Genomic DNA, 72,089 nt, shown 5'->3' on the forward strand with positions numbered 1-72,089 from the left:
GTAATATGGAGTGATGATACGAAGGAATAAGTTGGGGTTTAATAATTAAGAGAGAATTATAATTTATGGATAATGATGATATGGAGACGAATAGACTCGTATTATAAATAAGATTTGCTTATCCTTTAATGAATAATATGGAGGTGTGTACAATAATATGGATTGGATGTGCTTATATAAGCAAAAATAATATGAAAGTAACAATAGGAGAGTGTGTTATAAACACAATGTTATGAATAGGATATATTTAGATTAAGAGTGAGTTTAATTAAAAATGAAGGTATTACGGAATATACAGGGTGTCTCAGAAATAAGTACATTAATTTTAATCAGTTATAGAGCTCATTGAACTCAACAACTTTTTTTAGTAGAGTTTTGTCAAGAACTTTTTAATTATCAAGTTAAAAATTGTTAAAGTTATATCCCAATTAAGGTTACCCGCCCATGGATCCTCAGTCACCCATGGACACTAATAATTATTATAATTAATAATTTATGGTCAAAAACAGTTACTAGGATACGTATTTTACTAATCTTGTCAATGTGACAAACATTTAGAGAGAAATTGAAAATCCTGCTCCCTAATGGCGTACGGAATTTCATCGGACCAAATGTGAGTGTTGAACACCTTCCCTCGTGTAACCGGCCTCATCAGTTGATGGTATAAGAGATACAAAATTTGCTTGTTCGTTTATTTTTCCATTAACCCACTCACAAAAGTCTTGCCTATGTGGTAAGTCCGTTAGTTTCAATAACTGAACTTTCTGGTTCTGAAAGGGGTACATTTGTTCTCTGAGTATCCTCCAAATACTACTCTCCGATACATCACACTAGACAGTGATACGTGCTAGTGCCCGGTTGAGCTTCGACACTCTTCAAAACAGCCTCTTCAGTATTAGCAATTCTATTACTACGTAACTTACCCCGATCCTGAGGTGCAGGTTTAAAAGATCAGTACTCTCGAAAATGCTACAACGTTCTTAAAACTGCGTACATTTGGCAGACGACGATTTGGGAGGTTTTCTGAAAAAATTCGTTGGGCGCGAGTGCCGTTTCCCCGAGCTTCATCGTACGTTAAAACGATATCGGTGCATTCCAGATTTGAAAACAAAGCCATTTCAACACATTTCGTCTATAAATTAGAAATCTGTGCCAAACAAACTTTAAAGAGACAACGTTTAATAAAAACATTGACATAAAAGTGATTGTCAGTGTCAAAACGGTTGCTACGGTACCTTCTTCATTGTTGTAGTGTTGCTATTATTTAAGTTATTATTTAAGGTGAACATAGACGGCTCGTGAATATATGGGTGGGAAAATTCGAAATTCAACTTGAGTTTTCGAAAAAATGCTAGATAAAAAAGTTGTTCCGTTTCACGAGTTCTGTTACTGGTTAAAATTAATGTACTTATTTCTGAGACACCCTGTAGAATCATCAACCGTCTAGCTAGATGATGTTATAATCACTGTAGACACTTGTAAACAGTGTTGGGCAGTATCTAGATACTTGTATCTAAATAAAGTATCTAGATACATTTTTGGGTATCTAGTATCTGTATCTAGATACAATCGAATTTAAGCACGATACAAAATTAATGGCGCAGATACAGTTACATTTTTTTATTTCACTTTTTTTCAGTACTTATTAGTTGAGTTATACTAGTAGTAATTTTTGATACTTTATGTTGGTGATTTTGGTCACAGAAACAAAAATAAAGGTAAGAGGTCCACTAATAGTGTTCTGTCACGGAAATTTTCATGTTTTAAATACCATCTTTAAATATAATCCTGAGGGGTAATAAATCTAAGCCATGGTAAGATGATATTTTAAAAAACATAAACCACAATTCACTATTCACTGCGTTTTACCTTTGTCGGGACAATGCATTTATCTGTGTACCTGAGCAACCCGGGTCCCGTAGGCCCGCTGGTTATATTTGTATTATTAAATAAGAGTAATTTTAATGGTAAAAATATTTGTTTAAGGTATGTTATTATTTTTAGAAAATAATAGTTGCGTGTTACATAATAATTAATTTTTTCAATTAGCACAAATTAGTTCTGTAATCGACTAATCGAATGTTCAATATATACTCTCGCATAAATCGCATATTTGTTACTGTTTTATATCTTTATTTTTCAGACAAATGTAGCATCTTTTCCTGTTGCGACATGTGTCATTTCTTCACTTTTTCATTGTTGGACCTAACGCGAGGCGGGCTTGGCAGGTCCGTTTTGCCCTAGAATGTGCCGATTATGTTTAAGTGTAATTATCTTGGGCAATAAAATTAATATTTTTACAACCCTCGATAGAATAATTTATCGTGATATATTCTCACAAATCGTGAAACGAGATTAAAATAAAATGAGTTTCAACAAAAATCTGAAAATTTAAAGTTGCACTCTGTTGATTCCGGCTTGCCAGGCAGCCTTTGATCCTATAAGGGGTTTAAATACCTTTCTAAGAAATTGTACTTATTTTGCCTTAAATGGAACCAGCAATTCTTCCTAAAATGTATATACCTGCCGCACCGGGATAGACCATTAGCGGACACGGTCATAAAAACATCGTAAGCCGATATTGAAGAATAATAATTTATGTCAGGTTGCCGACAACAGACCTTCAGCACAGAATAATCATTTCCCGTATTTTTTTGAAATATTAATTTTAATGCTGGAGAAAATTCATAGATATACTCAAACACAATTTGGACACTGTAGTATGGGAATAAAAACAAAAAAAATATTCTTTTTAAGCGTACGTAATAATATAGCACAATTTGCGGCACATCAAAGAGCGAAGCGATGGCCTATTTGCAGGAAAAAAGAAAATATTTTTCAGTCTTGAATAACTATGCTACAGTAAAATGTTTATTTTTTAAATTTAATACCACAATCCCTTCTTCTGCACCTGTGGAACTCGTGTTTAGTAGCGGAAACCAAATTCTGACACCAAGAAGAAATAATTTAGGTGGCAATACGTTCGAAATGTTGTTAATTTTAAAAAATTCATTAAACAATACATAAAAAAATACATAAACACGTTTTCAGTTATTTTATTCGCCAAAGCTTCAAAAAGTATCTGTTTTCTTGTATCTGTATCAGTGGCGGCTCGTGACTGTCTGATGTGGTGAGGCGATGATAGAAGTTTGACAACAATAACATTAATAATAATATTAATAATCAAATTAATTAAATTAATGTGATTAATGCATATTACTTGGTCTTAGGGTCTTACTAGCTAGTAATGATAGAAGTCTTGCCCGAATATCGGTCATTTCCGGCTCAGTGGTAGGTCCTAATAATAATAATAATATTAATAATAACACCTATAACACATTTAATCAACAATGTTTTTACAAGTCAAAATTGTTTTTAAACTAACACTTTCTTGGAGGGATTCGGGAATAGTCGTTGTGTTCCTTTCTAAAGATTTTAGGCCCATGAAATTTTTAATGTGTACTTTGGAATTTTCATGTAACTTTGCACTTCGGATGAAATTAATTAAATCGTTATATCCCGGGACGTCGTACAAACATTACGGCAGAGCCATTTATATGTTCCGTACCAAGTTGATTTAAAAGACTTGGAGTACTGACGATCTGTGGCTTATCAATGGAAGTTAAATGAATTAACGGTTTTGATTGCTCGATATTTAGCAAAATTTGCCGACGTTCTAAACTCGGTTTGCTGTGAAAACGGTGTTTCAAGAAAAACATGACGATATGGTACTCGGGATTCATTTTTCACTCACCTGTACCTATGAAAGAGACAAAAACACAAAACATCAACACGTAGGCTTTTACTCACCTTCATGCTAATTACCCACGCACCCCGCAGCCCTTCCGTTCTGTAAAATAAATGGGAAAATGGTTTAACGCCGGAAATGGCCAAGAAGCACCGAAGATATCGCCTCAGTTTCGAGCGAACGCATGTATAGGAGTATAGGAGCTGAGCCATGGAAATCCGTGTTTATGATTGGGCTTCGTTGGTTCAAGTGAGCCGACATTCTGGCCGCTTCAGTTAAAGAACTAGAGGCATAAATCGTACGGTATTCAACCGAAAATGTCAGCAGAAAGCGTAAAAAATAAAAAAATCAATATATTTTTGTAACTAAAAATGCATTGAAAGCTCTTTTTTAATTACAAATTAAGTCAATCTGTTCTTAAGATATATGCTGTGAGGCGCCGCCTCACTTGCCTCATCTGACGAGCCGCCACTGATCTGTATCTAGATACATTTCGAAAAAATCGGAAACAATCTGTAACTAGATACTTTTATCTTCCATATATCTATATCTGTATCTAGATACTTTTAAAAGTATCTGTCCCCAACACTGCTTGTAGAATATTAAGTGAGAATGTTAGGTAGAATTCTAGTTTAGGAAATATATAAGTGTAATGAGGATGTAGACAAATATGGAATAGATATTAAAAGCTATGTTAAGGTAAACGTACCAGTCGCTGATACTGACCCAGTAGCTGACAGTTTTCGATGAAGTTGCTTTTTTATAAGAAATACAATAAATCGACTTTAATTTTTGCATCTAGGTAGTGTCCTCTATCAAGTGTTTGACAAATTAAACCTTTTAACATGAGTTGGTAATGTAAAGAACATTGGTTAGCAGTTGTCATAAGCGACGTGTGGTAAGTTGGCGGGAAAGTGATCGGAAGCTTATAAAATAAGGTAAGGTTAGCTGTATCAATTTTATGCTATTTTCACCGCAAATATAGTATTGAAACCATAATTATAGGTTCGATAATGCATAAATACTTTGAAAATATTATTTCTACCGTAATTCAGCTTCCTACTGGTGTTTATAATATTTATTTTTGTATGTCAGGTAATGGGACATTCTTTTTGTCGTTTGTCCAATAGCTGACACCAAGTTGTCAGGTATTGGTACATTATGACAAATTTAGTTATTTCGTTATATATTAAACATATTAAGTTTCAGTAGTCACAATTGCGCAAATAGCTTTTTTTCGTGTTGTAAAATCAATATACCAGTACCTGATGGCCTTTATTCATCTTTGAAATTACAGAAATAATTAAGTTTATGATCTGGATCAGGTACTGGTACTTACTTGTATCAGCTATGTGGACATGAGATTTTGACGGTCACAACTTTTACATTAATAGTGAATTATTATTATTATAATATCTAGTTATTATTAATCAATAATTAGATTAATTAAGACATACTTCGATTTAATCCTGATGTACAAATCAGTAGGTGACACTCAATGTTATGAATATTATTGTCGTATGCATTAACAATTTTTGGTAGTCCCGTTTTTCTTTAATCAACAGAAGAATGCCGACTTCAAAAATATTAAAATACACTGAAGAAGATATGGCCAGAGCATTACAGGCTGTAAAAACTGGCACTCCAATATCTACGGCAGCTAAAGCATACAAAGTACCTAGAACCACGTTATTATATAAACATACTGGGAAATATCCCGTGCAACGGAAGATGGGTCCCAGCACAATTTTAACGGAAGATGAAGAGCTGGGTTTAGAAAAATGGATGCTTCATTCATCACAACAAGGTTTTCCTGTCCATAAAGAAAATTTATTGGACAGTGTACAGATGCTATTAACATCTATAAAGCGCCCCAATCCCTTTACTAATAATAGACCTGGACGACATTGGCATGATGCCTTCTTAAGAAGACATCCTCAACTTTGTGAACGAGTTTCACAAAATTTAAGTGGCAGAAGAGCTTCATTAACTGAACAAAGTCTGAGAAGCTGGTATGCGGAGGTACAATCACACATGGAAAAAGAAGAGTGTATGGACGAGGTGTTTGCAGATCCACAGAGAGTTTTTAACTTGGATGAAACTGCTTTCTTTTTATGCCCAAAAGGAAGTAAAGTTATTGTAAAAAGAGGTCAAAAAATCGTCCATTCCTTTACTAACAATGATGACAAAGAATGTTTAACCGCTCTACTGGGTGGAAATGCTGCTGGAATGGAAACACCTCCTATGATTGTTTTCTCCTATGAAAGAATTCCTCCTGCTATTGTTAATCAGATGCCTTCTGGTTGGGGCATTGGAAAAACCGAAAGCGGGTGGATGACTTCTCAAACCTTTTTTGAATATGTGGCAAACATATTTTATCCGTGGTTAATAGACAATAAGATCAATTTTCCTGTGGTCTTGTTCGTTGATGGACATACTTCACACCTAACAATGGCATTAAGTCAGTTTTGCACGGAACATAAAATCATTCTGATTTCGCTCTTTCCCAATTCCACCCATCTGTGCCAGCCAATGGACGTGGCTATCTTTCATCCCTTAAAAAACGGATGGAAAAAAGGGGTGTTGAAATGGAAAATGACAAATAATGGACGCAAACTCAAACGAGAAAATTTTGGGCCTGTTTTAAATGATGTGATCAGAACCACTTGTCACAAACAAATGTTTATCAATGGTTTCCGAAAATGTGGTTTGTTTCCATTTAATGCTGACGCTCTTGATTATTCGAAGCTTATGACCGCGGAACAAACATATCATAAAGAAAGCTTGACACCAAAAGATAAAAAAACCGACCAAGAAATTTTTCAGATATTGGAAAATATTATAGATAAAGACAAGCTGCAGGCTTTCAAATCCTGTCAAGGAGAGTGGTCAGGGGAAATCAAAGATACATCGTTATTTTATCTCTGGAAAAAATTTCAGCCCTCCAATGAAGAAGAAATGGTCTTAGATAACTGCGAATGGCTGGACCAACTATTAGATGACAACAACTGTTCAATCTCCATTGATGTAGATAATTCTGAGGTCTCTAATGTCAGTTTCGATGAAAGTGCAAATATATCCCAAAATAATTCTGTGATCGTCAATAAAGAGGAACCTTCTAAAGAAGACACAGCAGATAAACTTATACCGAACAATGAAGACTCTTCGTTAAAGCAAAACCACAATGACTCAAAACCGACTAAAGAGAATATTTTGGAAGCCAGTACTAGTAAGATGAACAATCATTCTGAATACACACCGGATAAAAATCTTGAGAACAAAATTCCATTTGATGTTCCATCTCCCTTTAAAAGAGTCTTATTTTGGCCTGATAAAGTTACACCTAATAAGAAACAAGGTAGAAAAAAAGAAAAGATTCCTTCCGTAGCAACATCAAATTTGTGGAAGGAATATTATTCCAAAAAAGTGAATGAAAAATTGGAAAAGGAGAGAGCAAAAGAGGAAAGAAAAAGAAAACGAGAAGAGAATAAAAAAACAAAACAGGCGGCCACTAAACAGACTGTCAAACGCAGGAAACAGTCCCGAATACATGACAATGGTGAGGAATCAAATTCTGAATTACCGCTTCAACCTTCACCTCTTCAGTCTTTTGAAAAACAAAATCTAGAAATCAATTCTTACGTAATAGTCCTTTACGAAGAAGAATGTTATCCTGGTGTTATTGAAGCTGTAACCAAAGAAAGTGTCTACGTCAATGTTATGACAAAATCAAAATTTGGCAACTGGAGATGGCCACAAACTCCCGATAAACTGTGGTACAATAAAGAGACTGATATTATGCAAGTAATTAATCCACCCCAACGGATAAACAGTCGTGGTATTTTCAAAGTGCCTGAATTAGTTTCTTAGTTAAATATGTATTTTATTTTTTTGTTTACTTATTTTATATTTTATTAATTTTTTTTGTTTTCTCAACTTTTTTTGATAATTTATTTGACATATTTTGTTTTTGATGTTTGTGTTCTTTGTTTTCTAACAGAAATTATTTTTATTTTAATAAAGTTTTTTTTTAAAGCGTGTTGATCTCATTGTCAGCTACTGGTACTTGTCATGTCAGACGCTGGTACCCCTTTGTCAGGCATCGGTACAAAATGCAACTAATAAATAATTTATTTTTTTTATTAACAATAAACTTATTTTCCGCAATAATTTGTATCAGGATTATATAAAACATTATAGAGAATAACATGAGTTAATTAAACAATCCTTCAACAGGAAATTTAGTTTTTAAATGGTAAAATAATGCCCAACATAGCCTTAGAGCATCAGCCACTGGTACGTTTACCTTATAAGTGTTTCCTTTTTCCTAGAGAAGACGCACTCGCAAAATTTATAAAATTTTTCATATATAACCCTATCTTCCAAGAACCGGCTTATGTTATTCTTCATACTCGGATCCCAAGTACGCAAATCAGCATATAAAGGGCAATCAAAGAGAACATGTTTCCAGTCCTCTTCGGCCAGTGCACATTGACATTCTGCGTTCTCAGAAATATTTCGGTTATATAGGTATTTGTTTAGAGTTCCATGTCCCCTAATAATGAATAACTGCTCAAGCGTCGCTTGAAACCAGTGCAGATTATTAACCATGGCAGGATTATTGATAAATTCATACGTGGTACGGCCTTTATTTAATTCTCCCCATTCATGCTTCCATAACGCTAGCAACTTTCCATTAATATAACTTTTCTTTTCTCTGGGTGTCTTGTCCCTTTATTTCGTTTGTCAAGAGGGAATTCTCGTGGGATGGTAACATTTCTTTCCAGTCTGTATCTTACCCTTATGTCGAAAGCTTTATACCTCCCACGAAGTTCGCCCGTTATTACCTGCGTAGCTGGCGTCAATACTGTTCGGCAGATCGGGAGACATGCATACAATGCAATTCTTTCGCATCTACCTAGCGCATCTCGAACGGTGGACTTCCTCAATTCGCTCATCACTCTTTTGAACTGTGCTGTTAAGTTCGTTAAACCTGTTCTCAGCTTAATAAAGTGAGGTAGAAAATTTAATTAGGAAGAGACCATTGGGCCAAGGTATTTGACTTGGGTTGAATACTTGATTACCTGGTCGTTGAGTTTTATCCGTGGCGATCTTGTGGGAGGCATAATTCCTTTCAGGAGCATACATTCCGTTTTCGTCATTAACACCGTCAGCCCTGTCCTATACGCGAAGGTTCCTACAATCTGCATCATTGATGTTCCATTTTTTTCGATGCTCCTTCTGGTGTCGCCTTCGATAAAAATCAGGAAATCGTCAGCCTAGGCCACAAACTTTACTTCGGGATCCTCTAATGAGACAAATAGATCATTCATGACCAAAACCAAACACCTTACGTTTATCTTGCTATCTCGGGCCTTAACCTGGTCTAATTTACGAAATATAGATTTCCACGTAATGTTATCAAAGGCACCCACGAAATCGATAAAGATCCCTAGAATATATTTAGAGTCTGATCTTTCAACATTGTCCATCATGTCCAGTCAGGCATCTTGTGTAGATTTACCAGCGGTGAATCCATATTGCTTTGCTGATACGCGGTCGTTACTTTGGATATCCTCGGCTAGCCTCTCGACCATCAACCTTTCCAGCAGTTTCGACCATGTAGGTAGAAGACAAATCTGTCTTCTACCTACATGTTTGTAGGATCTGGGCTGTGTTTTGGGTTTGTCCGGGGATTTTAATAATATGATCGCTTTAGCTGTCTTCCACTGTTCCGGGAAGACCCCATCCAGGAAACATTTGTTTAAGATAGCGACAATAAACTCTGGAACCATACTAAAAATCTTTTTGACCATCGTCCCTGTGAGGCCATTGAACCCTGGAGCTTTTCGACCCTTCATTCTACGCAAGAAATTAACGATCTCTTCGTGGGTTACTTCGTAACTGGCTTCGTCCCCGTCTTCATTCGTACCTGTCTCTATATTATGTGGCAATACTACAACCGGGCCAAAGAATGTTTGTATCAGGGCAAATCTGTCGGACTTCTTTTACCCCTTAGGAATTTATATACGCCGCCCCATGAGTCCATCTTGTTTCTGGTCTGGGAAGACACGTAGTTTTGCCAGTGAGTTCTCTTGGCCTCTGACACTTTTCTTATATCTTTGGTTCTCTGCCTTCCATTTTTCCCTGGCCTCTGTGAGTATTCTGTTATCATCTACGCCCTCGACACTAGCGTTATGACTACGTTTTAACAGCTGGTATTCTTTACGTAGTCTGCGTACATGTCTTCTCATTAAGGTAAGCTCAAGGGTCCACCATTTTGCATTGTTCTTTACTGACGTCTGGACCCAGGTCGTTTACTGAGAGATCTCGAGCCATCCATTTAGCGTGTTAATCATGTCCCCTAACGGGAGACTTCTAAATTGTTCGGGGGAACAGGCACATTTATTGATATTGAATTGTTCCCAGTCCATAACCATCCTAAAGTTTTCAAACTTGGACTATTCAGAGGAAACCTCAAAGGAGTGTGGGATAAGGTCGATTTGTATGCGTTGTGATCGCTGATTCCCATGCCTGCACGTATTTCCTACCTGAAAGAGAAGTCACGGTCTAATCTCGACCCAGCTAGCGTCACATCAATATCACTTGAGCCCGTAGGCCCTGAAAATGTATAAAAATCGGAGGGTGAATTGATAATAAGAAAGTTATTATGTGTTATATATTCAGTCAGGGTAGCCCCTCTAAGCTCTCTATTTCGGCCTCCAGTTATATTTTTACAATGCCAAAACCTGGATGTGGCGTTGGCATCGGCTTCTAGCAAAAACGGGTAATTCTCAAAGCCTGATATTCCCCTATTTATCTTGTATATGCTCATCTCGATATCCACATCAATCTGGCAATATATACTGCTCACCCCGAAAGTGTACGATTTATAGGTTAGGATCGCAAAGACAGCATCTTCATCTTACCCTTACAACTACGTCTATATTATCATTGGGAACCGCTATAGTCCCCCTAGGGTTATCACCAACATAAAAAACTTTAACATTGCCCAATCCCGCTACCTTACCATTAACCACATGGTTCTTGGAGGATCCAGACATCATCCACCCCTTCAGACATCGTCTTAACCGTGTCACCCATCAATGCGACACTTCGTTGGCAGTTTTGTCTGCATTATTTTTAATCGAAATGTAGGTCTATTATAATAATTATTATTAGACATAGCTCTTAGTACGAATACCTGACCTTTTTTTTCGATTACCAAACGTTTTTGGTACAAGGGACACTCTTGGTCATTAGCTCCGTGTCTAACATTATCTAGGCCCAAATACCATTTGCAATTTGGGCAGCTTTTCTCTTCTGCTGTACACTCCGACAATACGTGGTCTCCCGAACACTTAGGGCATAGATTGCCATTTCTGTCCGCACAATAGTTTTGTACATGCCCAATTGTGAGCATTTATGGCACAGCAATTCGAAGATGCTCCTCCACGAAAATCGACAGCAGATCTAGGATAATTTTACCACCTAGGCACATTATGATTTTATATATCTGAGGCTTCGTCTGTATCAAGCTATTTTCTTTGTTTTTATTCCTGCAGCCTCTTTTTGTGAGTATCTTGACGCTTTCAGCCCATACGGTCTCTGACACTATTTCATGAAAGCGTTCTCATTGTATAACTCGGTCAGCAATTCCTTATCATTGTAACCTTTCTCTATTCCACTGAGTTGAAGAACTGGGTCAGAGTTCCGGATCTCCTTATATGTTATTCTCTTATCCTTGCTGAAGATATTTCTAATTTTCTTTCTCTGTTGGTCAGAGTATGATTCGATAAGGATGCCTCCTGTTTTCAAAGGTATGATTGCTTTAGTCGGTCCACCAATCTCTTTCACGCTTAGTGTTTCTTTCAAAACCTTTTTGATTGTTTTCCTAACAGGAGTAGGGCTTGTGTTCACATCAATATCTTGGTTTTCAGTTTCTTCCCTGGGCAAGGTGACTATGGAGGCGTATCGAGTTCTTCTGGGCCGGTTATCTTCTTTGTTGGCTGTGGTATTGGTTGTGCTCTTATCTGTGATATTTTGCTTAGTGGTTTGTGTCATATTTTTTGTGTTGTCCGTGTTATACCATTTGTTATTTAATGCAGACTCAAGGTATTTATTCTCGTAGAGAAGGGAGTTCTTTTCCGTCCTTAATTTCTCAATAATGTATGTTGTCTTTTTCTGTTATTCCGTTTCCGTCTCGAAGTCTTTTATTTTCGTTACGTAGGGTATTGACGGTCTTCAGCTCTATCCGGAGGGTTCTTTGTTGCTTGGAAATGAGTGTTAAGATTTCACTATGTACAACGTGGAGACCATTAGGAATTTTACTTTGTTCGGCCCTGGTGAACGTTATTCTTCCTCTACTGCCGTTAGTGTCTTTTATCGCGGATTCTCTGACGTCGTTCAGGACAGTCCGTATTTTCTCTAGGTGGTCAGAAAGGTCCAGCTCAGTTGTTATTTCCTCAAAAACGTTGTCTTCGACGTGTTCACTACTAATACTCTCTATTTCACTGTCTCTATCGACCTCACTCTCTTTAATCGTATCTCGCCTCTCACTTCTTCTAGCCTTCTGTACATTATCTATGGCCTCCTCATCCGCTTTCCTTTCTCTGTCATTCTAAAGCATATCTTCGAGTCTTAAGGTTCCACCCGGTAAGTGTTCGGGGGTGTCCGGGACAGTGAGTTCCTAGATTTATGGATTGCATCGTAATCCTCAACCCTTCCAGGATTCATCGTATTTCCCAAAATCAGTAGAGCTTACACAGAATAATGTCGGAACCAATAAATGTTGCGTCGGTACTCAGTTCGGGGTGTGTGGTGAATTTGGCAAATAAAAATCGCACACCTCGAACAGAGGTGTGCGATGACATATAGCAAGGATCAAATAAAATAGACAATAAAGATAAAATGACAATAACATACAGACAAATATCAGTAAAAATCGTGTACATATAAAACTTAACCTAACTTATTACTATGTACTTAACTAGTATCCAGGGGCGGCTCATGACTTGAAAAGTTGATGAAGCAAACACAAAACGCTCCAAAATATAAATAATGCAAGATTACTTAAATATTTTCTACTTAGTCAAATAAACAAATTTGTAAACTCATTTAACTGTCCACCAAGAACCAACGTGAAGGTGTAAGGAACTCCTGCAAGGAAAGGATGGGAATGATAGGACAAAAGGAAAGGGAAACGTGGTCAGAAAAAACTAATATAACTTCTAACAAAAAACAAAATTAAGATAAACTTTAAAGAAAACATACAATTTATCATCATACGTGAGAGTAGAAAAAACAGAACTGCCATTGTCATTTAACGTTAGTAGAGAAAAATTCCGATTTACTCGTAATCTTAAATAACACTACCGAAATCAAATTATGACAAGCACAAAGCACTAACGCGACACACGCAAACATAGGCACTTTTAAGACAAAATTCTGTTACCGAAATTTTGAATCAATTTATACACACACAGATTTGTGGCAAAACAATAAACGGCCTAATTTTGAATATTTCTGCCAATGCAGACTGCATTGTATCCGCACGTTACCAGCGCGCAAATATTGTTGTCCATCTCTTTTGCAAGCACGGAAATGAGGCTAGCCTCAATTTTGTCTTTTTTCAACTCATACCGCTTATGAGTGTATTGCAGGTTGCTTGCCTATTAACGACATCATTTCTGGATCTACTGTAGAGGCAAGCTTCGAGTCTGCCTCATTCGCGTCACAAAATACATGTTGTGTCGAGTGTTTAAGCGCGGTGTTTAATTAAGGGAGCAACGTGTACCTACCGAGATAAAAATAAGAATATAATTTTCCATATTTGTTTTTAAAATTTTAGAAAAAAGACACAAATTATTGGCTGAAATGTGTCGGTAAAAAATAATAAAAATCCTAATAAGGCGTAAAATTCATTGGTGAGGCACTGCCTCACCTGCCTCATAGGACAAGCCGCCCCTGCTAGTATCACACCTCTTGGTTACAAGGGGCTGCCGGTGCTGGATGGCCGAACAGCTGTCACTCTCTCACAGTACTATGTCTCTGTTCCCAGTACAAGGGGGTACCCAGCGGGGCCCCTCGAAGGCACTCACTGGATGTCACTTCGCAGCACTAAGACTGTTTCACAATTCTCGAAGACTAACCCCAATCAGCGAACAACTCAAACTTCTTTTCGGTACGAATGTACATTCCTAGCTTGAAGGGCTCCCAGGACATGTCACAATGCTGCCGATGAGGTTTTGAGGAAGACCAGCTGCTCCAAGTCTTCATCTCGGGCTTTTTGGATACGGCCTGAGTGTAGTTCGAGATGGCTCGTTTGACGGGGTCGCGCACTATGACGAATGAATGGATCAATTTGTGCATTTATTCCGTTTAATTTGTCCTACAATAATCATCACACTGAATAAAATAATTCAGTTTGAGTTGTTCTTTGATTTCTGAGAATAATTTCTAATTTCACTTTGACATTTGGAGTTTGCATGGTTAATCTAAAGACGCGATCGCCGAACTTCGACAGTGCGACGGAACATTTCGCGACAACTCGGATCGGGTGCGAATTTCAAAATACGATTTTTAAAACCTTTTTACAGTAAATGAGTGCGATGCAACGATTTGAAAAAAATACTGGCCGATAGCCCTCTTCGACCTCCACAAAGGCATCACTCAATAATAGCTTTAAAGTGATCTGGGGAGATATTATAAAATAAAAACCAATTTGCCATGTTAATTCCCTATGTCCAGACTTGGATGCGGCACCCTGTATATAACCTAGTGTTAGTTGAAATACTTAAGTCTAGATTTAAAACTTAAAAATTAATGTATAAATAAAGTGCGATTAAAAGATGTAGGTAATAAAAATGATTATCTTAAGATTGGGGACTAAGACTAACATAGAATAAAATAATAAAATATGATAAAATACTTAAGTCTAGTTTTAAAATAAGCAGAGGGTGTGATGTATAATTAGGCGGTGATCAATAAACACATTTTATGTTTTATCAATTTTTACTAACCTATTAAACAAATAAGATAGGCACATACTAGAGATGTAAGATAAACGGCTTCCATAACAATGGGATCTCCTGTCCCAGAGCCTCGTAGAGGTCGGCGCCAGTGATACAAGAAATATAGAGGGTAGGTATTAAAAGAGATGCAAAGTAAAGAAAATAGGTGTAATGAGATATTTAGATGTCATAATAGGTAAAACATATGCATGGGCAAATTAGGCTTGGAAGATGATACTGGTTATGTATATAAATATAGAGGAATTTGAAATAAGGATTATAATGCAGTTCAAGATGCAATAAAATGTAAGGATTATTGTAGTATGAATATGGTTATAAATATAGAGTTCTCGAATTGGGAATTAAGTTCAGAGTTATTAAATAGGAGTATGTAATAAGGATAATAATAAAATTACAAATATCGGGTTGATATATATATATATATACGTCAATAATAACTTTTGGCCTCGCGCCAGATTTAGGCAACAAGTAATGGGAGAATATGAAAACCACATCCTAGCCTCAAACCTGTCATATCAGTGTTCAAATTTGTATTTATGGTTGCATCATTTACAACAAGCGAATGCTTGACACGTTTTAAAGTAGGTAAATATTTGGAGTTATAGTTTAAACTGTTTTCGAGTAAAAGAAAGAAAAAGTGGTATGAATCAGTTTATTCAGAAATAATTTTTTGGAATTAAAACAGCCACATAGAGGCTGAAGAAATTAAGATAATCAAAGAGAAAAGAAAACAACTTAAAACTAGGAAAGCTTACTTCGTAGTAAGTGCAATTATATTCTATGAACATTTAATACTACTATAAAACACCAAAGTAGATTATTCATATTTCTTATGAAGTTAGAGATTGCAATTATTAACAAAGTTGACAACGTATGGATAAAGTTAAATATATATCTTTTAGTCAAAAGAGGTGTCTGCATAATTTGTTACAGTGTGTTTGCAGGTATATTTGTACAATGCAGCAGCTGCTGCATTCACTATCCAAATGTAATGTATAAATAATGATTTGTCTGGTGTATGGTGCAGTCTTAAAATTAGGTATTTTTACTATATTTCAATTGGATAAATATTTTTACACATATTTGTAAATTCTCGTGCTTTGCCAGTTTTAGACGTTGGAATTTTAATTAGCGTATCGTTTTTGTCTTGAATGCCGTCATTATTTTTCAATTTATCCATTCCACATGCTCCTACAACTTCTAATAAAAAATAAACCTAAAACATAATGATTTATAGACAATGTGATTGACCTTGTTTGAGATCACCTTTAACATCGGGTACATTTAATCACGGGCTTCTGTTAAAAATTTTGGTAAGTCTTCTCTTGTAAATATATTTGATTTCTTGGCAATGTAACCTATATTTTTTGCTTGAAAACTTGGTGTACTTAGATATATCTATGCTGTTTCTTATTAACAGAGTTGACTTTAACTACGACTATGCAGCCCAAAGTGTTAAAGATTTCACAGAATTTGCTTTTTCAGCGAAATACTCGTATGCAATGAGGTGTTCTCCATATATTTTGCATGGTTGTTTCTGCGCAAAAAAAAAATTCATACCGCTTTTCATAAACTGTGGCTGAGTTTTTAGGTAATAAATTTGATATATTATCTGCCAGTTTTTGCAAGTTCGGTCGAATGCATGTAAACTGCTTGTTATTATTGCTATCCATCTCTATTTTGCAATTGCTACAGATCTTTCTGCAAGCAAAAATATTAAAAGTGCCGAAAAATAAGAGGTATGCTTCATACTTTCATTTAAAATGGGCATGTAAGCTAATAATCTGTTCTGTAATAATAATAAAAGCTTATTATAGGTTATGTAGATACAAGAAAATTGTTCAAATTCTTCCATTCCGCATACTCCTACAACTTCGAATAAAAAATATACCTAAAACATTATGTTTTATAGACTATGTGATTGACCTTCTTTGAGATTACCTTTGACATTAGGTACATTAATCACGGGCCTCTGTTAAAAATTTTCGTAAGTTTTCTCTTGTAAATATATTTGATTTCTGGGAAACATAACCTATATTTTTTGCTTGAGAACTTGGTGTACTTAGATTATATCTATGCTGTTTTATATTAACAGAGTTGACTTTAACAACGACTATGTAGCCCAAAATGTTGATTTCACAGAATTTTCTTTTTCAGCGAAATACTCGTATGCAAAATGAGATATTCTCCATTTAATGTTTTCCATGGTTGTTTCTGCACCGAACAAAAACTTATTACAGGTTATGTGGATACACATTGTTCGCTGCCATAGAATGTCGCTGCACTTCAAGAAATCCACTGTTGCCATGCAAGGTTGCGACGTTGCGAGATTACGCGCAAATTTAGTTAATAAATTATATTTATAAAATTAATAAACCGGATGTGTTTCTAATAACTAATAAAAAGGGTTAACAAAGAGTATAGAATTACTGCTAAACCGAAAAACAATTTATAACCTTGTAAAATGTAATTGTGGAGGTAGATAATACTAATATGACAACACCGCATTTAATTTCTGTGCCGATTTTTGAACATAGAAAAAGCACATTACTGCGCGATTTCGAAAAAAGAAACATTACTATTTTTTAGCAGCTTTTAACCTCTCTTTTTATATTTCTCCAAGAAAGGCGTACATGTCAATTTTAAAATACCAGTTTAAGTTGGAGTAAGAAATTTACTTTTATGGTTGTGTGTACAGGCACTTCTACAATTAGCAGTACAAGTTTTTGTTAATCTCTTAAATTATTTTTCTACTTATGGAGCCAATCTGGATATTTGCTTAAGGGTGTGCTTTAAATTTTAGGAATTAATATCTTGGAACGTCATGCATCGTTTCCATACATTTTTGAGCTTCTGTTTTATTTTCTAATCACTTGGAATTTCATTTCCAAAAACAAAAATTGTACTTGAAATGATAGATATGAAGCTCATTATTCCGAAACATGTAATTATAAGATCAAATGTTACTATGCATGAAATGTATTATTTGATATAAAGTAACTTTTGATATCGCATTCTTTAGATTTTTTTCATGGGTACTTTACAGTTAATAGTATCACCATGAAATTGTCTCTTAGATTTGTTTTTCTTTCTTCCGGTATTTGAATCACAATTTGATAATCTTAAAACAACGACAATTAATTTAACTTTAGCTTGAGTTGTGAACCTGAAAGTTGTTTTGTATGAATTTGTGTGACAAAAGTGTACTAAAGATGAAAATAATTACTTATACTCTTTTATAATCATTAATTACATTTGTAGCAATTTTTGGCCTCTCGTATTTTATATTATTTTATCCAAGAAACAAGCGAAATTTGAAAAACCAGTTTAATATTTTAATGGAGCAGTAATTATGAACCCAAATGTTGCTATGGATAAAAACTATTATTTGACTTAAATTAACTTTTGGAATCACAGTCTTTGGATTTTTTTCGTAGATACTCCACAGTAAACAACATAATTATAAATCTGTCCCTTTGATTTATTAATTTCTCAATCCGCCGATATTTGAAAGACGATTTGGTATTCTTAAAACAAGGGTTACTAATTTAATGTTTCCTTGGACTGTGAGCCTGAAAGTTGTTTTGTATGAATCCATATGGGGTCAAAGTGTACTAAAGATGAAAAGAATGACTTCGTTTATAGCAACTTTTGGCCTCTCGTGTTTAATATTTCTCCAAGAACGTTTTTAATTTTGTAAGATATTGGGCCAATAAAACATACACCGACAACATTATTTGCAATTCTTTCAACCACCTATGAATTCATAAAATATCAACTTTTGCATCTTTAATTGAAATATTGTTCAATTCTAATCTAAACCATGAAAACTATAATAAAGAACTTCAGTCCATAAAACAAATTGCAATAAATAATGACTTTAAAGTAAAATTAATCCACAATCTAATTGACAAAATAAGATACAAAATTGAAAAAAAAAACAATGTTGCTCGTTCTTCAAAACGGACCATGATACTAAGGAAGACATAGGTAGATATTATTTTCTGGATTTTATTGAAACATTATCTTACAAAATTAAAAACATACTAAATAGAGTGAATAAAAATGTTAATATTTCATTTAGAAAAATTAATTCAACCAGAAATCAGTTACTCAACAACAAAGATAAAATTACTTAACTAGATAAAGCCGGAGTCTATCAATTACAATTTGAATGTTGAGATTGTGCCTTAAATTTTACGAATCCATATCGTGAAATAATACACCTCATGAATTTCACTGGCTTGTGTTGAAATTTCGGGTTTCCAATTTTAAATTTATTAATCTAGTACTTCGTTCCAAAAACAAAATTGTGCCCGGAATGATGGGTTAATTACCTGTTTTCACATATACGAAGCGCACGAGTCCGAAAGTTACCTAACATGCAATTATGAGGCTAAATGTTGCTATGGATGAAAACAATTATTTTAATTAAAGTAACTTTTGGCATCACAGTCTTTAGATCTTTTTTCATAGGTATTTTACACTTAACAACATCATTATGAATTTATTTCTTAGATTTATTTCTCAATCCACCAATATTTGTCTTAACCTCATAGAAAATGTTTCGTCTTATGGACAAAATCTGAATCTTTACACTTGGGGGTGTGCCGGAATATATAGCACCGAATATTGCCTCACATGAATTTTACTGCCTCGATTTGACCAAATTTTGGGTTTCCGATTTTAGATTTAATCATGTACCTAGTACTTTAAGATATGTTAGCACATGAGTCCGAAATTATGAGGCCAAAAGTTTCTATGGATGAAAGCCATTATTTGATTTAAAGTAACTTTTGGCATCACATTCTTTAGATTTTTTTAATAGTTACTTCACAATTAATAACATAATTATGACTTTTTCTTTTAGGTTTATTTCTCTTATCTGTTATTAAAATAACTGCTATTAAGTTAATTTTAGCCTGGGTTGTAAGTTTGAAAGTTGTTTTCTACGATTCTGTGAGGCCAAAGTCTACAAAAGATGAAAATAATTTTAGGTTAGATAGTTCAACATTCAGCCAATTATTTATTTTTATTTATACTATTTTCGTGTGGTATAGCAAGAATAATGGTCAAAAATCAAGTATTTTAGGATCAAAAAACGGCACTTCATTTTCCAGATAATATTAACAATAATAAGTCTAAAAATCTAACCAAATATTGACTTTTTTAAAGTGTCATAGGTTTACTGACGAGGTGGCTGAGGAAGGGGATGAACCCTGAAACTGGTAGCACCAAAATAGTATAAATAAAAATAAATAATTGGTTGATTGCAGAACTACCTAACCCAAATTTATACCCACGCTAATATGGAAACAAACATATCAAAATAATTAGCTCATTTATAGCAACTTTGGACCTGCCGTCTTTTATATTTAGCTAAGTAGCAAGTATTTAAAAAATTTTAATTATCACTTTAACTTTGAATAAAAAATATTTTGATGAATGCGTCTACAGATACTTCTACCATTCATAGTCGTAATTTTGTCTTAACCTTATAGAAAATGTTTCGTTTTATGGAAAAAATCTGGATCTTTACACTTGGGGGGTGTGCCTGAATATATAGCACCGAATATTGATTCCCATGAATTTTACTGCCTCGATTTGACCAAATTTTGGGTTTCCGATTTTAGATTTATTCATGTACCTTGTACTTTAATGTATGTTAGCACATGAGTCCGAAAGTTATTCGTCATGTAATTATGAGGCCAAAAGTTTCTATGGATGAAAGCCATTATTTGATTTAAAGTAACTTTTGGCATCACAATCTTTAGATTTTTTTAATAGTTACTTCATAATTAATAACACAATTATGACTTTTTCTTGTAGGTTTATTTCTCTTATTTGTTATTAAAATAACTGCTGTTAAGTTAATTTTAGCTTGGGTTGTAAATTTGAAAGTTGTTTTCTACGATTCTGTGAGGCCAAAGTCTACAAAAGATGAAAATAATTTTAGGTTAGATAGTTCACCACTCTGCCAATTATTTATTTTTATTTATACTATTTTCGTGTGGTATAGCAAGAATGATGGTCAACAATCAAGTATTTTAGGCTCAAAAAACGGCAGATCAATTTCCAGATAATTTTAACACTAATAAGTCTAAAAATCTAACCAAATATTGACTTTTTAAAGTGTTATAGGTTTACTGACGAGGTGGCTGAGGAAGGGGATGAACCCTGAAACTGGTATCACCAAAATAGTATAAATAAAAATAAATAATTGGTTGATTGCAGAACTACATAACCCAACTTTATACCCACGCTAATATGGAAACACAAATATCAAAATAATTAGCTCATTTATAGCAACTTTCGAACTCTCGTATTTTATATTTGTCTAAGTAGCAAGTACTTAAAAAATGTAAATTATCACTTTAACTTTGAATAAAAAATATTTTTATGAATGCGTCTACAGATACTTCTACCATTCACAGTCTAATTTTGTTTTAACTTCATACAAAATGTTTCGTATTATGGAAAAAATCTGAATCTTTACACTTGGGGGTGTGCCTGAATATATAGCACCGAATATTGATTCACATGAATTTTACTGCCTCGATTTGACCAAATTTTGGGTTTCCGATTTTAGATTTATTCATGTACCTTGTACTTTAATGTATGTTAGCACATGAGTCCGAAAGTTATTCGTCATGTAATTATGAGGCCAAAAGTTTCTATGGATGAAAGCCATTATTTGATTTAAAGTAACTTTTGGCATCACAATCTTTAGATTTTTTTAATAGTTACTTCATAATTAATAACACAATTATGACTTTTTCTTGTAGGTTTATTTCTCTTATTTGTTATTAAAATAACTGCTATTAAGTTAATTTTAGCTTGGGTTGTATGTTTGAAAGTTGTTCTCTACGATTCTGTGAGGCCAAAGTCTACAAAAGATGAAAATAATTTTAGGTTAGATAGTTCAACATTCAGCCAATTATTTATTTTTATTTATAATATTTTCGTGTGGTATAGCAAGAATAATGGTCAAAAATCAAGTATTTTAGGATCAAAAAACGGCACATCAATTTCCAGATAATTTTAACACTAATAAGTCTAAAAATCTAACCAAATATTGACTTTTTAAAGTGTTATAGGTTTACTGACGAGGTGGCTGAGGAAGGGGATGAACCCTGAAACTGGTATCACCAAAAGTAGTATAAATAAAAATAAATAATTGGTTGATTGCAGAACTACCTAACCCAACTTTATACCCGCGCTAATATGGAAACACACATATCAAAATAATTAGCTCATTTATAGCAACTTTCGAACTCTCGTATTTTATATTTGTCTAAGTAGGAAGTACTTAAAAAATTTAAATTATCACTTTAACTTTGAATAAAAAAATATTTATGAATGCGTCTACAGATTCTTCTACCATTCACAGTCTAATTTTGTACTAACTTCATACAAAATGTTTCGTATTATGGAAAAAATCTGAATATTTACACTTGGGGGTGTGCCTGAATATATAACACCGAATATTGATTCACATGAATTTTACTGCCTCGATTTGACCAAATTTTGGGTTTCCGATTTTAGATTTATTCATGTACCTTGTACTTTAATGTATGTTAGCACATGAGTCCGAAAGTTATTCGTCATGTAATTATGAGGCCAAAAGTTTCTATGGATGAAAGCCATTATTTGATTTAAAGTAACTTTTGGCATCACAATCTTTAGATTTTTTTAATAGTTACTTCATAATTAAAAACACAATTATGACTTTTTCTTGTAGGTTTATTTCTCTTATTTGTTATTAAAATAACTGCTATTAAGTTAATTTTAGCATGGGTTGTAAGTTTGAAAGTTGTTCTCTACGATTCTGTGAGGCCAAAGTCTACAAAAGATGAAAATAATTTTAGGTTAGATAGTTCAACATTCAGCCAATGATTTATTTTTATTTATACTATTTTCGTGTGGTATAGCAAGAATAATGGTCAAAAATCAAGTATTTTAGGATCAAAAAACGGCAGATCAAATTCCTGATAATATTAACACTAATAAGTCTAAAAATTTAACCAAATATTGACTTTTTTAAAGTGTCATAGGTTTACTGACGAGGTGGCTGAGGAAGGGGATGAACCCTGAAACTGGTATCACCAAAATAGTATAAATAAAAATAAATAATTGGTTGATTGCAGAACTACCTAACCCAACTTTATACCCACGCTAATATGGAAACAAACATATCAAAATAATTGGCTCATTAATAGCAACTTTGGACCTGTCGTCCTTTATATTTGGCTAAGTAGCAAGTATTTAAAAAATGTAAATTATCACTTTAACTTTGAATAAAAAATATTTTTATGAATGCGTCTACAGATACTTCTACCATCCACAGTCTAATTTTGTTTTAACTCCATACAAAATGTTTCGTATTATGGAAAAAATCTGAATATTTACACTTGGGGGTGTGCCTGAATATATAACACCGAATATTGATTCACATGAATTTTACTGCCTCGATTTGACCAAATTTTGGGTTTCCGATTTTAGATTTATTCATGTACCTGGTACTTTAATGTATGTTAGCACATGAGTCCGAAAGTTATTCGTCATGTAATTATGAGGCCAAAAGTTTCTATGGATGAAAGCCATTATTTGATTTAAAGTAACTTTTGGCATCACAATCTTTAGATTTTTTTAATAGTTACTTCATAATTAATAACACAATTATGACTTTTTCTTGTAGGTTTATTTCTCTTATTTGTTATTAAAATAACTGCTATTAAGTTAATTTTAGCTTGGGTTGTATGTTTGAAAGTTGTTCTCTACGATTCTGTGAGGCCAAAGTCTACAAAAGATGAAAATAATTTTAGGTTAGATAGTTCAACATTCAGCCAATTATTTATTTTTATTTATACTATTTTCGTGTGGTATAGCAAGAATAATGGTCAAAAATCAAGTATTTTAGGATCAAAAAACGGCACATCAATTTCCAGATAATATTAACACTAATAAGTCTAAAAATCTAACCAAATATTGACTTTTTTAAAGTGTCATAGGTTTACTGACGAGGTGGCTGAGAAAGGGGATGAACCCTGAAACTGGTATCACCAAAATAGTATAAATAAAAATAAATAATTAGTTGATTGCAGAACTACCTAACCCAAATTTATACCCACGCTAATATGGAAACAAACATATCAAAATAATTAGCTCATTTATAGCAACTTTGGACCTATCTTCCTTTATATTTGGCTAAGTAGCAAGTATTAAAAAATTTAAATTATCACTTTAACTTTGAATAAAAAATATTTTTATGAATGCGTCTACAGATACTTCTACCATCCACAGGCTAATTTTGTTTTAACTTCATACAAAATGTTTCGTATTATGGAAATAATCTGAATCTTTACACTTGGGGGTGTGCCTGAATATATAGCACCGAATATTGATTCACATGAATTTTTCTGCCTCGATTTGACCAAATTTTGGGTTTCCGATTTTAGATTTATTCATGTACCTTATACTTTAATGTATGTTAGCACATGAGTCCGAAAGTCATTCGTCATGTAATTATGAGGCCAAAAGTTTCTATGGATGAAAGCCATTATTTGATTTAAAGTAACTTTTGGCATCACAATCTTTAGATTTTTTTAATAGTTACTTCATAATTAATAACACAATTATGACTTTTTCTTGTAGGTTTATTTCTCTTATTTGTTATTAAAATAACTGCTATTAAGTTAATTTTAGCTTGGGTTGTAAGTTTGAAAGTTGTTTTCTACGATTCTGTGAGGCCGAATTGTACAAAAGATGAAAATAATTTTAGGCTAGATAGTTCACCACTCTGCCAATTATTTATTTTTATTTATACTATTTTGTTGTGGTATAGCAATAATAATGGTCAACAATCAAGGATTTTACAATTTACTTCCTTTATCGCATCCCCTTTGCTCCAGCCTTACTCCGCTCTTTTCCACTCCTTTCATCCACCCAGCTTCTCTTCCATCTTCATTCAATATTTCTGTTATACTTTCCTTTTTTCTTTAATTTCGCCCTAGTCTTGTAGCATGTATTCTAAAGTCTCTTGGACTTCTCCACACATCCTATATATTCTTCTGCTTTCGCTTAAGCAAAAGTTATTGTTTCTTTCTTCATGTCCACCCCTCTGTCTAGCAATTACTTTTTCTCCTTCGTTCTTTCTCTCTCTAGGTACCTTGGCGTTGTTTCTGATATTATCTTTAGACGAGTATAACCCCCATTGTACCTAGGTTCCTTTATACTCGCCATTGGACGTATTTGTCCTTGTCGCCACTTTCGAGGAGACCTTTACTTTTCCACATCTCATTCATTATTTCACACAGTCTTTCAATCAAATCATCCGTTCTAAACGTCCATACATCATTTACCAATCCATTCCTCCCTGGTCTTTTCCCTCTTTTCGACCCTCCAACTTGTTTCCATATTTTTTCCACTGTAATGTTCGGCCATTCTTTCTCTCTCAGCATTCTCGGTTTAACTCTTTTGCGCTACAATACTCTCATTTCCACTCATTAGTTTCATGAAATGGTACTTCCATTGTATTATTAGCATTTCTTCACTGATCATGTTTTTGTTTTTCCTTATTTTGGTTCTTGCTCTGATTTTATGCCTTTTATTTTATTTCTTCTTTCGGAATCTCTTCTTTTTTTTCTTCACACCGACCTGTTATTATTTCTTGCTGGACAGTACTCTTCTTTTTTATGTTTCCCTTTTTACACCTTCGTAAACATTTTCTTTCTTATGTTTTTAAATCTCTGCATCTATTAACCCGCCATTTGTTTCTCTTTTCTGATTTCTTCGTTATAAATCCTTTTCTTATTGCTGCTTTTTCAGTTGTTGTTTTTAATTCTTCTATTTTATTTTAGCTTACTTCTTTTGAATTCAATTTCCAACATCTTTTATAATGCTCAGTTCCCTTCTCCTTTTTATCTACTTCCTTACTTCTATCCCTCAATTTTACTTCTTATAGCATGTGGTCGGAATCAATTCTTTCTCCTAATTTAAATGTTTCGGCTTCTTCATCAGCTACTGGGTTACATATACAGGTAAATTCTTTATCTTCATCCCCCTCCTTCACCCCATTCAAGACTACCAAACTCTTTCTTCAATTAATTTCCATAGAAATTTTCTGTCTTTATTTAAAATTTTATCTTTAGATTTTTCTGTGCGTTCTCCGCTATATTCCCTGCTTTTGTTGCCTATTTTGGCGTTAAAACCATCTCCTATCAGAAGAAATTCTTCGTTAGACTCTTCAATTTTTTCTTAAATTTTTTTCTTCAAATTTTTTTTAATTGCAATGCAATACAATATGCAAATTCTATTTTTCTTTTATCTTTCTTTCCACTATGCGTTCCACTTCTATTACCCGCTCTTCGATTTGTTTTATATCTTTTGTCACCCCTGTTATGGATCCCCCACTTGCTTCACCCTCAACTTTTCCTTTTTCCTTGTTCAATTTATTCCCCTTACTCTTTAGTATCCATGTTTCTGTTAATCACACAAAATCAAAATTTTATGTACTCATTAAATAAATTCTGTTTATTTTTCTTAATAATGCAATATTTCAAACAAGCAATTTTAAACCCCATTTGTCCTCCCCGCTTTTCTTTTCCATTCCCTCTCTATTTTTTTTTATAATTATTACCCCTTCTCTTTATGCTTCCTTGCTCAGTTAATTCCAACTCTCTTTGTAAAATTTTTCATCCAAATTTCCCTGTCTTCATTCCATGTCCTCAACTTTCCGTTTCTTACATTCTATAGCTGTTGTGTATCTTTTTTTTTCTTTCTTACTCTCTAACTTCTTTCTGAATTTTTGGCTCTTCTACTGTCCAATTGTTTTCAGTTGCTTTATATTTTCTTTAATTTTAGATAAATTTCCAACATTCTTCTGGAAATTACTACCTTCAAACAACTTCCCGTATTTATATAAAACCTAGTCATAATATTAGCTTTGTTAAGTAAATCATCTATGCAACCAACTTTTATACTTAACAATCTTTTCTCAAACCAAAATTGTTAAAATTACTGTTAAAAGATGTCACTGGATGTGCGTGAGTCCAAATGTTACGTTGAATGTGTGAGTCACTTCGGCCTCAAAAGCTACGGCGAGGCCGAAACTTCCAATTTGAGCCCAAAAGTATATATACGTGAGAGAATTTGAGGTCGAAAGTTATCATTAACATATATATATATATATATATATGATTATAATTAAGATTGAATATGGACATATTATAGAGTTTAAATAATATGATGATGATTATAATATGATTAGAAGTTAATACTATGGGTTATTAAGATATGATTATATTAGGGAGTTTTTACATATTGTGATATTGAGAGATAATATGGATATGAATATGTTATAAGTTAATATGAGATTTATAACCAAATACAGTTAAATAAGGAGTAAATTAGGATGTAAATATGGATATGTAGGATTATATTATTGAAATAAGATATTTTGTATAAAAAAGGATATTTAGGTCAAGCATTATTGATTCCCCTCATCTTCCTCATTTCAAAGACGTTAGCGTTAACTTCAAGTAGAGAGTGCTGTCATTTAAGAAGTTCATCAGTGGTTCCGTTGGATCCCATATTCTAAGTTCTCCATACAGAGGGCAATCATTTAATATATGCTCGTTCGGGGCACCACAATCACACTCTGGGGTATCGCTCAGGTTCCTTTCGTACAAATATGCGTTCATAGATCCATGACCAGTAAGAATCAAAAGCTCTTCCAGTGTCGGCGCATAATGTGTCATGATTTTAATCTTCCTAGGGTCCGGAGCAAATAGGTATGTCACCCTGCCATTCATAGCATCTTGCCAATGATCAGTCCAAACGTGGTGGAGTTTTTTCTAAAATCTTGGACTGCTTTTGTTTAATAGTCAACCCCTCCAGTTCATTTGCACCTATGTACCCGTGGTTCGGTAGGTCCCTATTGTTCTTGACTGCATAGAAAATGCCTCTTCCTATAGCTTGCAGGTGCCATGGGAGCTCCCCCAGAAGCACCTGCATTGCCTCAGTAGAAACAGTTCGGCAAAAAGGAAGAATAGCATAAGTGACTATCCTTTGACATCGTTCTACCGCCCTCCGAATATACCCCTTCTCGAGCTCTCTGAACCAGACCTCAGCACCGTAAAATGCAATTGCCGAGAATAAACTGCTCCACCACCTCCTAGTGTTTAGTAGGGAGGGTCCCCATCTTTTCCGGAGCACTCTCTTAAACTGCCCAGTTAGCTTTACCAACCGCAACCTAACGTCCTGAAAATGAGGTAAAAAGTCGAGCCGCTCTGCCACAGTGATTCCCAAACATTTTGTCTGTTTCTGGTAAGATAGATTTCTAGGGCCATGGCCGTGTGTTTGATAATATGCCCTTCAGCAGCATACACACACTCTTGGCATCCGAAACTGGCAGATTTACACCACCGGCCCAGTCACGCACAACATTCATCCATCGAGTACCCTTACGCTCTAACCAAACTCTGCTGTCCGCTTCCACTAAGATCAACAAGTCGTCAGCATAAGCAACACAAAAAGCTCTCTGATTTTCCAGTTCTCGTATCAAGGGGTCCATCATCAAATTCCAAATAAACGGGCCACATATGTCCCTCAATCGTAACTTTTCGACCCCTGAAGTAGGACTTCCACAACTCCAAGTCCCTGGCACTGATTTCAACCAACCTCCGAAGGATGGCATCCCAGGAGATGTTGTTGAAGGCACCCGTAAAATCGATAAATAGTTCTAGTACATATTTTGAACTTCTCCGTCTAACATAATCAACAACCGTTAGCCATGCATCCACAGTGGACTTACCTGCAGTGAAACCAAATTGCGTAGGGGATGTTAAAGAGTTATCGTCGGTACAGTCTTCCCTAAGGCGTTTGACCATGATTTTTTCCAAAATCTTGCCCCACGCAGGAAGAAGACATATGGGTCCATATGATTTGGCGAGTTCCTTAGGTTTGTCAGAGGATTTTAGGAGGGTTATTACTTTTACCGCTTTCCAATTGTCAGGAAACACACCTTCATGTAAACAACGACACATCAAGGCCAGCAAGAAATCCGGAGCAACTTTGAAAAATTCCTTTACCACGGAACCCGTTACGCCATCAAGACCCGACTTCTTATTTCGTTCACCATGTTACCCAGTAGTTCAAGCGGTAGTTTAACCGTTGCCAAAGGCACGTTCTCTACGATAGGGTAATCTACATCATCTGGACGGTACTGACCGCAAAAGATTCGAGCAATGCTTCAGCCAACTCAATCCACGTTACGCATATTCTGCCCCCAGAATTGATGGCCGCAATATCAGTGGCAGCTCTCCGTCCTCTACACGTCTTGTAAACTCCCCCCCATGGATCTTTTCCTACTTGAGTTGTCTGATGTACAAACTCCTTCCAATTCTCGAGTGTAGCCTTTCTGAGACTCTCTTTATACCATCTGCTAACGTACCTCCACCTTCTCTTGACTTCCGCAACTTCGTCACCATCTATTATGCTTGTATTCCCATCCCTTCCGCTTCTCCTCAACATAGTTTGGTAAAGGCGTCTGAGGTGCCTTACTTGCCTCCGTTGTACGGACAGGTCGGGGGTCCATCATCGCACAAGGTCTTTGCGATTCTGCTTCGTTTGAGAGGATCTACACGCCGTTTCCACCGATCCTTCAATATGTCAACACATCTCCTCCAAGGACAGCCGCTGGAAATTCTCAAGTCCAAGATCCTCAGCATTGCCCAGAATAGTCGCCCGGAACACTATTTTGGCATCTTCGTTACGAAGATAATATGTAGTTACTCTATCGTCCTCCTGCACTCAGTCATCGAAGTTTCTTGCCTTCAGGTTGATTACCATCGGGTTGTGGTCGCTGACCCCAAAATCCGAACGCACATTCCAGTCCCAAGTAAAGATCTGCTCGAGAGATGCGTTCGCAAGCGTGACGTCTATATCGCTAGAACCAACTGGCCCGGCAAAAGTAAAGAACTCGCTGTCCTCATTCAGCACCACCAGCCCACTCTCGACGATGTACTCTGCCAGAATATCTCCCCTGATGTCTCTATCTCTTGCTGCTTCAGAGTTTTTGCTGTGCCACACCAACAAGGTAGCACTTGCATCCAGACCTACTAAAAGAGGAACGGAAGAAGATCCTTGTACCACCCCGCGAAGGAGCTCTATATCTTGGGCGATGTCCCCTCAGTGCTGACAATATAAACTGACAACAAGAAGTTGCTGGCTTCCTATGGTAATATGTACAACGGAGATACATTCATTCGACCATTCGTCAACACGACATCACACACACCCTTGCGCACCGCAACAGCTGCTTTAGGCATATCACCGGACCAATAAAGGTTCAGCCCATTACCCAGGCCACAAACCTTACCGTATGCAAGAGGTAAATATCTACTTCGTCATCATTAACCCTACGCTCTATATCCGCCACCACACTCTGCGATCTTTGGCAATTCTGTTGCATCACCCTAACAGAGAGATTAGTGTGGTGACCATGTTTTACACTACACACCGTCAGAATACGTAATCTTGCGACGCTCGATTTCGAGTCGCCTTCTTGAAAGAGGACATTCGGAGACATTCGCGGCATGCCGTTCATTCCGTAGATTACTATAGCGAGCGCAGTTCGGGCAGCACTTTAATGTCGATTCACACTCACTGAGGGGATGATTACCTGAGCATCTGGGGCCCTTAATCTCACTCTGTGCGGCGCAGTACTTTTGAACGTGCCCAAATTGGGAACATCGATGGCAGACAGCAACTCGAAGTCTTTCCTCAACGAATATAGCCAAGAGATCTAATACTACTTTACCCCCATTGTTCTCGATCGCTTTCAAAATTAATGCTCTAACTTGCATAAGGTAAATGTGTTTATTTTTGTTTCGGCAATCTCGACGCGAAAGTATTTTGACGTCCATTCTCCATCCATCAGCATCAACCGTGTTTTTTAAAAAGGGATTTTGGCAGTAGATTTCATCTATTAGTTCAACATCAGTGTATCCTTTTTCGGTACCACTGACTTGAACGATGCGCTCTGTATTTTTATCTCCCTGTACTCCACTCGTTTATCTTTTTGTAAAAGCTCTCCGATCCTCTACCGCTGATTACTAGGGTCCCTGTTAAAAATGCCCAATCAAATCCAATATAACCCAATCTAAGTTAGATTGGACCAGATTGTGTTTGATTGGGTTAATTGGGATTCAATTTGAACTTATATTGGATTTGATTGGGCAAACACAATTAAAGGCTTTGATTGGATTTGATTGTGAAAATTGGAAATAATTGTGTATTACCAATAAAAACATCTAAAAAGCAAAATGTGATGTAATAAATACAATTTAGGTTTGGAGTGTCCTAGAACGTGCAAATGGAACATTTTATTTTATTTTATCACTAACATTGATGTCCCTAATATAAATAATTTTGTTGCTTTCTTTTAGATTCCCAAAATGGCTTTGAGTTATCATTTACAATAAAATGCCGTAAAAGATAATTAATTATTATGGAAATAAAACGCTTATTTAAACGATTATAACCAAAAATAAAATTATTTGCAAAAAGCACCCCCTTCACGAATTGTACAAGTTGTTAACATTTTATTACCTAAGAACAAGGCTCGAAAGAATTCTGAATCGATCACAAGAATATACATCTATATGCATACTCAAAAAAATTACATAAATATGTTCTGCGTATTAGCAACCCCCATAAGGGGGTCGACGGAGAACGTAACCACGCACTTCGATGAGAAGTCGTAAAGAAACACATTACGCAACCATTTTGCTTCCTACGGGAACGATACGGACCGTTCGTGCCTCAATATTACGTTTAAACGACATTCACAGTGTCGCCCAATCTGGCCCAATCAAATACAATCCCAAATTGGGGGCGCCCAATCAAATCCAATCTGCGAATAATTCGCACGCCAATCGCACAAAGAAGGTAAAAAATGACCACCACAATGGTCACGTGGTCCGCGAGCAAACATATTATCACTATTATAGCGAAAAATAAAACTTTTTTAAAAAACAACCCTTTTACGCGGGTTTAAGTGTTATTACTCTCCGACCGGAGTATATTTTTGGGAAAAAATTCTGTGTTCGACACGATAACGTTTACAGCGATAGGCATACCAAAAAAAAATTGCATAAATATTGTCTGCGCATTAGCAACCCCCATAAGGGGGTCGACGGAGAACGTAACCACCCACTTCGATGAGAAGTCGTAAAGAAACACATTACGCAACCATTTTGCATCCTACGGCAACGATACGGACCGTAGGTGCCTCAATATTACGTTTAAACGACGGTCACAATGTCGCCCAATCTGGCCCAATCAAATACAATCCCAAATTGGGGGCGCCTAATCAAATCCAATCTGCGAATAATTGGCACGCCAATCGCACAAAGAAAGTAAAAAAAGGCCACCACAATGGTCACGTGGTACGCAAGCAAACATATTATCACTATTATAACGAACAATAAAACGTTTTTAAAAAACAACCCTGTTACGCGGGCTTAAGTGTTAATACTCTCCGACCGGAGTATATTTTTGGGAAAAAATTCTGTGTTCGACACGATAGGATTTATGACGATAAGTATACTCAAAAAAAATGCATAAATATTTTCTAACCCCCATAAGGGGGTCGACGGAGAACGTAACCACCCACTTCGATGAGAAGTCGTAAAGAAACACATTACGCAACCATTTTGCATCCTACGGCAACGATACGGACCGTAGGTGCCTCAATATTACGTTTAAACGACGTTCACAGTGTCGCCCAATTTCGCCCAATCTGCGAATAATTCGCACGCCAATCGCACAAAGAAGGTAAAAAGTGACCACCACAATAGTCACGTGGTACGCAAGTAAACATATTATCACTCTTATAACGAACAATAAAATGGTTTTAAGTGTTAATATTATATGACCGGAGTATATTTTTGCGAAAAATTCTGTGTTCGACACGATAAGATTTATGACGATAAGCACACTCAAAAAAATTGCATAAATATTGTCTGCGCATTAGCAACCCCCATAAGGGGGTCGACGGAGAACGTAACCAGCCACTTCAATGGGAACTCGTGAAGAAACACATAACGTAACCATTTTGCCTCCTACGGCAATGCCTCTGACATAATGTGCGAACGACGCTTTTCAATAAATGTGTGGGCCGATGTCGCTTGGATGAAACATGTATTTTATGAAAATCAACCGTGTTCAGAAACTATCAAAGAGCTTCCACGACGAGTGGAAGTGGCAGCCGCCAAAGTTGATGGAACTCCCGGTGTTTTTTTTTAGGTCGTTTATGTTGCGACGTTCTGAAGCGTTTATTACTAGTTACGGGTAACATTTTCGACATGTATTGTAAAGAGGTAGTAGCATTGTAAGTTGCTCTTATTTGTATTCTAATAAACAAAGTGGAATCGTTGTGACAAGGACCAAACATCCGTCAGAATAAAAGTCGATCACGATGAAGCATTATCAAAAATCGGTCCTTTTCAGGTCAACCATTTATTTCTATAACAAATAACCTTTCGCATTGACCTCTAACGTTGAATGAATGAATGATAACCAGCAAAAAGTCGGTTTTACTTTTAATTGAAACTGAAAGTGTTTACATCGTTTTTATTGGAACGTTTTTCCACCTACTCTTTAAAAGGTGGATCAATGGCATCGCATCGAGGGTGGTTCATGGCGGTTTTGCCCATTCGATTTTTAATTTGTGTTTTAGTTCCCGAGCGTAAGCTAAGGAAGTGTAGTAATCGAGTCCATCAGACGATGGCCCACTTTTATGTTTTTTCGTATTTCCAACAAGGGTTGTATGTATGTACGTCGTCTAAGTGCAGTGGGTGGGTATCAGAGAGAACGGCGACCTGCGGGACTGTGATTGTGGGTTCGTTGCCGAACTTGGCCGCTTACTTTTTATTTACTTTCATTGGTATAACCAGAGTATAACGCTGTGACTACTTCTCTTTTGTGCTGCGATTAGAATTATGCATGTTGATGACGTCATCACAAATTTTGTAATTGAAAACATCATGAACGAGTTACCTCATTTTCTCGAAAATGTAAAGACTACGCACATCTTTTTATAATAATACCTAATAAAATAAGCATTATAATATTCAGAACAATTGTGTTCGCTTGTGGTTTCATTCATCACCAGTAGCGGCTCGTGGTCTTTTCGTTAGGTGAGGCAACAATTTCGTTTCAAAATCAGCAGGTATTAATTAACATGTTGGCAATTACTTTTGTTAAAAGACAGATTGTTTATTCGTTTTTATGAAAATAATACAAATAGCTTTGAGTCAGTAACATGTCTCTATTCTATATGGGTACACTTCTCGAATAAAAAACATTTAATTGCTTCACACAAACCAACGAGAAGGTTTAAAGACTACAGAATTTGCTTTCTTAGCATTAAATATTAATTCATATGATCTAGGGCTAATTTAAATATATTAATCAATTAATTAATAAAGTTCTCCTCAAATCTGGATGAGAGGTTCTAAATCTTTGACATACAATTGTTCGTCGTAAGAAAACCGTGCTTAAATATTTAAACTTTATAAGAAATTCTGGAGATTATAGATTCTTATGTTGCTATCAGCATTGCAAAACTGACATTTTCATTGTCCTACTCTGTTCAAGTTAACTTAAAAGTTTTAATACATAACCTTGGCAATGCACATGCAGTGAACACCTTTCCTCGCGTCTAATTAATGCACAACTAAATGCACACTAAATGCATTCAGCATCCCTGTTCAGCATTGTGCAGTTTCACCGTGAGATTAAAGAATCCGATCTGATTGGCTTAAGGACGGTAGGCGTTGGTGCCTCCGCTGGCGCTTTGATAAAGCACTGATGACTATTGTCTTACTCAAAAACATATTAGCACCACTGACTAATCATACTGAAGATATCCGTCCATCTGAGGCATGCCTCTGTCTGAAGCTGGCCTACACGGCGGTGATCAGCACTTATTCCTGTCGAAAGCGCGTACTTCAAAATATGTTACCAAGACGCGTTTTAATAAATCACAGTGTTCCATAAAAGTTATTTGCTATATCTTTAAAATATATTTGAAGTTAACAGATATTAAAACAAAAACTAATAGTCAATTTTTCCAGGGGAGGCACTGCCTCTCCTGCCTCCCCTGACGAGCCGCCACTGTTCATCACTTTAGTCCTCTGTTAGTTATAGAAGACAAACTCATTCAAATCAAACTAATTTCTACATGACATACTGTTTATATATAAATATAAATAAACAGTTGACCTTCACTGGCATTACGTACTGCTGAAGGACATTGTATCTCGTTTGTTACGTGCTTTTAATATATTATAGATTGTCCGTACGACCCACCGGCTGCGGGGGTGTTTTTTATACCTCTGGTTTTTACTTTACAGCGGTTATCACAAAACGAAAATCGTAAAATCAAATTTTATAATGTTCTAAAACGCTGTATTTGTCGGATTATACGTATAGCTTTCGACCAATTGTTTTGATCAAATTAAGAGCCTCATTTGCGAGAAAATGTGAAAATATTCATGCTGTATTGAATCTTATCATCAAATAAGTATAATAATAATCATATACAAAACGTTGTGTTCCATTGTGGCTTAATAATATAATAATAATTTTAGTCTTTTGTTTTGAGGAGACAACTTATTCAATTAAATTAAACAAATTTCTACGTAACATTTGTTTGATGTATAAACAGAAAAATGATTTTAATGTTATATAAAAATATACTCCTATACTTGTAGTGTACGAATTCGCTGTCAGTTTTTCCCTAAACGTTCACATTTTCGCAAAAAACATTACCCAACGCAATACGGTTATATTACCAACACCGGACAGGAGTCGCGGTGGCGCTGCGGCAAAGGCGGAACACCGAGACGTTCAACGCAGCCGTGCGACAGGCGGTAAGTGGTTCGATGCTGAATGTGGCCTTTTTTTTTGTCTTATATTGGTAATACGCTGTGACTATTTGTCTTTCGTGCTGTGACTAGTATTATCTACTAGTACAGGGTCATTATAAAATATTGTAGTCAACTCACCTATGAAAAACAAATGAAATTTTTCTCGTGCCGCTAATCACCAAAATGATTTGAACTGTTTTGAAATGTCACGAACGTCCAAACAAATCTGTCAGATGTGTCAAAAATTGAAATGCCCGGTTCGCGGTTTAATTTCATTTTAAATAGACACGAAAAGACGCCAGGCCAGAGCATTAAGGGTTGCAGTGTTATCGAGCATTTGTGAACGCCACTGCAATACATTTCAGTTTGAAAAATTGTAAATTGTCAGAAAAACGTTCAAGGGCTTTGTCATGAATTACACCTTGGAAAGTCGATTGGAGTTGAACAGAATAAATCATCTGGTCTGTTTTGCAAAGAAGCAATAATTTTTCAAATAATGAAATCCAAAAAGTGAGGTTAAGTTTGTCGAAACCAATGAACACGGTAATTATTTAAAAAATTACATTTTTATAGGTACCCTGAAGGTAAAAATTGTGAAAAATCACGTAATGGACAATGGCAGAGCAAGTCTTATCACAGTTAACGAACACTATGAGTACCTAATGAGTTTTTGCAGTAAATAATTTTGCCAAAGTTGTGATCCCGCGAAAGTTCTGTTTGTAAATTGTAAGGAATCGTCAAAATATTGGTGCAGACATGGTTTGTGACTGGTGCTTTTCTCTTGAAAAAACACAACTGAAATCCTTGATCTTCATCCCTACAATAGGTGAAAATTGCTATGTCCAAACATTACCTTCAGCTTTGCAGTTTCTAGATATCTGAAACATGCCAGATCTGCATAACAGGAATGTCAAAGAGGTTCTACCCAAAACACGCCCACATGGCCATCCTAATATCAAGATTTTTCAAAATTTCTATAACAAAAAAGATGAAAAAACCAATAAAATTTCAGGAGCATAGTGTTAAGAGTTCTGTAGCTGATTATGAGATCTCTTGAAACAACAGAATGTTTAATAAAGATTTTTAACTTTCCTAATAGTAAAATTACAATTATTACTAAACAGTAAGTTGAAGTAAGTTTTAAATTAAGAGAATGCAACTAACACCGAAAGAAAAATGAAAGTTACTGAAAATAAAAAACTTTATTGCAGTACCTACATACACTTTCTACATCTAATTTTGTTTATTGATCACATTCATTTACTTGAAAAAGTATCAGGCCTATGAATCGTCGTCTGGAAACAGCTAACCACACACCAACCTTCATTGCGTGTGATGGTGTTTCTTCAAAAGCGTGAGTATTTTCTATACACCAAATTCTGAAGTTCTGTCAGTTGACATAATAGCCTAACAGATGAAACCAGGCTTCATCAGAAAAGAACGACAAATCGAGAATCCCGTTATCGTCCATATCAGCTTGAAACCAACTACACTACCCAACGCGGCAAGGAAAATCAGCTGGTTGCAGCTCCTGAACCAACAAAATCTTGTATGGATGCATATGTAACTTCTCTTTTACGATTTTCTGACATGGGCTGTATGGTACTCCGGACAGTAAAGATTTTTGACAAAGCTTTATTCGGACTTTGTTCCATTCTCATCCTTAAATCTTCAACAACGTCTTCACTAACTTGAGGTCTCCCCGTCGGTTTTCACTTAGAAATGCTACCAGTGTCGTTAAATCTGGCCATAATTCGCCATATAGCGTCTTCAAAGATTCTTCATCAATGACAACAGAACATTTCACTAGATACTCGTTTTTAGACGCCTCCACAGAGTACACTCCATCCCCATCCTCATTTAACACCCCATTACGGTAATAGGCATGATGATTGCGCCAAAGGACTAAAAAAATCATTTGTAACACTGACCATAGTTATTCCTCTCTGTTCATTACCTGAGATTATTCCACAATGATCTGTAGTTTTGATAAAAACTGTTTTTTGAGACACTTATTAAAGTTCTAACAAAGGGGAAGACAGCAAAAATGAAAACAAGACAAGTCAATTAACGCACAAAGTGAGGGAAAACGTACCAGTACAAACGAAAAAATTATTGACATCTGACAGAATTTGATGAAGCGTTGAAACAGTGCAGCCGCTAATGTCAACTAATGTGGCGCTAAAAATAAAAATTCCAATATTAGTGTAATCCTTTCCACAAAACTGAAAAAGGCGGCACAAAATGTCACCAAAATCATGGCCTTCTTCGACTACAATATTTTATAATGACCCTGTATATTGATGACGTCATTACAGATTTTGTATTGGTCAAATGAAGAACGAGTCACCCCATTTCCTCGAAAATGTGAAAAACACGTCTTTATAATAACAATGATAAAATAAGACTTATAATTTTCAGAGAATTTTGTTCAATTGTGGTTTAATTCAAATCAAACTAATTTCTACGTGACATTCGCCCGATGTTTAAACATAAATAAACACGCGAGAATCCCGGATATGTTTCATTGTTACTTCAGGAGCGAGGCAATTTCTGTCGACACAACGTTCGACCAATTTTTATTAAGGTGCTGAACCGATAAATCGACTTCAGATATAGTGTCAAATCTTTTGAAAAAGAGACAAAAGGAGCATTTCAAAGTTTGGGAGATTTGTCGCCAAACGTGACAGATTCATATCACATTCACACAAGGTGTGGCATTGTGGGGCTCTTTGTATAAGTCACCGTAAACATACACAAGTATTTCCAACTTAAGAAAATGTACGACACTAAAAAATGTTTTATTCAATGTAAGGTACAAGTAATAACTACAATATAATTAATGTGTGAAAAAGTACTTACCTTGAAGGGTATTGAGGTACAATTTCAATAATATATATATGTTTAATACAAACCTGGAGACACGCTGTTAAAATAACGTGATATAACTTTTAAAATTATCTAGATGCAGATTTTCAGGTTTTTCGAAATGTATCTCGATAATAGATACAAACAACGGATACTCTTTTAAACTTTGGTCAATACAACATCTGATAACAAGTTTTTACTTATTTTTTAATGAAGCTTTTAAAATTAATAATATTTCAAATGTGGCATCGCCTAAAAAAATTTTTCTCGGTGTAAGAAGTTGTCTTCCATAACACCCGCTCTGACAAACTGGATAAGTCTTTCACTTAAGTGTTTCGTCAATACGTCAATACGTTTTTATAAAAAACACTCAGATTAATCTGCATTATATCGCATTGAATGAACTGCTACCGTGAACTTGACCTTTGTTTTTATATGTATTTCGGTTTTTGTATTAAAGTGTACGTAAATATGCGTGCTGTCAGCTTCCACATATAAATTAAGTTGTAGTACTTCAAGAGACAGAATATCTGCATCGTATTTCCACCAGCAGCTCTTTACGTATATGGTTCACAATACATAAATAATTCCAAATGTCATCGTCTATCTATTTGACATAGACCCAGTGGCGGCTCGTGGTGATTTCTGATGGGTGGCCAAAGCATTATAGGTAGATTATAACATGTAAGAAAAAAAAATATATATATATACTAATGTATATAATCATCTTTGTGAGAAAGTGTTTTTATTTTGGTGTTGCATGTCAGTCAATATAACATAACAAATATGTTATGTATACTACATATATATTATTTCATAAATATTACTTACAATGTCGTTGCAAGAACCAACGAGAACGTCGAAGATTCTTGGCAGATGAGGAAAGGGGTGTAAAAAAAAGTTCAGCACATAAAGATGTTGAAATAACAACGAGAAAACGTTAAATTTTAAATCTTTGAGATAATCTACACTTAGAAAAAGTAACAATTTCAAAAAAAACAACAAAAACTTTAAAATTTATCATCGAATTTTGTTAACAAATGTGTTAATTCTTTGAAATTACTTTCATTAATAGAAAGTTGCGATTAATCTGTTCCCTGAAATATTTATTTGTGCGTAGCTAAGAAAATTAGTATATTGAATAAAAGTTTAATATTGAATCTATTTTTTTTTTAACTGTTTCATTATGTTGTATATGTTTTCACAACAAATTCGGCTGTTAAGAGAATTTTCTATAGTTTCACTTCATTTTCCAAGTAATTTTCATTTTTTCAGATTGATCATGTTCGTAATTTTTCGTTAAATAACAGACAATTCCAACAGTATAGTTTGTTGTTTCACTACCGATCAGCCAATAATATTTATTGTTCTAATTTTGATAAAAGCCTTTATTACTGCCAAGAGAGTTTGTGATGCCTGATTGTTTCATTTCAGGACATGGTCTTAATGTATAAACAAATAGTTCATAAACATCAAGTTCCATGCTACTGAATTTATTTAGAAAAACAAAAAAACTCGATGTCTTTACATGCTTTACCACCTCTCTAGTATTATTTGCACAGCTTACAGTCGAATTTGCCATTAAAAAAAATATCTAAAAATTACCTACTTTGGTACCCGCCTAACCGTTTGGTAATTTGAATAAGCTGCATTTTATAATTAAATGCACAAGGCAGTCTCTGATCGGACTGAATTCAGTTGAGTCGTGTCTACGACGAACCATGCCGAGTACGTCCGATTCTCAGGGTGGGTTTGCCCATCTTAGAGCGAAGTGCGTAACAAAACTGTGTGGATTGTCTGAATTAAATAATAAATTAATAAGAGTATATATATATATATTTAACTTTTGTTGACACTGCTACATTTAACGGAGCATTCACTTTATGAAACAAATATGTAATAAATAATAGAAAAATACACATATCTCACATACGTACTTTAATAATAAATGCATTACTTATTTTCAGCATTCGTTATTCGGATTTTTAAATTTATAATTCATTACAAAGTTAACACTGTGTCATAATACAAGAATATGGTTACTACGAGTTTTCATTTGGTATGAAAAACTATTTATTAATTATTATGGTGTCGCTATTTTCTACAACAATAGCATTCAAGAATTTTCGCATAATCATTATTTTCCTTACCAGCTTACCCATATTTCAATAGAGTAATAAAAATAACTACCTCTATACGTTTACAATACAAAAGGACCAGAAAAATTGAAATTCATTTATTTAATCTTTGAATCGAATATCAGAAATCCGATTCTGCAGCGTTTGAGATATACATTGACGGCAGGGCGTCCGTGCCCCACCTAAAGCAAGAAAACGCGGATATGTAGCAACGTGCGTTTCGAATTCTTTACTCTCAATCACGTACACAGAAAACCGAACGTATGTCGTTGCTTACAATCAAGAGGGTGAACCAGGGTGGGCTAGCCCATCCTCATATGAACCGTATAGCGCCGAGATCTGCCGCACTTTTTTTCAACTGCAATTGCTCAGTTGCGGAAACTGCGGGATGTAATGAAGAAAATCGGTTGGCTTAAGTGATGTTTATAACGATAATTGTTTGTGTAGCACATATAAAAAAATTAAAAAAAGAAAAAAAACAATATTTTACTTTGCATCGTAAACAATAAAACAGGGTGTGCATTGTCCACCCTGCCCACCCCGAGGAGCTGCCACTGCATAGACCGTTGAAATAAAAAGCATAGGTTAGCAGCAGTAGGTCAGAGTAGTGTAGGGCACGTTTCAAGTGATGCGCGGATACATGATCGGTAGTGACGCTAGGTTCTTGGGGATGGGGTGAAATTAGAGAGTAATAGCTGAAGAATGTGTATGGTGTAATTCTGGGATCTACAAATTGTTTCATTATGCTAATCAATGCATAACACTACTTGATTTTAGTACCCCTAATGATAGAAGTGTTGCCTGAATGCCGGTCATTGCCGGGTCAGTTTGGGTCCTACCATAATATAAATGAGATGTATTGTCAAATAGAAAATATATGTCCAAATGCGTCAATATCTAAATGATTGAGCTTATGTAAGCATGCAAAGAATGTCGTTACAATTGCAATAGAGATGAATGAAAAAGATCAAGATTGGGTGATATAACATTATAGTATATTAAAGAACGAGTTTCATAAGGCAAATATTGAGGCACGAATCCAAGTTTATAGATCGAGCGGCGAAGCCGCGAGTTATATAAAGGATGAGTGCCTCAATGGCCTTATGAACGAGTTATTTATACTATTTTTTCTATCGCACACGTTTTTTCCTAAAATTTAATTAAAATTTGCATTTTTTTTAATCTGGGGACTTTTGTCGTGGTTGGTGATGGGTTGGTCTGACACTAACCACGAAATATCTGAGGTTCGAATTTTCACAACAACAACTGTAATTCGAATCAATTCGAGTTTTTGTAATTTAAAATTCGTTAAAATGTCTTGTGAAGAAGTTACGCGTCCGGAAATATGGAAAATTTTAAGTTTACATTTACCACTGACATTCACCTGACATTTCTCGTCATGGCTACCAATCTTACCGATCTAAATTACACCAGATCTATTAAAGAACGCCTTTCGGCTATTAACGAACTGCTGTGACGTTATTTGCGTGCGTTAATAGCTCTATTAGAAAACCAAAAAACGTGGGCGGTAGAAAAAAATAATTAACTACAGTATCAATAACTGAACATTGAATATCGTAATTCGTTTTATGTAAATCTGGGAAAAAACTTAATTACAACGAGCATTAAAAATATAAATTCTAAAATAAAACTTAGTTAATAATTCAGAAACGTCAGTATTACTATTATGGAGTAATTAAAATCAAAACTATTTCACATTTAAGCTGTCTTACCAAAAACATGCAAAACGTCATAATAAGTAACCGTTCCCTGTATAATAAGTATATCCTTGTTGAGACCAGTTTAAAAATCAAATAATTGACAAGTCTGTTCTGAATATTTACGACTCTTGACATATGTGAATTTCGAAAACGGATACCAAAGTACAATGGGATACTCTACAATAGCTCTTACCAAAGGTGTATATGTTACAGTGAAAGCTGGAAATCAGGGATTGTTAGCATTTAAGCTTCATTCACAATGTCCAAATTATAATTCGCAATTAACATGGCAATTACACCCAAAAGATTTTGGAAAACGAACATTCACAAAGCTTAAAATTAACGTCGCAATTAGTTGTAAATCCAACGCGCCCTCTATACGACAACAACATAAACAGTTACAGGACGGTTACAGTTCTCGTTTCAGCCTTGAAGATTGGAGTTCGCGCCTACAGTTTGCACCGCGGCATAACCTTACTTTCAATCGCTTTTTACAAGTGTGTTGATACGTTTGTTGTGCAGGTTTGTGAATAGTTGTGTGTGCGTTTTTAGACAGAATTTCTTTTCAATTGATTATGGCTGGAACTTCCCCAGATGAAAAATTTATTAATTTATTAATGGAACGGCCGTATTTATATGATAAAGCGGATGCCGATTTTAAATTAAATACTAAAAAAGCACAGGGCTGGGAAGAAATTGGCTCTGCCTTTAAAATTTCTGGTAAGCTATAATGTACATTATGTATCGCTAGTAATTAATAAACATTTCTCAACAGGAGAGGGGGCCGAAAAGTATTTCAAGTCCTTACGTGAAAAATACGTCAGAATAAAAAAGGACCAAGAGAAATATGAAAGAAGTGGAGCTGGTGCCCACTTTCAAAGCAAGTGGCACCTGTTCGACATGCTCAAATTTTTGGATGAGGTTATAAAACCGAGAAAGTTGTTTTGATGTGCGCATTGAATGCAGTTTTCTAATGCAGCATTTTTTAGGACGATGAGCAATTTGTCCATTGGTTCACAAAATTCTGAATTGGAGCAGTGCAGCCCGCTAATAGTATTAACAGAAACAAGTGCACCAAGCACGTCGTTCTTGTCTCCAGCATCAACCTACAGTGCTGAGAGTTTTGAAGAAGTGCTCATGCTGGATGTTGAAGAACAAAGATTTTTACAGAAAAGTGGAGCTTCTATAAGTGGTGCCTCAATTCAAGATACCGGCCAAGAACAAACACCCACACTATTTGGAAAAAAACGTTCCGTTCCATCAATAAGGTAACAGAATTTTGTTTTTCTATTTCTGTAATCTATTAAATAAATACATATTTACAGTTCAAATATTTCACACAAAAAACAAAAATTAGAAGAAAAATTTGTAGTACTTTGGATCTTGTAACTAAAAATTTCGGCAACGAAAATTTGTCAGACCAATATATACATTCTTTTTGTGCTCATATAGAGCAGGAAATGTTCAAAATGCCCAGCGACACAATGGAGGAATTCAAAGATGGAGTAATGGAGTTACTTCTAAAGACAAGGAGACAATTACGTGAGAGTAAAAACAGCTGACTGAAGTTCATTTTTTGTTTTTAGTTTAGTTTTGGTAATGATAGGTATGCATTGAAATAAATAAAAAATAGTATATTATGCATTATTATTTAATGAATGTTTAGAATTACATTTTCTGAATAGCTTCATTCTGCCATGGTACTGAGCCAATATGAGAATTAAAATAATCTTTAATAAATTCTCGATATTCAGATGCACTTTGTTTAGCGTTTCTTGCGCCGAGTCTTCTCTGGTCTGATGCTCTACGCAGGGAACAATGTTGTGACACTTCGTTGCGCCATGGTCCAGGTATAACTTGCCCATCTATTTCCTTATCAACAAAATTTAAGGACACATAGCGGTGCTGACTGGCAGGCAGGTTGTCCTCATTTTGTTTGATAAAATTATGGAGGCAGACAGCAGCTTGCACTAATTTGTCAACATTTTCTGGATCCTTAAAAACCACTGTATGAAAGATTCGAAACCTAGCAGCTAAAATTCCGAACGCATTTTCTATACATCTTCGACCACGTGAAATTCGGTAGTTATAAATTCTCTCTTCTACTGGTCGATTCTTACCTCCATATGGAGGCATCAGATTTTCTTGCAAAGGGAAGGCTTCATCACCAATGAAATAATGTGGAGTTTTTTTTGAGGTGCCCGGAAATGCTGCATCATCAGGAATATTCAGCAGATTATTGTTTAATTTGTCTCCAAACGATGACAACCTTAAGATACCTCCATCACTTTGGGATCCATATGCCCCGATATCAACGTAGGTAAATCGATAGTGGGCATCACACACGGCAAAAAGTACAATACTAAAGGTCTTTTTGTAATTAAAATATAACGTCCCACTTTTCTGTGGAGCTCTCATTACAATATGCTTTCCATCTATTGCACCCAAACAATTTGGAATAGTCCATTCAGAAAAAATACTCTTCTGCAATCCGTTCCCACTCATCTTTGTTAGGTTCTTTTAAAACAACTGGGTGTAAAATTTCCCAGATAACTGTATTTGTTTCATTGATTATATTACACACTGTGGATTTTCCCATTCGATACGAGAATGCCAGCGTTGGAATACTATCCCCAGCAGCTAGATGTCTGCAATTATTAATAATATGTTATTATGTGGATTTTTATGTATACTCATTATATTTACCTTAGAGTTAATGTTAGTCGGACTCCTGGAGTTATAGGTTCTCTGAAACTTGTTTTCTGTAGAGAAGGCCCTACCAGCTTTAGCAAACAATCGAACTGCTCTACAGTTAATCTTGTGTAATTAAAAAACATCTCCACATCATTAAGACGCATTTCTTGCACCAAGTTTTCGTAATCGCCCTGTTCTTTTCTTCTTTCATTGATGGGCCTAACCCACCATCGCCTTCTCTTTTCCTTGTGTAATAATAAATAATATCCACACAACATTGTGCGTAGAGCAGCACTTCTCATTTGCCTCCGTTTTAATATTAGAGACATTATTATTATGTCCGATTATAGTAACCTGCACAACACTTAACAAATATGAACGAAAGACGAAACGCTTCTTTTTAAGGTTATGAGCCGTCGTCTGCGTTTAGATGAACTAATACCAATGACGCTTTACCGGCTTACTTCAAATTAGTCGCCAAATTATAACGCGAAAGCTTAGACCTTACAAGATTCTGCGTTAAGTGCTAAGTATAGTTGCTAATTTGGTTGGTTGTGGATGATCACATTGTTGTGAAAGCGTACAAGGTTCTACGTCTAAGTGTAATTACTAATTGTAAGTGCTAATTTGGACATTGTGAATGAAGCTTTACTGGTCAAAGTTAGCTTTTACTCTAACGTGCCGTGAAAGTTAGGAAATGAGAATATGAAGTTACATTTCCTAGTTAATGCTAACAATTACTACAGAACGTCAGTAAATGTGTTAGTAAGTCTTTGTGGCCGCCTGGAAGTATGCAACCAGTTATACACACAGAATGCAGCCACCGGATTGGCAGTTACAACGCGCAAGCCCAAAGAGGAAACGCCATAGCCGAAACGTAGAGCAAAAAAAAACTCTCTTCTTCTCCGACCACTCACCGTGTCCAGACGTCCTCTTCTCTTCAAGACCTCCACGTGTACATACACTTACAACCTCAGGCTGTGTTATCACATTGTAGTTGGTATTGTAAATAAACCTGTACTAAAACCCGTTTCCGTTAGTAATTCGACGACAACAATTACAATTGGTGACCCCGACGTGATCGAAGAACTACGGGTACGAACATGCCGACTGCCGAAGAACTGCAACAGCAACTCGAAAAACAGCAAGAAGCCATCCGGAAGCTAGAGCAAGAACTCGCCAATACTCGAGCAAGCAAAACCACGGGAGATGAAGAGCTGCTCAAGAACCTCGACGAAGTAAAGGTCACATCGTCGAACTTGAACCGACATTTTGGCGACGCGATCCAGCGTTGTGGTTCGCACAGGTTGAAGCACAGTTTCACACCGCACGGATAACCTCGGACCAGACGAAGTATTGCACCGTGGTAGCGGCGCTAGACTGCAGCACACTCCAGCCAGTCACAGACATCGTAGCGAACCCACCAGACAAAGAGAGGTACGACACAATTAAGAAGAAACTGATAGCCGCCTACACCGATTCCCAGGAGAAGCAGCTACGAAAGCTGATAAACGAGATGGAGCTAGGGGACCGACAACCATCCCAGTTATTCCGCGAAATGAAGGCACTCGCGGGGCAGCAGATGAATAGCGAAGTCGTAAAAACGCTCTGGCTACAGCGACTTCCACCACATGTCCAACTCGTGCTGTCTGCGAGCGAGGGAATACCGCTGGAAAAGATGGCAGAAATCGCGGACAAATTGGCGGAAATACACAGAAGCAACGCTATGACTTCCAGTATCAACGCGATAGGCGCCACCAGCGACACGACGCGGCAGAACACCATCGTACCAACGCAGGAAACTAACCTCATTACGGTAATTGCAGACCTCCAGAAACAGATGGCGGCCTTATCGGTAGCCGTAAATCACCTAAGCAACACGAGAGGGCGCAGTCCCCAAGCACGGCAGAATGACCGTCGAAATCGGTCAAGGACACACAGCAGGCAACGCACGGATCAAAATGGCGTTTGTTATTACCACGCCAAGTTCGGTGTAAACGCCCGAAAGTGTTTCAAACCTTGCACGTTTGTACAGCCGGAAAACTAGAGGCGCCGTCGGGTATCGAGGCGGTACACGACGACGCGCGTCATCATTGTCTCTTCGTCACGGATCCCAAATCCGGTATCAGGTACCTAGTCGATACCGGAGCAGATGTCTCAGTCCTGCCGAAAACGTTTTTAGGTAAGGCTCAGTCACAGACACAAGATACACCCGCCCTATTTGCAGCGAACAACACACCCATCCGCACGTTCGGCCAGAAATTCATGGTGGTTGACTTGAAGCTACGCAGAACTTTTAAATGGGTTTTCATCCTCGCGGACGTCGAGAAACCAATAATAGGGGCCGATTTTCTCGAGTACTACCACCTCCTACCGGACTTGAGAAACCGGAAGCTGGTAGACCCTTTGACACATCTCTCTTCCCCTGGTTTCGTATTGGCCTGCTCCGTACTACGTATTACGACGGTGGCAAAAACCTCCAGTTACCACAACCTGCTGGCGGAATACCCGGAATTGACGAAAGCACCACGCCCGGGAAGTCAAACATCCAGCTCCGTAGTGCATCACATATACACAACCGGCCCTCCTGTAGCTGAAACACCACGCAGACTACCACCGGAGAAACTCAAGGCTGCCAAAGCTGAGATCCAGTACATGTTGGAGCAAGGTTGGTGTCGCCCCTCCAGCAGTCCATGGGCCAGCCCACTGCACCTCGTACAGAAGAAGAATCCTGGGGAATGGCGTCCTTGTGGGGATTATCGGAGGCTGAACGGGGTAACAATCCCAGACAGATACCCCATACCACACATCCAGGACTTCTCGGCCAGACTAGAGGGAAAAACGGTGTTCTCCACGATAGATTTGGTACGTGGTTACCACGAAATACGAGTGGCCGACGAGGACATCCCCAAAACTGCAGTGTGTACGCCATTCGGTTTATTTGAGTTCACAGTGATGACTTTTGGCCTACGCAATGCAGCGCAAACTTTTCAAAGACACCTCAATAATGTGCTCAACGATTTAGACTTTTGTTTCGCATATATAGACGATATTTTAGTTTTTTCCGCCAACCCAGAGGAGCACGTGCGACATTTAAAAACGCTGTTTGAAAGACTGAAGCAACACCAAATCGTGGTTAATGCAGCAAAGTGCGTGTTCGGGGCAAGCGAAGTGGAGTACCTAGGACATAGCATTTCGACTCACGGGACCCGTCCAGCAACCGCGAAAGTGACGGCGATAAGTGATTTTCCTAAGCCGCAAACTGTGAAGGACTTACGAAGGTTTCTCGGCATGATCAACTTTTATCGTCGCTTCGTCAAAAATGCCGCATCTATTCAAGCACCGCTACATGTGTACCTGCGAAATTCAAAAAAGAATGACAAGACGCCAATCAGCTGGACTAATGAGGCGGAAGAAGCGTTCAGCCAGTGCAAGAGCGAGTTGTCGAGCGCTGTGCTGCTAGCACACCCTTCCGAGAACGCCTCATTAAGATTGACCACCGATGCTTCGGATACAGCCATGGGGGCTGTGTTGGAGCAGGAGGTTAAAGGCGACTGGCAACCCCTGGGATTTTTCTCAAAAAAGTTGACCAACACCCAACGAAGGTACAGCACGTACGACCGCGAACTGCTCGCGATATACGAAGCCATCAAGTTCTTTCACTACATGGTAGAAGCGAGAGTCTTCACGGTTAGAACGGACCACAAACCTTTGGTTTACGTGTTCAAACAGAACTCAGAGAAAGCGTCCCCGAGGCAGCTACGCCAACTCGACTTCATCAGTCAGTTCACTACGGAGATAGAACACATCCCGGGCGAAAACAACATGGTGGCGGACACATTATCCCGAGTCAGCGAAGTTCACACGGCAGCAGTGATCGACCCAGACGAACTCGCCTCCGCCCAAGAACAAGACCTGGAGTTGAGAAACCTGCTGAACTCCAGTACCAGTTTGAAGCTACAGAATCTCACACCCATGAATTCGGATACGGCGATCTGGTGCGACACGGCCACAGGGAGAATTCGCCCCTACATACCCCTCCACTTACGAAAAAGGGTATTTGACATGGTACATTCTAAACCACACCCAGGCGGCAAAGCCACATTCAAGGCGGTACATAAAAGTTTCGTGTGGCCATACATGGAACGCAACATAAAAAAATGGGCGCGCGAATGCCTTCCTTGCCAGCGGTCAAAGGTGAGTAGGCACACTAGAACACCCCTAAAACATTTTGAGCTTACAGAATGCCGATTCGAACATGTACACATGGACATCGTTGGGCCATTACCACCATCACAGGGACACCGGTACTGCCTCACGATAACAGACAGGTTCACCCGATGGCCAGAAGTAATTCCAATGACGGACATGACGGCGGAGACGGTGGCGAAAACCTTTTACGCAACCTGGGTTGCGCGGTTTGGTTGCCCCCACCGTATTACAACTGACCAAGGCCGGCAGTTCGAGGCCACACTGATGTCTGCCCTCACAGACCTTTTGGGCACTAAACGTTGCCGAACCACGCCATACCGACCACAGTGCAACGGGATGATCGAGAGGTGGCACAGAACGATCAAAGCCGCCATCATGTGCCACGAGACCAGTGACTGGTACGACATCCTCCCTACGGTGCTGTTAGGTTTAAGGACAACAATCAAGGATGACCTTCAGTGTTCCCCAGCCGAGCTGACTTACGGCACGCAACTACGAATCCCGGGGGAATTTTTCTTCGCAAACGACGAGCCAGAAGTCGACCCCAGCAATTTCGTCGACAAGTTGAGGCTCCACATGCGCAACGTCCGACCAAGACCAGCAACCCACCATGGCCACCACAAGACTTTTGTCCACCCAGAGCTGTCTGACTGTTCCCACATCTTCCTCAGAGATGATTCAGTCAGGAAGCCGCTACAACCACCATACACCGGACCACACCACGTATTACGACGTACAGACAAGGTGATAGTGATAAGCATGAATGGAAGAGAAACCACAGTGAGCCTGGACCGAGTAAAACCGGCTTTCATATCCGCAGAGTCCTGCACTCCGCCTCATGTGCAGCCCCCAACGCAACAGGTCCCGACAACACCTGCGTCGACGAGCACCACCACAAGGTCAGGAAGAACAGCCAGGCCACCAGTGAAATTCCGCGACTACGAAACGTAGTCACTGGGAGGGGACTACTGTGGCCGCCTGGAAGTATGCAACCAGTTATACACACAGAATGCAGCCACCGGATTGGCAGTTACAACGCGCAAGCCCAAAGAGGAAACGCCATAGCCGAAACGTAGAGCAAAAAAAAACTCTCTTCTTCTCCGACCACTCACCGTGTCCAGACGTCCTCTTCTCTTCAAGACCTCCACGTGTACATACACTTACAACCTCAGGCTTTGTTATCACATTGTAGTTGGTATTGTAAATAAACCTGTACTAAAACCCGTTTCCGTTAGTAATTCGACGACAACAATTACATCTTCTTTAAGATGTTATCAGTGAATCAGTGATTGGCCAGTGAACATAACCTCAAAAACATATATTTGTCAGAAATAAAATAGTTTAGGTTTTTATATCTTTGTTCACTGAGTATAGTTTATGTATGTTGTTTGTCATATATTTCTCATAAATACAATTCTTTTGATTGGTTGTTACCTTGTTGGTAATTTACTGCAATTAAAGTTGTTGTTTTTTTGTCATATTTTTATGTTATTTAATTTTTACCTCTTGAAACCACGATCTCTAGATACCAGTCAACTTTCCCTAGAGAAACTCAATAAATGTTACATTGCCTAGGGAAAGATAGCATTTCCTAGTCAAAGCTGTTCATATGATCGAAGCATCGACATTAACTGATTGACTTAGTAAGAGCTAGCATTTCCTAGTGATTGTTAACATTCACTGCATGTCCAGCATTTACTGTAACATATATAACTTACGAATGACATCCACACTGTAAAAATCCTTAGTCTGTCTTGTTATGACATCACATATCCTAAGCGATTTACATACAATATTATCATTATCAATGTTGGTTGAAGCGTAACACCCAAATCATTAATGTCTCCGTATTTAACATTGAATGAGTGAAGTTATAAAGAAAGTCTAGACTAATAATCAGGCTTCGGCATCACGGAAGTGATGCTCATTGCTGGCCGATTGCCAGCACTACCGCAGTCGTGGCTAGGTTTTCTGCTACACCATCGGGAATTCCAAATCACAATTGCTACTTTCTCCAGGTTTTCCTCAGGTATACGCGTTCTCTTATATTTAGTAGGCGCTGCCGTAGTCACAGTCATATGAATTGTGTTGCAGTCCAAATTACTTTACAGTCCAATAAAGTAATAGATTATGGATAGTTGCAAGTGTCATAAATGACATCGTCATGATTGAGTCAAACATAAATACTGTGTGTATAGTGGGTAATAACAATGGAGATTTGGATTGACCTACAAAGTTGAATGAGTATTGTCCTAATAGTCGTAAGACGTCAACAAGTTTCGAGAAGTAGTAACACTATTAAGAAAGACTAAGATGTCTGGCATCACACATTAACACTAGTGGTGTGTACACATCTGTTCTCACGAAAAAATGCAGCAAGTAGAAAAATACATGTGACAAATGTATACTATTTCCACTTAAAACTAATACAACACACATATCGTGTTATATCACTGTAATCGTACATTCAGACTCTACAAAACGTAGTTAACTGCAATAGAAAAAATATATGTTTGCGGCGCGGCGTATGCGTCATAGTTCGTTCAATGTAATAAGTTAGGTTTCCCTGTTCAAATTAAATGCAATGGCGTTTGCAGAATGTCAATATCTCTATCGATGATAAGAATACAAGGCAATCCAGTGTGAGTCCAACCTTGATGGTTAACTTTGAATGACCAATAAAATTTTACTAGGTACTGTTCAAATGGTGGAACGTATCTAAGATACAGGAAACAGTGACAACCGAAGACGATGATGTTGAAAGCATTGTACTCGAGCCGGTGGGTGAATCGTCTGATACTGGAAGCACGTGTGATGACGAGGAATTGGAAAAGATCGTTGTTGAAGACATATTACAACAGCCGACCATGATATGCATCGTGCCACTTTAACGAGAGTACTATTTGCCGAGGCGAATGTTACAGAATTAGATGTTCTGACAATGGTACATACGTTAGCGGTCCGACATCATCTTACCAAAGTTGCAGTACAGGATATTCTTGATTTGATTAAGCTGTGTGCTAAAGCACCCCAGGAAAATATGCTTAACACCTATTATTAAGACAAACAATTTAAGAGTAGTCCTTTTGACTATAATTATTACTGTGTCAAATGTAAAACATTATTAGTGACTAGACAGACAATTCCAAAACACGAAATGGTCGTATGTCCGAACACGGAGTGTTGTCATCGTAATACTGCCGGAGCCAAAAGTGAGCATTTCATAACAACGGAGAATAGGGATCAGTTGAAAACCGTAATAGAAAATAATTCGAACTTGCCAACAAGTCCTTCCACGAACGATGACGGCTCTGTTTGTGATGTGTCATCTAGTAGCATGGACAGAGAATTGAAAAGACAGTGCGAAGTCCATTTTACGTACAATTTTAACATCGATGCGCACCAGTTTTCGCAGCGGTCGATGTGACCTATTCGAATGATAATAATAATCAATGAATGGCCTCCAGTTGATCGTTTTCGTAATACTGTTTTGGCTGGTGTGTTGGTGAGAACCCACGAACCCGATGTTACGTTGATGAGTACGATTATAGAGGCGTTTGCAAAACAGACAAAACGACTATTTCATGACGGCGTGTATGTGAGAGATACACTGTACAAGTTCGTACCGTTGGCTTGCGTCGTGGACTCTGTAGCTCGGCCGATTATTCAAAACAGGTTGCAGTATAACGGCTACTACGGTTGCAGTTGGTGCTATCATCCTGGGAAAACCGTAGGCAGAACTGTCAAATATCCCATAGATATGTAGAGTGACTTACGTTCAAAGGCGATTCATATTGAGGATTTGTTAGGAGTCCAGGCTAACAGATATGGACGTCCTATTCGTGGTGTGAAGGGTCCGACTACATCACTTCATTTGCCACATTTTGATCCCGTTTGGTCGTATTTTAGTTAGGATTATATATTTACACAATCCCATATATAGAGATGGTAACTACGTAAGTGTAAGTGTTGCATATGATGTTGCAAGTACCATATAACCCCATGGAATGTGGCATTAATAAATAGCCGAATATGTACCATGCGACCACCTCAAGAAATTCATCGTTTACCAAGAGACATTAGTGTAGCGAAGTGGAAGGCAGTAGAGTGGAAAAATTGGTTGCTTTATTATGCGGTACCATGTTTGTCGGGTATTTTAGACCATAGATATGTGGAACACTTGAGTCATCTAGTGGTAGCGGTGTATCTGATGTTACAAGAAACCATTTCTTCAGATGATCTCTTAGCGGCTGAGGCTCACATAACCGCCTTTATAACTGCGGTGACACCATTATATGGGGAGAAGGCTATGACGTTTAATATGCATAGCTTGTTACATCTCGCGGATAGTGTTCGCAAGACCGGACCTCTATGGGCCAGTAGCGCGTTTCCATTTGAATCTGAGATATACACCGTGAAAACAAATTAAAGGGCCTGTGAGCGTGGCAGTCCAAATAGCTAAAAATATGGTGGCTGCTAATATGTGTAAAGCAACTGTTCCGTCAACTCAACATTTAACACCTTCGTGCAAAAATTATTGTAGGAAAATTATATCAACCGTGCCTCTCCTTCAACGACACGTTCAAATCAATGACGTCGTCATGTTGGGTACACCTATTACAATTACTGCTCGTGACTTACCACTGACAAGCCCTCTAGATCCATCAACACTATTGCAAAGTTTTACGTTGTGTATATATAAATACCAACTGCTGAGAAGTACTCAGCACGAAGGATCGATATTGAGGAATGACGACAGATATGTGCAAACTCATGACCGTGAATTTTTGGAGGATATGTGAGATTGTTGTACGGAACGGTGCAACTGTGCATATATACGGCGTTAAAATCCATGTTCGGTCCTTGCTATGCAGAGGGGTAGAGCTACCACATACGTTTGAAGCGGATATATCCGAAGAAGTAATGACGTGTAGTGTAGAAGACATTGTCCGAAAATGCATACTGATCGCGGTAGACAATGGCAAGTATATCTGCACATTTCCAAAGCCTTTGCGTGTTAACGACTACTCATGTGTTTGCAAGTAGGGGTGCGGTATGGTACAGATCGAGTATCAGCGTGGCGGTAAGGCTAGTTAAGCAATGCAACGCAAAATCAAGTTATTAATATTATTACTAGTACCTACTGTGAAGTTAGTATGAACATGATCATGTATACAGAGTGGGAGGTTATTTGCACTTTTTATTACTATTGTCCTACATAAGGCGTGGACATTTGGTAGGCAATCATGACGACTATATATTACGATTATTAGGGACTATTGTAGATAATATTAGGAGAGTGTATACAATGTAAAAAAAATTATAAAATATTTGCTTGTATATAAAACCACACCAAAAGAAATTGGACGAATGCAGAAGACAGATTTGTACACTCTTTAACAGAACCAGCAGACAAAATGACTATTTGCTGCAATAGGTTAGTTGTCATTGCATTGTTAAATATTTGTTCAAATAAACTGCTTTATTAGGTCGCTATGATTTGTGATATTGCTGGTGTGTGCAGAAGGGAAGAGCTATGCAACATAAGAACCCCTGATATTGAAGATCAAGGATTGTTAATCATCATTTAACTACCACTGACTAAGACGAATATTATTATTATTCTGAGTACCTATTATTAATTTTGATGATAAGCCCTTCCACAGGCTATAGCCCATTTACGGAAAGAACTACTAGCAAAAAAGAACCAATATACAGGGTGTCTCAGAAATACGTACATTAATTGTAACCAGTAACGAAACTCGTGAAACGGAACAACTTTTTAATCTGGCATTTTTTTGAAAACGCAAGTCGAATTTAGTGTTTTCCCACCTATATATTCACGAACCGTCTATGTTCACCTCGACCAATAACAAACACTACAACAATAAAGTAAGTATCCTAGCAACCGTTTGGAAACTGACAATCATGTTTATGTCAAGCGTATGTTATTAACCGTTGTCTCGCTGAAGTTTGTGTGGCACAGATGTCTAATTTATGCACGACATGTGTTGAAATGGCTTTGTATTCAAATCTTGAATACACCCATATCGTTGTAGCCTGCAATGAGACTTGGGGAAACGGCGCTCGCGCCCAAAGAATTTTTTCAGGCAGCCTCCCAAATCGTTTGTCAAATGTGCTCACTGTTAGGAACGTTGTACAGCAAATTCGAGAGTACGGATCTTTTAACCTTGCAACTCAGAATCGGGGTAGGTTAGGTAGTAATAGAATTGATAATAGTGAAGAGGCTTCTTTGGAGAAAGTCAAAGCGCGACCGGGCACTAGCACGCATCACTTGACTGTGATGTATGTACGATGTATCGGGGAGTAGTATGGAGAGGATATTCAGAGAACACCTGTACCCCTTTCAGCACCAGAAAGTTCAGTTATTGAAACCAACAGACTTACCACGTAGGCAAAACTTTCGTGAGTGGGTTAATAGAAAAATAAACGAACAATTCACTTGTGTATCTCTTATATCATCAACTGATGATGCCGGATACACGACGGAAGGTGTCATCAACATACACATTTGGGTGGGTGAAACGCCATTAGGGAGCAGCACTTTCAATTTCTCTCTAAATGTTTGTCATGTTGACATAATTAGAAACATACGTATCCTAGTAACTGTTGTTGACCGTAAATTATTAATTATAAGTATGAGTGTCCATGGGGACTAAGGATCCATGGGCGGGTTACCTTAATTGGGATACAACTGTAACAATTTTTAACTTGATAACTAAGAAGTTTCTCACAAAACCTTATCAAACAAAAGTTGTTGATTTTGATGAGTTCTATAACAGATTAAAATTAATGTACTTATTTCTGAGACACCCTGTATATAGAAAACGACATAAGTAAAAGAAGACAAGCATATAGACTGGTTATAGTGAGGCATATTGATGTTTTATATCTCTGATTGTGCAGCAGAATATGTCAAGATTATTTACAACGTTCGCGTAGCTCGGTAGCATCTGAAATAGTCGTGAATATTTCATTACATTGGTCTTCGGAAAGGGCGGCTTTATAAATGAGTTACATTTTAGGCTAGTTGTCGATGCTCTAAAATATATAAGGTTGAATATATATCTTCCCAGTTTACGAGTGAATGTAAAATGTTTCTTAGCATAATAAAAAAGGCAATAGTCTTACGACAAGAAAGTCTGCAAATTAAAGCGTCTGAGGAGTATATCATGTGGATTTTTTCTAAGTGGGTACGTACCATCCTCAAGACAACCCACAACTTTCAGAATCCTACGTTGGATTTTCTCTAAAGCAGTGAAGTGCACTTGATATATAAGGCTAAATATAATAGAAGAATACCCAAGTCGAGATCGGACATACGCAAAATATAGTGGTTTTAAGACGTCTTTGCTCTGTAAGGCACTTGAGTTTCGGATAACGAGACCCAGTGACTTATAAGCAGATGACGCGATGTTTTCAATATGGTTATCGCATTTTAGCGTTGTATCATAAGTGACACCAAGATCATCAATAGATGGAAGATAAAGAGGGGCGACAGTGGCCGACTCATGTTGCAGATTCTCTGCAACGTCAGTTTGAATTTACCGAAAACAATTTGCATGACGAGAGATATAAGAACGTGAGGGAGGCGTCTAAGAACACCCCCACTCCTAATATCTTACCTCATCGTTTATCACCTCCTGCGGTACCTGCTACGTCAAGGTCTTACTGTGTAACTAATAATTTTTTTTATTTTTTTTTAATTAGGTTTTCAACAGGCCGAGGACCAATTACAGAAAACCGGACATATACAAACACCCAGAGCTAGGGTGGGAATCGAACCCACGACCCAAGGTGTAGCAGGCAGACACGAAGCCAACACACTCACCCGGGTCCTCAATGTATAATAATGAGACTGACGAAGGTAATGGTCCCATTTTATATAAACACTGTGTTGTCAATATTCATAAATATGTAGTCACTGCAGTGTCAACTTAGTCCTGCATTTACCCATTACAAATACAAATCCTTAGCGATCGGCGGTCGGTAAATGTACTCTACCGCTTTGGAAACCGCACTGGTAAGTATGCAAAAACACACACGCGCGCAAACATATACTTTTCGTGCGATAAATTCATACAAGCCAAGACGTTATAATGAGGTACCCTACCGCAAACAAATCAGTATCAGAGTTAAGCAGACTAGAAGTGGTGACAAATGAGTTAAACACATACTAAATATGCGAACGAGACGCCAGGCGATATACTTAGATGGCTGTCTGACTGCAGCCTCAAACTCAGTGGCGAAGCGTTGCGTTCAAGCGTTGATCAAGACCGCCAGTTGTGATATTGAACGCGCATTTTTCATTTGTAAAGACATATGTTATCATTAGAGCTGTGCGGTCGAAATTTAAACGCTTCCAATCGACCCCTACTACGACAGACCAGTGGCTCGCAGCGGATGTTACGTATCGCGAAGAAATTTACGCGAAAAATAATGTTCACTGAAAATCAGTTGATGATTTTAAAATCTATACCCACGAAATAATAAGAATAATAATTTTAATAATGTTCAAGTGTCGGTCTCGTTGACAATAAAACGATTGATGTGAATTATGAAAAATAATACACAATGAGAAGCGAGAAGCGAGGAAGGCAAGACTGCAGCGGCCTGCACTGCTGGCCTGACGGGACGGATAGTGGGGATAAATAAATTTCGACCGCACAGCTCTAGTTATCATATAGGAGCATCGTCTCACTGAGGCGAACTGCGCAAAAGTAGTAATGGATGATACGAATGCTCGACGTTGTAGCAGAAACCTTGGTCGCGCTACAATAGCGCTGACAGTAGTTCGCAGACCGACGACAATGAGAGCGGATGATTCCGCAACTTGATCACTATGCAAATGACGGTCACACATTTAAACAAACGCATCCAACAGCACACAAACCAAGGCAGTTAAACGCTTGCGTCCACATCTGAGCTCCATTCGACGTGGACAGGGTGATGCGACGTGCAAGTAGTATCCGTGTCCATTTACGAATCCACAAGACACATTCTTGAGAACGATGACATCACTCACTGCGAAGTAGAGCACCTATGTCTTTGGCATCACGCAACACCTGTAACAAATGATAAATATTATGGCAACCTTAGCACTTTACATTGCTTCAGTATACAAAGTCACATACACGACTCAGCGACTAAGAAATAGTACTTCCGTCTAAATTGTCGGGTGATTTGTATATTATAGTTAATATAAACTATACGCAGACAGAGAGTAGTCACAATTCAATGTGGGCAATATCGAGTGACTATTAATGTTTATGACTGGTTTGTCGGGTTGCACACATATGTACCCTTGTGTGATGGCACACCGATGTGTCCCAGTGAAAAGCATGGCACCACGTCAGTATAGCATGGCTTTTATATTCTCACCCTGTTAACTGACCTATACTACCATTGCTGTCACTCATTGCCAACACAGCAATATGCTTCAAGCAGTAATAGTCACACGGTATTTACACTAGCACCATACTGTCACTTATACGTCACGTATATATGTATATAGTGGTATTGCTAGTAATCCAATAATCATACATTATTCATACTTGCACATGCAAAGCGTCGCTCCTAGCCGCATGTATTGCGGCATGAGATTGTGCCAAGGGTGCTATAAATGCATGCATTCTATCAATTTGCACAAATGTCGCTGTGTCCAATGTAGGAAACGTAATAAGTAATCGTTCTGGGTTTTGTTGCGCACCTGTGTATTGACGTCTAGTATAGTGAATATCTAGTGTAGTGAGTGTCAAACTGTGGCCATTGCCATAATTCGTTGTTGTTATGGATGAGTATGGTATATATTCTATTGTACATGGTGCATCGACGAGCTTTATTTCTGTTGACACAACACACTCGTAACACCAGTAGAACAATTGTCGGTGACGGCAGTATATGACAAATACAGTAGCGATGTGTGTACCACAAACAAACACAAACGAACGGATCAGTGGATATATCCAAAAACATAGCCTTGGTCTCAGAAAAACTCTCACAAGTATGATATGCCCCCTAACACTAGTAGATCGAGCACGGTAAGTAATGCGTCCATACGTGTTCAGTACGACTTGTTAACGATTATTAATATCTATGCATTCTAGATGTACGCCGCTGTTGTTTTTGTACGGTCCAAAGTGGAGGACATCCTCCCCATTGAAAATGTCCAGAACTTCTCCTTGGCGCATATGCGCGGCCCATACAAAAGCCGAACGCGAGAAGGCCGGGTCCATTGGGCCACCATTCTTTGTGTGGGTGGTAAGTACCAGTTCCATACAATGCAAATTAACTCTGCCGTAACTACCGCAACAAGTGGTCGACGTGTAATGACTGCAGAGGCACAGCGCAAAATGTCCGTTTCCAGTGACGCAGAATATACATTGGGAACTAACTATTTAAGCGGTTTTTTACCTATTCGGATAGTGTACTTCACATGGGCAGTAGCACACTTGTTTTGTAGTCATTACATGCAGTGCCAGTACACTGTAGCGAGTAGAATAAAAGACTTGGATTATAGTGCTTTCATCCTATAACAGTACAAAGCTTAATCGAAATGTCGATTATGTAAATATACGACGCAATTAGTATTTGTCTACACTATTATGCATTCGGGCATAGGCAACTCTATGTATCACCAACGTTATCTGCAGTACTATATACTTACAATTTACAAGAAAGACATACACAGGACCTGCCGATGAACTGCCGCGGCTGTATATCCTAACAACAGATTAGGACGCTCAATGTAGTGCAATGCCACTATGACGCATTCATGTGCGGATACGTGTTAATCCAACTATTGTTTGACAGACACCGTAGAGGAGGTCCAAAGACGTCGTCGCGGCAAACGTGTCCGCGTGATGCCGGCACGTCTTGTCGACGACACGACGTCTTCGGGAACATCCCTAGGACCAGCAGCTCAAGAAACGCTACCACCAAAAAAAAGGAAACTGGTAAGCTCAACCTTTGTTACTCGACACATGAACCGTGCTTACACGCGACCACATGACAACCTCCACAATGGGAATTCCGAACACCCTTAGACGTCAACGCTGCCACTTCTACACTGACCGAATAGTTTGTGACTCGATCATTCAGTTCTATAATAGTTAGTAGTTTCATACTGGTATCACATGTTCCGTGTAATAGACATAGGTGTTAGCACTGTTAGCATGCTCCTCCATATAACACCAGTTGCGATAACAATATTTAGTAACCGGGACAGCTGCACTGGAGTAAATATATCTACTATATGATAGCCGTTAGTTATGATAGTTATGATAGTCAATATTTATATTACAAACGTATACACCGACGTCTTCTACTCCCCGTATGTACTGACAGGCGCCCACTGCTGCCCAGGTTGCGCGGTACGACGCCATACTGGCTGCGACCGTACCGGTGCACCTGCAAGGGGCCCAGCCCTCAACATCGCGGGCAAGCCGGTATGTGGTATCGCCATCACCGTCGCCGTTGCCCTCGCCCTCGCCAGTGCCCTCGCCCTCTGCGTTACCCTCCCCAGGGCCTAGGCGCGTGTCGCCGCAACCATCCGCGGCAGCGCCAACCACCGAGCCCGCAGTCGCACGTGCCGACGACCAGGCCACACGGATCCGTCAACTGGAAGAGGAGGTGGACCACTACAGGCGTCTCAACCGCGAGCTCCAAGAAGACGTGATCGCCAAAATGCGAGGTAATCGAGATTCACTAGTTATGTATCACAAATACATTGCATCTCCGTAGGTATTCAAATGTCGACACCACCGCAATGCCCCACCGCGGAACAACCAATTGGAGCAAGCATCGGCGACCAGGTATATACGCATCCGTCAATATGTAACCCCTTCACCGGCTCCTATTTACTCGCCGTCTAATAAGGTCATTTTAACAATGAAATCTTGTGGTCGTAGAGGCCGCTAGCTACCGGGGAAAACTGTCACGCTGACATTTGTCATACCTGACACGTAGTTATTCACAAATTAGATTTTTATCGATTTATTAGTCTTACATGAGTTATCAGAACATCAAATGACCAACAACCAAAAATAAAATAAGTATTGCTTTCATCTCTATCATATCCGACACCGCTTGATCTTGAATAAACTTAAAACACTGCTGCAGCCCTTGTGTTGCGTTTGTTGTTGATCTAATTACACGCTGGCAATTTTGAGAAGACTTTTCCAATAAATCAATAATAATGCTTTCAAATAACATCACAGTTAAATACGAACGACAATAAACAACATTTTTAACAACTCAACCGCAAGATGCAACTCCATTCCTTTTCATTTGGAAATACCAAGATGAAGGGGCCACAGGCTTGACTGCCCGACTGGTCACAGGATAAACAATTAGTTTTCCAAGTTTGTGAGAATTGAACACAAATGTTGATAAAGGCACACATGCAAATTCTGAAATAATAGTGGAATGTTTGTATTTCTTAACATAAACGGATTGACACATGACAGTTCTCGATAATTAATAAACATTAAAATATGAATGAACGTGTTGTCTCTAGCTAGATCACAGTAAGCCAAATCCCCCGGTATGTAGCGCCTCTGCGGTCACACTTGAACTAACGATATTAGACGGCAAGGAACAACGGAATTGATCCAGACGGTAATGTGTAACCCATATTGGCACCACACAGTGGACATAGTGCGTTACTATGGGTATTTCCATAATTCTAGTATACACAATTATTGCAGCCTTTCATGTGCGATGCTCGTCATACATATTCGAGATGAGCACTGTACATGTCGATGCTGCACCAGTACTAGTATGTAACGCACAGACGTGTTCACAGACCCATCTTGGACATGGGATTTATATCAACACGACGGTCGTCGATGCTGCAATGGCCAGGACCCGGGAGTCGCAATTCATTAAAGAGCTGGCGGTCGCCGTGTTCGGGATAGAGACATTGCGATCCTCGTCTGTGACGGGAACGCGCAGTCGGCGGACTCAGGCCCCTGCAAAACCGCCCCTGAACCCGACCAAGCTGTTGGCGATACAAGGTAGACGACACTACCGAGCGACTATGCATGCTTGTGCTGTATTTATCAGGTTGGCGACATATGTAAAACTGTATGATGGCATACCGAATGTCAATGTATACAGTTGGCCACCAATTCACTAGCTGCCATCATATTGTTTCTTTAACCGCGCTCCTGTCACAATCGACAACTGTGACTGACATGTTAATATTGCAGCCAATAATTCAGAATTGCCAACCCAAGACTGTGCTTCAACCATTAATGGTTGCCCAGTAATATTGAGTAACGTAAACACAGTATTCAACACTACGGACGCACCCGTGTAAGCAATACATGTATACGATAACAACCCACAGACATACATCCGAGCGTACAATAGTACTGTCCACTCTAAACAACGTCCGACATGTCAAAGGGACATTCGCTTGTTACGCGTAAACATATCAACTTGATTACTTGTCACTTTTACATTCAATGTTGGGGACCATTACCATTCCACTGTAACGTAGTATCGAAGAACAACATTTTTTATGGGTCCGTATGCTGAGCCTTTGCCTCACTTGCCTCATCTGACAAGCCGCATCGATTGTGTACAGGCATAACGCCATGCGTATTCATTATACGCGATAAACATTACAGTAAAAGGGTAGCTTATTTAACAGGGATACATGTAAATGGTCTCTTCCAGAATTTCTGAACCATCGATTGGAGGTCTACCATCGCGACGAGGCGACGCGAGACACTGCAGTCCGAAATATGAAGAAATGGATCGGGGACAAAATTCAGGACTTGCGCCGAACACTCCATCGCCGTCGTAGGAGACGCTCCCCCGGTAATTACACACGCTATAGTAGAATACTTTTGAGTTTGGCAAGGTGTTATAAAACGGTATGTCTATGTTTCTGTTCCTGTCTTCGTCCGGCACACTGAATTCAACCAGGTATCGTTGCCGCCCCTAAAATGCTAAGATATGCGAGCATTCTTTACGTGCGTAAATAGAGTGTATCGGACAAAGATATAAGCCGAAACATATTAGATCTTGTGCTTGGTACAATTGTACAACATCTTACCAAACGTCAGACTTGTCTTGAACATTGCTCAACTACCAACCGCGTCGCATAATATTGTATTCCGTTACAGATCCACAGCTAGATTAGAAGTTAAATGTCCTGTTTGCAAACATGAGTTTCATTGGCTTAGCTATGTCTTTTATTCCACTTAACGCTGTTCCCCTTTCGTCCTCTTACGTGTACGATGTGGCATACTTTATCACACAAAGTGAACCGGTGTGCGTGTACATATTGTGATATATTACAATGTACACCTATAATGTTAACCATCAGTTATACGATTATAGAGCAGCGTTCTTAGTTATGTCCGTACTTACCTTAAATTCGGTACGTACGTGCTTTCGAAACTGCATCCCAGCATACCAATTCATCCTAAAGCAGTGTACCAATACGGTATGTGATGACTATATAGATCGTGTTGGAATGTTTGCGCCTCTCTTAAATACAATCCGTAACTATAATATTGAGAATTTATAGGCTCTGTGTGCTTACCTAAAGTCATGTACCTGTCACACATTTTTGAATGTCGTTAAGAATAGAGCACATCCATAGACACAATGCTCCCGCATGTCACCTGCAGACACGGCGACAGTCGTTACATCCTGAGCGGAAAGCGTATGTATTATCGGATTGTGACAATATTTTAGACGCCATGTTTTAACACCAAATAACTGACCCTTGGAACTTAACGTGGACAGTGAAATTGCTCTTTTAGTGCTTTTCAAACGTATTTGGAAAGGTGCTGATATACTTGCCATTATCTATCGCGATCAGTATGCATTTTCCGGCAATGTCTTCTACACGACACGTCATTACTTCTTCGGATATATCCGCTTCAAACACATGTGGTAGCTTTACCCCTCCGCATAGCAAGGGCCGAACATGGATTTTAACGCCGTATATATGCACAGTTGCACCGTTCCGTACAACAATCTCACATATCCTCAAAAACTCACAGTCATGAGTTTGCACTTATCTGTCGTCATTCCTAAATATCGATCCTTCGTGCTGAGCACTTCTCAGCAGTTGGTGTTTATATATACACGACGTAAAACTTTGTAATAGTGTTGATGGATCTAGAGGGCTTGTCAGTGGTAAGTCACGAGCAGTAATTGTAATAGGTGTACCCAACATGACGACGTCATTGATTTGAACGTGTCGTTGATGGAGAGGCACGGTTAATATAATTTTCCTACAATAATTTTTGCACGAAGGTGTTAAATGTTGAGTTGACGGAACAGTTGCTTTACAAATATTAGCAGCCACCATATTTTTAGCTATTTGGACTGCCACGCTCACAGGTCCTTTAATTTGTTGTTTCACGGTGTATATCTCAGATTCAAATGGAAACGCGCTAGTGGACCATAGAGGTCCGGTCTTGCGAACACTCTCCGCGAGATGTAACAAGCTATGCATATTAAACGTCATAGCCTTCTCCCCATATAATGGTGTCACCGCAGTTATAAAGGCGGTTATGTGAGCCTCAGCCGCTAAGAGATCATCTGAAGAAATGGTTTCTTGTAACATCAGATACACCGCTACCACTAGATGACTCAAGTGTTCCACATATCTATGGTCTAAAATACCCGACAAACATGGTACCGCATAATAAAGCAACCAATTTTTCCACTCTACTGCCTTCCACTTAGCTACACTAATGTCTCTTGGTAAACGATGAATTTCTTGAGATGGTCGCATGGTACATATTCGGCTATTTATTAATGCCACATTCCATGGGCTCCAATGCTTTCAACATCATCGTCTTCGATTGTCGCTGCTTCCTGTATCTCAGATACATCCATCACTTCATCCTCAGTATCCATATCTAATACGAATATTTCAATTATTTCCTATAATATAACCAATAGCCATCATTTACACGCATATGCTTATGTACAATGTTATTAGAACACGACGTTATAATCTTGAGAACGGGAAATTATCTAAAAGCTATTCTTTTAAAGTTGCAGAATAACGCTCAATGTATATACATACATACATTGCAAAGATACCGCACTTCTAGCGTCGACGTCGCTATGTATGCCTCCATTGTTTTTAAGTTGCAAGATATAGGTTTTTAACAGAGTTTGATTACAGTTAAATTGCCGTTACAGTTATATACAACACTTCTTAAAGATTTTTTTTTTTATTTTCGGTTGACACAACATTCCAATATATAAAGATAAACAACTGACCATTTAGTGAAATAAAAGACTACCACCATTTTACTACAATTAGAACATACGCTAACATAACTGCTTTTATAATAGGTCTTGCAGGGTGTAAAATACAGTGTGGGTGCTTTATTTCACTCAACTTTTTTTCGTTATGTTTTTGTTTCCCACTGCAAATGAAATAAATATGCGAGTGCCATATATCATTGTAATTGCACTTTAATGGTCTGTCATAATCCGTTAAAACAAATACGTTGCAAGTTAAAACTAAATAATAATAATAATAATGTATATTTGCCATACACAAAATACATGTGTACTATTGTTTAGGCGCGTCAAATAAGCTATATTAAATATGTATAATGTGTATATAACATAAATAATAAACAAACAACATGTTTAAACAAATACCAAACAATTACATACTACATATTAAACATATCGACTGACATTGGCGTTGACATATATTCGTTGCAGCTGTAAAAACAATTTGACTCCAGAAATCTTCGCATTATATTTTTAAACTGATTGCGATTCAATTGCCTTAAGGCTCCTCCTTACACTCATTAAAATCTGCCGAAATACGGCAAAACGCCACTTCCAATATCATCCTTACTATAGCACTTGAAGACTTGTGCGACATATCTACTTGTTCGTGATACAAAAATCTTCATGGAAATGGTTTTTATATTGCATTAAAGGCTTTCGTTTTTTTAATAAAAAATAAAAACAGAAAAACATATTTTTCTCTTTGAGCCAAAACTATAACGTATTTTGGCTTAAAAAAATCTGACAGTGTAGATAATATTATTGCTCACCTGGGACCAATAATTATTTTTTCGTTAAACTATCCATTTTTTAGTTATTGTTGATTAAAGCAACACCTAAAAAGGGCAGTTTTTGTAAATGTAGGCAACCAAACATCTTCTTTCGTCAAGAACGAGCCAAGAAAGTGAATGATTTACGATAGGGGTTCGCCACTATTGAGAGATTAGACGGATTTAAAACCCTTGTGGGGGAAAAAATGCAAATGAGGTGACCGTAATGTGTTCTACCTGAAGGTTGTGGAATCGTACAATTATGTAGGAGTATTATATTAATCTAATTTCAGAATAACAAATAAATAACCGAGTTTGGATGTATAAACTGTTTTTATACCACTGGTATAAAATTACATTTTTAGGTTATCACAAACGTAATTTTATTAACTTATTGCGTTAACGTGTTTCGCACGGTAATGTGCCTATAAAACTTAATAATACTGCATGTTCCTCAAAATGGGCAGACCAGCCAAATACAAACAGTATATAAGAGAATATTTCACAGTAAAAACGAAACATAATAAACATGTTTATATATGTAATTTTTGCAACAGCAAATACGCAAACAATTTTGAAGACTCAGATATGTAGGTAGAAGAAATTTTCATACTGCACGTAGTTAATGAAGATCAATGAAACAATAGTCTCTACTTTTTTTAATTTTTTTTTTAATGGAGGAGAAAAAATAGTTTTTTTTATAGAGTAGAAAAATATTTTACAGTCGAACCTTGATAAGTCGAACCTTGATAACACGAATTCCGCGTTAACTCGAAGAAATTTTATGGCATTAGCGTTTAGGGTCGAAAATACTTGTAAAAAGGCTTCGATAACTCGAACTTCGATAACTCGAATTCCTCGGTATTTCGAACAATTTTTATGGTCCCAAGCCTCGATAAGTCGAATTTTCCAGGAACAGCACGGAAAGCAGTTTTTTATTAGTGCACGTGTGCAGACGTCTGGAATTTGTTTTGTATTTTGCAGTTCTACAGTGGTTATCGGTAGAGATGAGCGATACCGTGATTTTGCGATCACGGTGATCACGGCGACCGTTCCTTTTGAATCACGGTGATTTTAAACGGTGATTTTGTCACGGTGATCAAGGAACGGCGAGCGACGAAAGTAGCGATTTAATACTAAGATCACCGCGCCGGCGTGAACCGCGACTTTTCACGGTTCTTTCTTGTCACCGTGACTTGGACGGTGATCACGGGAACGGTTTCAATATTCTCTCGCGGAGGAACGGTGATCGCAGGAACGGTGATCTAAGGAACAGTTTCAATATTCTTTCGCGGAGGAACGGTGAAACGGTGTGCCATGTGAACAGCAGAAAATTCCGATATATCGATGAATGAATAAATAGTAATTGTTGGGAACAAATAAATAACAACAAATCATATAGTAAATGTAATATCATTGGCACATAAAAACATTATGCATAAAATGCATAATTAATTAAAGAAAAACTACCTCGAAAATTCACCATTCACTGTTTCGTATTACCGGAATCAATTTTAAAAAGGAAAATCACGGTCGCCGTTACTTGCCGATACCAGTCACGGTTACCAACAGTGACAAACAGATCACGGTGAAATAATCACCGGTAGTGAAATATCGCTCATCTCTAGTTATCGGTGAATGACGTTGCTCTAATTCGCTATAAAATGTCTCAAAAAAGAAAATTAAAAACGCTAACAATTCTGCAAAAATATGAACTAATTAAAGATGTAGAAACCGGTATGAAAAAAAAAGATGTGGCCCAGAAGTTTGATATTAAACCGAATACACTGTCAACAATTTTGAAAAACAAAACGACAGTTGTTGAGGCAGTGGAAAAAATTGGCACTAGATGTAACAGCAAACGGTTAAAAAAAGCTACTTTCGAAAGTGTAGATAAATCAGTGGTAGAATGGTTTTCTGCGATGAGGGCACAAAATTTGCCAGTAACAGGCGCAATGGTCAAACAAAAAGCATTAGAGTTTGCAAATCGTTTACAACAGACCAATTTTAAGGCAAGCAATGGTTGGCTGTCAAACTGGAAAAAACGGTAAGTTAGTCAAATTTATTTGCGATTTGATTTAACAGTTAATAATGCTTACTTAGGTACGATGTTTGTCAAAAGAAAGCATGTGGTGAAAGTGCAGAAGTAAGTGATGAGGATTGTGTCAAGTGGATTCAAAATGTTTTGCCCAAATTAATCGAAAACTACCGAGAAGAAGACATATTCAATGCTGATGAAACTGGGCTATTTTACAGATGCTTGCCCGATAAGACGTTAGCATTCAAAGGAGAAAAATGCCATGGAGGGAAACACAGCAAGGAAAGGATAACTTTGTTATTAGCGGCCAACATGAATGGTAGTGAGAAGATTAAGCCATTACTAATTGGAAAGAGTGCAAAACCTCGTTGTTTTCGAGGCATCAACTGGCTTCCTGTGGATTATAAATCAAATTCAAAAGCCTGGATGACCAGTGCACTGTTTGAGGAATGGTTCATCAAATTGGACAGAAGATTTAAAGCAGAAAAAAGAAAGGTGCTAATGTTTATTGACAATTGTCCATCACATCCTCCAGATTTGAAAAATAAATTAACATCTATTGAACTTAAATTTTTTCCTCCAAATATGACATCAAAATTACAGCCACTTGATCAGGGAATTATAAAAAATTTAAAAACTCATTATCGACGAAGAATTTTAACGAAAATTATAAATGTCATGGAAAGGAATAAACAAATGCCAAAATTGAACTTGCTAGATTGTGTTACTGAAATATCCAAGGCTTGGGATCTAGATGTGAAGCAGCAAACGATTACAAATTGCTTTAAAAAGGCAGGATTTGGACAGACCAGTTTGTGGGATGAAGAAGACAATCAGCCACTAATATTCTTCAGAGACAGAGCTAATACATCACCTGAAAATACGACAGAAGACGATGCATCTTTGGAATCTGAATTCCAAAGGTGGTTGACCTTATGTGGCTTATCATCTTCATTGGAAAACTACGAAAATTTCATTAACGTAGATGATGACATTTGTACTTGGAACTTCCCAAACGATGAAGACATAATAAACAATTATCAGCTTCCTCAAGAACAGAATTCCGATTCTGAAACAGACGAAACGTTGGAACCAATTTTGACACAAAATTTACCAACCAAAGCCATAGCTCAAACTGCCTTAGAAACATTGCGGCTTTATATCTGTACCCTGAAGTCAAACGACATGCCAGAAAGTATTTATAAGGAGCTTAATTCAATTGAGCATTTCTTTGAGAATACGCAGAAGAAACAGCAGAATGTAATAACCGATTATTTTGCTTCTCAGTAAACTATTTTCTTGTTTGTTTTTTTAGTTATACATACATATAATTATACCTATATGCTTATACATACATATTAATAAATAAAAACACAAATTTTTAATACGGATTTTGTTTATTTTATAACTCGAAGGTCGCGTTAACTCGAATTCTTTTTGTGGCAGTTGGTGATTCGATTTATCGAGGTTCGACTGTATTTTCATATTTACATCACCAGATTTGCAATTGGAGGCCTGACATGGACTGTTGTCGCAAATGATTGACATAATGTCACATATTTGGTTGGTACTGTGGCGGTAAACTTTCAAATGGACCGGAAGCCCTTGGAGGGAAGAAAGAGTCGTCGGTTCCCGCGCGCCGAGGAGTAACGTGGTGTTGTCAGTCGTCCGCTAATATACATATGTAAAATAAACACTAATCGGGCAGAATACTCATCTTCATCATTATTCACCCCACGCCAAAAGTGGTGACCAGCCGACGTGATCGTGAGCGAAGATGACTGACGAAAAAGACGGAGAAGATGGAAACAGCCAAAACCACGTGGACCGCGTTACAGCCATAAAAGTACCGCCATTTTACCCAGAGGACCCGTCGTTTTGGTTTCTTCAGCTAGGTCAGTTCCAGCTAAACAATATAACCTCGGATAACACAAAATACTTTCACGTGTTGGCGAATCTGGAACCACGCTACATGACCGAAGTCAAGGATGTCTTGATAAAACCTCCAGAGACGGACAAGTAAGGGAAAATCAAGGCTGAAGTCATAGCACGACTTTCGAGCTCACAAGAGCAGAAGATGAGAAGACTCCTCGAACGCGAAGAGATCGGAGACAGAACTCCTTCGCAGTTCCTGCGACATCTGCGCGAGTTAGCAGTCAGCGCTGTACCAGACCACTTTTTGAAGACGATCTGGACTGCACGCCTACCAAAAGTGATGCAAGGTATCCTGGCAACACAAGACGCAAGCCCCCTTGACCAAATAGCAGTTCTGGCCGACAAAATTTATGAGACCGACCAAACGCACGTGGTCGCCGTCGCCTCATCCAGCGCCAGCGGCCAGACAGACATCGGAATTAGCGCGCTAGTGAAGCAAGTTGCCGAGCTCACCCGACAGGTGGCGGCACTGCAGGCAAAGCAAACGCCCTCGTACAACCGCTTCCGGAACCGCTCGCGCGGCCGCGGTCGTAATCGCAGCCGCAGCCGCAGCCAATCAGCTCCGCGGGACCTCTGTTGGTGTCACCGATGTTTCGGTGACAAGGCGCGAAAATGTGAACCACCGTGTAGTGTTCCAAAAAACTGGGACAGCAACCCGTAATAGCAACGACAAATCGCTTATCCGGCAAGTGTCGTCTGTTTATTACGGACAAGGACAGTAGAATTAGTTTCTTAATAGACACCGGTGCGGACGTGTGTGTTTTCCCGAAAAAACTAATTCGCGGACGTCGCAAAAGTGAGAACTATAATTTGTTCGCCGTGAACGGTACCCGTTCCGAGACGTACGGATCAGTGACCCTCACGTTGGACTTATGACTCCGCCGCGAATTTACATGGACATTTATAGTCGCCGACTTGGACTACCCCATCATAGGAGCAGACTTCCTGCACCATTTCAATTTGTTGGTAGACATTAGAAATGGTCAGCTCATCGACCCGTTAACCAGCGTGTGCGCGAAAGGCCGCGTGTGCAGCGTCTCGGTGCCCACCGTAAAAACAGTTATAGACATACCGAACAACAAGTACATCCAAGTGCTTTCGAAGTTTCCTGAGATCACGCGACCGCGAATAGCAACAGCACCCCCAAATGCGAAATCAAAGACTGTACACTTCATCACGACAGTGGAAGGGCCGCCAGTCACCTGTAGACCTAGGCGTTTACCACCGGCGAAGTACAGCGCAACAAAAAAGGAATTTGAAGTGCTGATAAAGCAGGGAATAGCTCGTCCATCAAAGAGTAATTGGTCCTCACCATTACATGTGGTTCATAAGAAGGATGGAAATTTACGACCATGCGGGGACTACCGTAGTTTGAACGCCCGGACGGTGCCAGATTGCTACCCAGTGCCCCATATCGAAGATTTTTAGCAAGCGCTACATGGCAAGAAAGTCTTTTCAACAATTGATTTGGTTAAAACCTACCACCAAATTCCTGTGAACCCTAACGATGTACCAAAAACAGCCATAACAACGCCATTTGGCCTATTTGAATTCCTATTCATGACGTTTGGGCTGAGAAATGCGGCACAAACGTTCCAGAGGTTTATCGATGAGGTCACTCGAGGATTGGATTTTTGTTTCACCTACATCGATGATATTTTGGTGGTGTCCACGACGGAAGAGCAGCA

At 37.9% G+C, this 72,089-nt stretch overlaps 2 protein-coding genes and 2 long non-coding RNA genes across 4 annotated transcripts; 1 reads left to right on the forward strand and 3 right to left on the reverse strand.

The window, feature by feature from the left end:
* Nucleotides 1-15,419: 15,419 nt before the first annotated feature.
* Nucleotides 15,420-17,117, reverse strand: LOC135125728 (uncharacterized). The gene is made up of 4 exons (XR_010279935.1): nt 16,723-17,117; nt 16,534-16,672; nt 16,048-16,482; nt 15,420-15,997 (listed from the first exon to the last, which is right to left on the reverse strand). It is a non-coding gene; the product is annotated as an uncharacterized LOC135125728 (long non-coding RNA).
* An 11,869-nt stretch (nt 17,118-28,986) lies between these two features.
* Nucleotides 28,987-30,110, reverse strand: LOC135125943 (uncharacterized). Its single transcript, XM_064051729.1, has 4 exons — nt 30,053-30,110; nt 29,614-29,948; nt 29,344-29,534; nt 28,987-29,302 (listed from the first exon to the last, which is right to left on the reverse strand). The coding sequence occupies exons 1-4, from the start codon at nt 30,108-30,110 to the stop codon at nt 28,987-28,989; spliced, it is 900 nt and encodes a 299-aa protein (XP_063907799.1).
* A 6,790-nt stretch (nt 30,111-36,900) lies between these two features.
* Nucleotides 36,901-37,991, reverse strand: LOC135125562 (uncharacterized). The gene is made up of 2 exons (XR_010279894.1): nt 37,675-37,991; nt 36,901-37,622 (listed from the first exon to the last, which is right to left on the reverse strand). It is a non-coding gene; the product is annotated as an uncharacterized LOC135125562 (long non-coding RNA).
* Nucleotides 37,992-49,469: 11,478 nt separating this feature from the next.
* Nucleotides 49,470-50,517, forward strand: LOC135125563 (uncharacterized). Its single transcript, XM_064051217.1, has 2 exons — nt 49,470-50,094; nt 50,171-50,517. The coding sequence occupies exons 1-2, from the start codon at nt 49,498-49,500 to the stop codon at nt 50,276-50,278; spliced, it is 705 nt and encodes a 234-aa protein (XP_063907287.1). The 5' UTR covers nt 49,470-49,497; the 3' UTR covers nt 50,279-50,517.
* The last annotated feature ends 21,572 nt before the right edge of the window (nt 50,518-72,089 follow it).

This window comes from Zophobas morio, unplaced genomic scaffold (genome assembly GCF_036711695.1).
Source record: "Zophobas morio isolate AGI-343-1 ecotype UQ-CSIRO unplaced genomic scaffold, CSIRO_AGI_Zmor_V1 ptg000009l, whole genome shotgun sequence".
In the NCBI taxonomy this organism is placed as follows: Eukaryota; Metazoa; Arthropoda; class Insecta; order Coleoptera; family Tenebrionidae; genus Zophobas; species Zophobas morio.

Bases quoted from the DNA above. Each gene is read 5' to 3' on its own strand.
- LOC135125943 (XM_064051729.1), bottom strand. From the start codon at position 30,110: ATGCCTAAAGCAGCTGTTGCGGTGCGCAAGGGTGTGTGTGATGTCGTG. The intron at 29,949-30,052 runs GTCGAATGAATG...CCCAAGATATAG, and splicing joins TGATGTCGTGTTGACGAATG to AGCTCCTTCGCGGGGTGGTA. The intron at 29,303-29,343 runs GTAAGGCACCTC...TATGTTGAGGAG, and splicing joins TGTCCGTACAACGGAGGCAA to AAGCGGAAGGGATGGGAATA.
- LOC135125563 (XM_064051217.1), top strand. From the start codon at position 49,498: ATGACGGACATGACGGCGGAGACGGTGGCGAAAACCTTTTACGCAACC. The intron at 50,095-50,170 runs GTGATAGTGATA...TCATATCCGCAG, and splicing joins TATTACGACGTACAGACAAG to AGTCCTGCACTCCGCCTCAT.